Below are 64413 nucleotides of genomic sequence, written 5' to 3' on the forward strand. Positions count from 1 at the left end.
CGCTACTCCTCCTGGGTTCCGCTGCAGTTCTGTGTCTGAGCCTGTATCGCCAACACTCTTTGGGCGATCGAATTGTTCATTAGACCAGATCTGCTTTCCGGGGCTGCCCTGCTGTGTGCTTGCCTGCTCGGGCGACAAAACCATGGCCTCCTCTCCATTCCCACTACCTGCCAAAAAGTACCTCTGACAGTTCTGAAAATCTAGATGATTGGATGGAGCTTTACTTCTCTGAGCGTGGGGCATAGTCCCACCATGACATTGGTGTCCCCACGGACCACCAGGGTTGGTTGGCCGGGCAGGTATCCCCTTTCTTTTGTATTGCTCTGTGCAAGCCACCTCTTAAACCGTAGGACGACGTAGAGGGAATCAAGGTGGAAGAAGGTAACCTTCTTGGTGAGGGGAGATGCAGTCTTCAGCCAAGGCTGAGGGTGTAGCTATGTTCCCTGCTCCCCTGCTAGAATGTTATTCCTGGGCCCAGTTCCTTTTTCTACAAAACAGGGAGATTAGACAGACTGACTCGATTGCCCACCGACTGCCCAAGAGTCCAGGACAGGCGGGGCAGAGGCAGGCCAGGTGCAGGAGGGAGGTACATGGGTCGAGTGAGCTGAGGGAAGTGCTATGAGCAGCCGAAGGCGGCAAACTCAGGTCACAGGGATCAGGGTAATCGAAGGAAGTGGCGTGTGTCCTGGCAACTCCTTCTAGATGGGTCGAGAGCTCTCCAGGTCCCCACGACCTCCTTCATAGCACCCCACGATGCCTGATTCCATCTAGCCTCTATGGGTGAGGCTACACAGTCGGCTCTCTGGCTTCAACCTCACCACTGATGTCCTTGACAGCCCCTCTCCCAGCTTCCCCTGGACTTGACGCTGGGAACTTTTCTAAGCCCTCTGAATCATAATGGCTGTCCGCATTTATTGAGTAACTCACAACTGTCGTGTCTGGTACTCTATTAAGATTTCCCATCTTTATCTCACTGAGTCCTCATGCAACAGACCCTCTGAAGTAAGTTCTGCCCCAAAGCACTTCTCATCCTCACGTGGTGGGTTTGTTTCCATCATCCTTGTATCAGCTTAGTTGTTTCTTCTTCTAACATTTCACAATGCCCTCCCCCCGTTACTTTCTATCATGCTATATTCTATTTTCTTTATAGCATTTGTTATGGAACTTATCCTCCATATTTTTTTTTTATTGCTTGTCCTTCCTCCCTAGGATGTAAACTCCTCAAGAGCAGTGACTATGAATGTTTTGCTCACCACCACCCTTCCCTCCCTCTAGCACTTGAGAGAGTACCTGGCATATATTGCTATGAGATAATATAAAATGTATACATATTGGTCTCTGGCACACAGCCGCTGAAACCCTTGTAAATTCCTAGGTGATAAGAGCACTAAGAGCATCTTTTGTTCAAATGAGGTGACTCTGAGTGGGCTCCTGGATGGGGATTGATCACCAGAAAGACATGATTAGAAACGTGGAAGTTTCAACCCACCCCCATCCTTCACAGAGCGGAGAGGGGCTGGAGATGGAGTTGTTAATTGATCGTGACTTTGTGAAGAAGCTTCCATAGAATCCCAATGGTAACGGGTTCAAGGAGCTTCCAGGTTGGTGAATATTTCCATGTACTGGGAGGATGACACCCCAGCTTTGTAGGGACAGAAGCGCCTGTGCTAGGGACCCTCCCAGACCTTGCCCTACATGTCTCTTCACTTGGCTCTTCATCTGTATCCTTGATCATATCCTTTAATAAACTGGTAAATGTAAGTAAGAGTCTCCCTGAGTTCTGTGAACTGTTATACCAGATAATAAGATCCAAGGGGTTCTCATGGGAACCTCTGATTTGTAGCCAATTCAGACTGAAATTGTGGGTACCCTGGGACCTACTACTTGCAATTGGCATCAGAACTTGGTGGTGGGGAGGACTGTCTTGTGGGACTAAGCCCTAAGTTTCAGAATCTGACACTATGTGTCAGAATTGAGTTAAATCATCAGACCTCTAGCTGGTCCTATAGCTGGCTGCAGAATTGCTAGTTGTGGGGAAAACTCCACACACATCTGGTGTCTGAAGCATTGTGAGTCTGGTAGTAACGTGAGAATAAAGGAGAAACATCGGAAGAAAGCAATTTTCCCCTACACGACTGCATTTTAATAAAGATCTGATGACCGATCCAGTGCTCTGATCACCACCTCAAATACGAGGAAACTGAAGCAGAGAGAGGCTAAGTGACTTGCAGTTAATGCAATGGCCGAGCCAGGGTTCCAACCCGAGTTGCCTGTCTGCAGACACCCTGCCCCCGATGCGTGACCGGCCTCGTGGCAGTGTGACCTTTCCCTGCCCGATTTCTCTTACTGGGCTGACGGGGGCTGGGTGACTTTTCTGCCCTGGTATGCCACCCCGCTGGTGCCGAGCCTTACCTTTCTTGACGTGGAATACGATCTCCCAGGACTGTGCCTCTCCTCTCTGTCTGCCTCTCCCCCATGTAAACAGTCCCTGGCGAGACAGAGCATTTCTTCCGTGGCCTAGAAACTGCAGGAACCAAGACTGTGCTTAGCTTTCCACTAACCTGGCTTTGAAGGGGCTTCAAATTTGCCGTCACTTTAGGTCTTTCCTCCCTAGATGTTGTGTTGCACGTGACAAATAAGAGAATTGAGATTTGAGTCCTTGAAAAACATTCTGGAGAGAAGAAAAAGTGACAATCCAGAGCTCATTTTTTTTTTTAACGTGACAATGGAAAATCTTATTCCACTAAGAGACTATTTAAGGATGAAAGTACATCAAAATCACCTATGGAATTGGGTGAGGAAGACAACAGCAAAACCGTGAAATTCCATCCCAGCTCTGGGAAGAAACAGAGGAAAAGGGATGTGTCTAGTTCGGTCCTTTCACAGATTTTGTATTTATGGCATATAAATAAAGAAGGGATTGAAAGAGGTGAGATAGGACCAAGGGGAGGATTTCGACTTCCAAGAGATCCTGAAATGGGATCAAGAAATCCTGACTGCAACCTCAGAAATGTCCGCCCGCGTTGCAGGAAATAATACTAGGCCTTATGCCGGCACCCCAGGACTTCACTGTGACTTCAGAAGCCTGGACAGCAAAGCTCAATGTTTCTCGGCCCCCTCCCCTGCTGTATTTCGTCTTGGTCTTATAATCTGCGAGTCGCTGTCCTCTTCAAAAATCCAGTTCGATAACATGCTTTCAACGAGCCATTGTCAAAATACGCTTCTGCAGTTAAGATCCTCCCCCACCCTTGAACATGAAATCCCTTAAATAAGGGAAGATCAAATCCCAAGGATTCAGAAATAGAGCCTCCCACGCTTTTCCCCGCAGATTTCTTTCTTGGTAAGAGAAATTTTTCTTAAGAAAAAGAAAAAAAAAATTCTCGGGAGGCTTGAGATCGAAATGAGCGGCTCAGTCGTCTTCGCCGGGAGTCTGCCTGAGAAGGTGTCATTCCCTCGTGGGTGGCCGTCGCTGTTGGAGCACAGCTGGGGCAGGAGCTGTGGGCCACTCGTCCAGGCGGCTGTGCCAGGGCTTGCCTGAGACCCGGGCGTGTAAATCGCACACTCCGGGAGATCAGGTAGCTGCAGGAGGCACCTCGGAGAGAGAAGGTTTCCCGAGTCACTGAGCCTCTTTCAAGCTCATGGAAATATCCTCCTGGAATGAGATGAAGGATGAGCAGGAAGTCGTCTATTCTTGGTGTCTTGGAATGTGCCCGGGAGCGCACGGAACCACAGGATATGTTTGTGTACCTTCCCAAAGTTCACCGTCTGAGATTTGGGAAATGTATTTGCTTTTTGTTTCGTTCATTACGTACCTATACCATGGAGCAGAAGGCAAAGTCCTGTGGACTTTGAAGGTGAAATGCAGCTTCAAAGAAATGATGTGCTTGTGGTGGGGACTTTGGGGCTCTGCCTCCCTCCTAGGTCACCTGCTTCCTTGGCTTTATGCTCCTCTACTGTTCAAGCTCATTGGCATATTGAGAAGCATTAATACAATTTGACTGCACTGGTGTCTCTGGGAAAAAGTATTGATTGGAAGGGAATAATTAGTCAGTCGGGCCAGAGGGGAGAGAGCTGGCAGTGCCCAGCCAGGGTACTGTCCAGGGACAGGCATTTCCCTGGGCTGAGGGAGGTGCCTCAGGCTAGCCCAGGCCAACCCATCAGATGTTTAAATCGCATCTTCTTTGTCTCAGATAACTGCCTTTGTTTTGACTTCCTGCTCTGCCATCAACCTTCCATTATAATTTGGGTGTCCAGGTTGTTTGCCTGCCGTGACCCGATGGCATCTGGCTTCCTTAGCAGCTCTCGTTCTCACTGTAGTAAATCAGTGGTTCTCAACTGGGATGATTCTGGCAACACGCCCACAGGGGACATTTGGCAATATATGGAGACGTTTTTGGTCGTCGCAGCTGGTGGAGTGATGGGCTACTGGTGTCCGGCGAACATCTCATATTGTCCCCGGCCACATGTGATAAAAGAATTATCCAGCCCAAAATGTAAAGAGTGCCGAGGCGGAGAAACGCTGCTGTGAGTGACAAATTGATGTTTCTCCATCAGTCTCTTGCAAGTTCAGTTACTCTGAATTCGCTTCGGAGAGACTGAACCATTCTGGGCTATGTTATAATCAAGTCCCAGCCTGGCGGGCTAAAGACTGCCACGTGGACTGTGTTGGGCTCACCCATTAGAGCCGTTTCTTCACTTAAAAATTCTTTCAACTTTCTATTGTTATAGTTTAAAATACTCTTATTTTTCTTTCATTTAAAAAATTTAATAAGTGAAATATGACTACGTGCTGTAAAATTTTAGATAACGAAGCCGCTCTCTCATACATTTGCATTCACACAAACACACACAGATTTTTAAAATCATAAATAAGATCATACTTCATACTATTATAATGCTTTCTTCATTTACCATTATATCCATGAGAGGCAAAGAGATCTGCCTCATTCTTTTTAATTGTTGCACGTGGTGTTCCCTAGTGTGGATATGTTGCAATTGATTTGACCACTTCTTTATTGATGGGCATTCAGGTTGTTCCCAGGTTCTGCTACTATAAACATTGATGTGAGCATTTTGTCCACATAGCCTTGTGCAGGAGTATCCTCGCCCATAAGCCTTGCGGAGTTGTGGGTTGAAGCTTTTGCTTTTGAACTTTTTATAAACGGTCAATTTCAACCAAGAGGTCAAGCCAGTTCACACGCCGGCCAGCGGTGAATGAGTGTACCCTTTTTCTTCATGTCCTCAACAATGCTGGATTTTCTCAGTCTTTAAAATCTGGCCAATCTGATGAGTAAAAAATGGAAGCACAGATCACTATTTCACCGGTTACTAGGGAGGTTTCCACAGCTTTTCATGGGCCTCTTATTTCATGAGAAGGAATAGGATTTACTTGTCAGCCCAGATTTACAGAGGTCTAGGCTCTAGGAAGACAGAAACGTCCTTTAGTTTCTAGGCTCCTAAAATAATCCAACTAGTGAAACAGAGGCAGGGGACAGATTTCTCTTTGTGTCTAGACCCCTGGGCTGAGCTTTGGCCTTGCTCTGGCTGGAGAAGGATGACAGATGGGGGAGAATTGAGGGGGGGCATATTTCGGGTCCCTATCCTCTGGACAAATGGTAGTGACTTCCAGTTCTCTGTGATCAGGTGCTTCCTTCTGCAGAACGTCTTGAGTAATTGCCCTTTACTTGAGTTTTGCCACTTACTGTGTTTGTATGTGATAATAGTTCACCGTTTACATTTTTTTTTCTTCATCGTAATCGAAAGCCCTTGGACTCGTCCATCCCTGCATCTCAAAGTCTACCACTGTGTCCTCTGGTACTTGTAGCTACTCCACAAATGTTACTGGATGTGGTGCTTTTCTCTCTCCATTTATAACAGAAAGATCTTAAAGTTCTCCGTTGCTTTTTTTTTTTTTTAAAGCATAGAGATCTTGATTAAAAGACGGCATTAGATATCTGAAAATAAGTACCTATATGAGTTTGATAAATATCCTCAAAGGAAGAAAAAAAATCTGAAGGGATAGTTGTGTATATACATGCATGCAAATATTCATGTAATTCATGTTTCTATGTACACACATGTATGCACATATACATGTATATGCAGACATATATATGTACACATATGTTTTAATATTTTTGGTTCTTTTATTTGTTATTATAGTAATAATAAGTGCTTTTGATTTAATACTTCAGATAGTAGAGAAAGGTATATATAAAATTAAAAAGCTTTCTGCTTTCCCCTTGCCCCACCACCCCACCTCCTGGAGAGGCACACTACCCTCCTTTCTGATATTAGTTTCCATAAATTAATGTTGTGGTCACAACCATCAACCTAAATATCATTACATCTTTATTTTTTTATTTGTCAGTATCATTTTGTCAGTTGGACGATATCTCTTGGCATCTTACCACGTAGCTGACATTTAGCATAGTTACATTACCTGCTAGAGCAGGTCCTCAAATAACGTTTCGTTCAGTGTAATTTGCTATAGTGTTGAAGAGATGCTAAAGGAATCTAATTCTTGTTTATATCAATTAGCCTTTGGTAAAACTGGTTTTGTTATATGTCGTTTAGCTTAAAGTTGCAGAACCTGTCGATGACATTGAGGACTTACTGTGCCTCTATTTTCCTCTCCTTTCCCTGCCTCATTTTTGTTTTTTTTTTTCAGACTCATTTCTTGACGGTTGTCACCTTTGCCACAGCCAGACTCAGGAATAGCCCTTTGGAAGCAGACGGGACCAATTCCTGGCAGGCCGAGTCACGAGATAGAAATTTCAGTGGGTTCCCATTTCCCAACCTTGCAAAAGCGATGAGAGGACTAGATTTTATTTGCTTTGTTGTGCTTTCCCTTGGAAGATAATTTAATCGAAAATATCTTCATCAGACTGTTGCCAACAAACCAGATTCCACCCTTAGCCATTCATGCTCTAGGCTTCATTAAAATAATTTTCATTTATTAAAATAATATGAATTACTTGACCATCTACCCAGCTCCTAGAGGTGATTTCACTCTGTTTCCTTTAGGGAGGCTTTTTAAGCTTTAAAAACATTTTAAGAGAGGAGGGTTTGGAACTTTAAGAAGTTTCCAAACGAGCTAAACATAATAATCATGGATCATATTAGAAAATGAGACAGATACTCAGGTTGGAAAAAAACGAAAACATCATGGTCAGAGATATGAGGGAATAAGGTTTTAGAGTAATTAATTTTGAGTCACGAAATTGAGAGAATCTCAAGACGCCAAGAGCAGAAGATCAAGCATGGTGTTTGTTGGAGGATTTAAGAACGTGGTCTCTCCTTCGCAGACCCAGCTTGGGCCATGAGCTAGAACCATATGTACAGCGAAGGGTTCGGGTGCTCTGAGAAAGGCTGCCTGGGTTCGAGCTTAGCTCTGCCATTATTAGCTGTGTGACTTGGGGCGGGTTTATCAGCCTCTCTGCCTCAGTTTCTGTGTGGGTTCTTGCAAATACTACAGGAAATGAGTTCAGCACAGCATTAGCAACATGATGACCTATTATTTTTATAAATGTGATTGTTCTTATTACCAATGAGGCAATTAACACTAATAATTTATTTTATATACAATTCGGAACAAGCTGGAGCAAACCTGAGGATTAGTTGAACTTGGCTGCAAATGGTTCAGTGACAAAGATATTAAATTACTTATGTGACCTTTGTACTATCATTTATTACGCTGCAAGAAGAAACTGAGATTAATAAAAACACGCTATTTACTGAGTAATGCGCAACCCTGGATTTGGCTGGAAAATGTATTAATTCGGCAACAGAACACACATATCTGTTTTTCTGTGTTAGGTGTGTGGAGGTGCTGGAGCTATTCACAGATATACCTGAAGCACCACTCAGAGTTCAGACAGAGAGTCTAGATGGGATGCATGGGTGTTGGTAAGTCATGGGTTATCATTCGAAACTTTTCAAGTGGTGGGTGATCCCAACACATATCACACGTTCTAGTCATTGAACATTAATTAATTTGTTGCATCCTTTCAAAGACACACATACAGCATTAGCAACAGGTATGTCTTTGAAGGGACACAGCAAAATAATATTTATTTTAATCATTGTTAAACAGAAACAAAATATGGCAGTTCTTATATGAGTTGGTATTGATTATCTAATTTTAATTTTTACTCTTGAATTTTACTGTTGTATTTCCTTTCCCTTGATCAACAAGTTAATATTGACTCATTGTAAAAAATTATGTAAAAGTTACTGAAAGGAAAAAAAATTCCATAATCCCACCATGTAGGGACAACCCCTGTTAACACTTGAGAGTTTCTTTCCAGGCTTTGTTCGTATATAAACATTCTTCTTTCTTTGTGATCAAGCTTTTATAAGTGGATTTTCATGTATCTGGTCTTTTCTGTATAACATTATGCCACTGCATTACCCCATAGCTTTACAGCCGCTTTGTGAATACTGTTTTTAATGGTCGCCTTATATTCCATTGTATCGATGAGACATGTTTTACTAACTATTTCCTTCACGTTGGACATTAAACTGCTTCCAGTTCTTTTCTTGGTTATAAATAACATCGATGTGACTATTTTTATATATAAATTGTCCATATTTCTGATTGCTTCCTTAAGACAGATACTTAGAAGTGGAATTACTGGGTCAAGGGAACGCCAGAGTGATTTTTGGAAAAGTTATACCAATTTGTACACTCAGCTGGTTTTTATAAAGCGTGGGAATTTTACAAGCTCTATTTATGTGCCTTTCCAAATTCTCAGCTCCCTATTTCATTTCTCCCTCCATAACCACTCAGACCCTTCTCCTTTCTTCCCTTGCTCTTTCTACTCTGACCAGGAGTCATGTGGACTCATTATCATACTAGAAAATGAAGCATGGATATCAACTTACTTCCTGGAAGATGTTGAATACTAGTGACTTCTCAGGGCTTGGGATGGTGTATTTTCTCATGTTCCCCAAGGACGACCAGATGCAGCCAGTAAAGAAGGAGAAAGGTCCTAGTTCTAAAACACAAAACAAAATCCCAAGGCTCATGTATATATAGTAGTTCATAATTTCCCAATTCATCTCTCTACTTACAAGCTCACCTGAGAAGTAGTCGAAGGTTAAAAAAGAATGACAATGGCTGTCTTTCCTTTTTCTCTCCCTCCCTCCCTCCCTCCTTTCTTTCCTTCCCTTTCCCTCCCTCCCTTCCTCCCTCCCTTCCTTCCTTCCTTCCTTCCTTCCTTTCTTCCTTCCTTCCTTCCTTCCTCCATTCCTTCATTCCTTCCTTTTCTCCCATGATTATTACCTTTAGACACCAGGCACTCTACTAGATGCAGAGGTTAAGGGACAGGTGAGACCAGGTATATCAGAGCTCTTAGTTATAGCTCAGAAGCTGACTCTAGCTAAACTGATTTATAAAAAGGTTGTGTCAGAAGACTACAGGTCACTTCTCAGAGTGATAGGAAACTTGAGAGCAGGGCTTAGGCGACAGGCAGGGACCAAGGAAGCTAGGCTGCAGAGAGCACAGCAAGGGCCCGCCCAGGGGCAGTCTGCTGGTTAGGTCTCACTGCCATGGCCACCCTGCTGGGACAGCCACCACTGATGGCTAGAAGGTGAATAAGCTCCGAATGAACCTACCTCTTCGCTCTCCTCCCTCCAGCTTTGAATTCCTAGGTGGAGGCCTCTGACTGGATAGGACCAGGTCATGTGATTATGACCACAGGGGAGGTTATGTTTGTCTCTCTTGGGTTCTGTAGGGGGCGGTTAAGGCCTTGCTTCTCACCAATTGTCCTTCAGTGGAGGATTTTCACAAGATAAAAAGGAGATATTTAGACTCTGGGAATTACCTCCCCCCACCACAGATGAATATCGGTGCCTTGGGGTTTTTGTCGTCACATGAGTCATTGTTTAGTTGGAGAAGCAGAAAACTGAACAGTTGACTAGACTATCATAGGACCGATAGGTGCCTCCTTCCTTATTCCAGGTGGGGAAAGAGAAAACTGAGTAGGCGAGAGATATTAAGAAGATGGAACTCGGAGACTGTTTGAAAGTAGGAGGCAATGGAAAGCCAAGGGGATAATGGCGATGCACAGATCTGGGGGCTAAGGAAGGAAATAGATGATGGGGTGAGTCAACAAAGTGGAGAACACAGGTTTTGAAGAGAAGATTGAGTGTTTGGTTTTACACTTGATGAGTCCAGGACAGCCCAAGTAGAGATGTCTTAAGGATGCCGGATGTAGGATCATTAATTGATTCAACGGATATTTATTAAGAACCAGTTGCATTCCAGAAACTGTGCCTGGCGACGGAGATTCAGCAGAGAACAAGAGGTGAGCATTCTTGCTCTTGAGGAGTTTATATTCTAGCCAAGCTCAGGTCAGTAACACAGGAGAGCAGGAGGGCTGGATGTCTAGATCTGGGGTTCATCCAAATGGGGGGTGGTAATTGAAGCCTTAGGTATGGCTGGGACAATCTGGAAGGGTGTGGAATAGAAAAGAAGAGGGCCTTAGATGGAACCTGGGACACGTAGGGCTTAAAGAGGAAGGGACAGCAAAGGACCATGAGAATGAGCCACCTTCCTCATTCTGAAAGCTAGATCTACTTGGCGTGTTTTAGAGAAAGGCATGAAAGGGTTCCCAGGATTCCAGGCAACAGCTGGTGTGGGGCGGGCTCTCCCAAGCTGCTGTGGTCCTCGGATGGATTTCAGTATCAGCCTGCTCCCGCTCTCCCTCTCTCCGTCTGTCCCCCAAATTGTGTCTTGCAGAGACAGTCTCCTTGTGTCCTCCACAGCAGATGTTCTGCTCTGTAGCAATACCTCATCAGTCACCAGTAAAAAAACCTACTTTCTGCCTCTGGGAAAACAGCATCATAATGTGGCAAGTAGCTGGGGAGGTCCTGACAGAAGATGGCAAAACTGGTGGAATGTGGAGCTGTCTTCATAATATCGCAGTTTGAATTTCCTCTTGGCTGCATTCATATCAATTTATCTCTCTCTATACCCCCACAGTACTTGGTGTACCAGTTCTGGAACTACTGGTATTTATTGCTGTGCTGTGGAGACTCATTGCACAAGTCCTCCTGAAAGTGGACATTGTTCTGACCATTTTGGCATCCCCGCCCTGGGGAGCTGCAGGCCGAGAAATGGGCCTAACTTTCCTCTCCTACCATTCAGTCTCCCAGCACCTTAAAACTGGAAAGGAGTTTGAGATTGTATTACTCAGGGTTCTACAGAGAAATAGTACCAACAGGATGTATATGCATGAGCGTGCACACACACACAAGCACACGTGCACACACTCTCTCTCTTCATATACTTTTTTTCTTTTCTGAGGAATTGGCTCTTGCAATTATGGAAGCTTGTTGAGTCTAAAATAAATCTGCAGGGTAGGCTGGCAGGCTGGAGACCCAGGGAAGAGATGTAATTCAAGTCCAAAGAGTGTTTGCCAGAAGAATTTCCTCTTGCTCAGGGGAGGTCGATTTTTGTTCTTTTCAGGCCTTCAACCGATTAGATAAGGCCCACCTACATTGTGGAGGGCAATCTGCTTTACTCAAAGTATGCAGATTCAACGTTAATCTCATCCAAAAATACACTCACAGAAGCATCCAGAATGATGTTTGACCATATACCTGGGCAATGCAGGCCAGCCATGTTGGCACATAAAATTAATCATCATCATTTAGAGTACAGCATGGGGAGTATAGTCAATATTATTGTAATGGCTGTGTGTAGTGCCAGATGAGTACTAGAGTAATCAGTGGGATCATGTCTTAAATTCTATTTTAAAAATAAAATTAACCATTATTGGAGTCATTGAATCTAGCCCTCTCACTTGACCTTGGAGTCCAGGGAGGCTCAGTGATCTGCCTGTAGTTGAGCAGGACTTCAGGGCGTGTGGGGTGCAGATAGAGATGTAGATATCTGTGGTATCTCCCCACTGGGCTGGCTTCAAAAGTCCACACTTACATGTGTTTATCTCCTTGAATTGTTCTGTGAATGGTGGTGGTCTGATGATTAAAAAGTCCTTCCTAATGGCTCATCTCTGGTTTGGGCTGGGGGCGGGTTATGTCTACTGCAGAGAAGGCCAAGTCCAGCCAAGTAAGATGTGTTTGTCCTTTCCAAAATCAGGAAGGGAAAAGAAGAGCTACGGAAAATTGTTTTGGGGAGATTCATTCTCTGCTCCTAGTTTATGAGAGAGAGAAAGCATATATTTTTAATTTTTAAAAAAGATTAGATGGGTTCCAGGTGTTTCCCCCATTTTTGATACTTGCTGAATAATTTCTCTGCCACTGACATAGCCACCTGTCATTTCAGCTCTCTTTTCTCTCTCTTTACATTTAGAACGAATCTCCAGTAACAGTGCTTTTTTTTTTTTTCTCTCTCTATCTCTCTAATCGGTGGCCATTGTTTTAAAATCACACCTATGAACCCCAGATCACCTACGCTCTGAGACCACTTCCTGCCTAGGTAGGAAGTTGAACAGATTCTCCAGGATCAAGCCCTGCGGTAGCCTTTGGCCTCTGCCCACGTTGTCCTCTGGTGGAAGCCTTCCTCCCTTTGTTTGGGAGCACTGTCCTACTCATATTTCCAGGCTGGGGTCACCTCAACCACATGTGCTTCTTGCATGCTCTGCCAAGGCACCTGGCACAGGGGCTGAGGAAGGCCTGAAATCCAGCCCACGTTCCTCTCATCGAGCACCGACGCTGTCAGCCCAGGGGCAGGGGCGTTTTTCTAATTCATCTCCCTAAAGCAGGAGCCTTTTCCAAATTTGTTCGAGGGCATCCTCTAGACTAGCAGAGGCCCTATAGGTCTACCTTCAACGTTGCCTCCCCCACCAAGCCTTCCCTGACCCTCTCAGGCAGAGGTAGGTAGGCCCTTCCCTTCTGAGCTCCTGTGTCACTTGCTCGTTTCTAGGTTGGAGTTCGTAGCAAGCTGGACGATTTGGTCTGTATCCTTTGTCTCGTATTCATCATGGTGGCATGCTCAGCTTCTAAAATGTGGCCTGGACAATGAGTGTGTGCTCAGTGTTTGAAGCAGTCGGCCGCATGTCTCTCATGGCTGGTGCTGGGGCTCAGGTGCTCGGCTCACTGAATTCCTACCTGGTTATCCCTTGGCCTCCTGCTTTGTGCTGTGGTCTGTTTCAGTTCCGTGGAGACTCTGCCTCTTCTTAAGTTGACGTTAACCTGAGGACTTGAGGTCATCCAGACAAGCTCCCTGGCCCACAGGCACTCAGAATTTAGGATGGGCACGGCCTCGGACATCATACTGCAGACAAATGATATAGGCAGCCACCCTTGACTTCCCTTTTCTGTCCTCCCATGAAACCAGTCTGGATCAGATATTCTTCTACTGGGCTTCATTTCACATGGTGCTTATCCTATTACAATGTTTTATCATATATGTAATAGGCTCAGTCTTCTTTTTTTTTTAATTTAGAGAGACCGCTACCATTTTTTGTCCCATGAAGAGTCACACAGTGGTCCTCTTATTTATGTGAATGTAAAGCTCGTGGATTCCTGTCATCTGAAGAGTAGAGTTTAGCAGGTCACTTTAGCAAAAGCCATCGGACTCAAAGTTCTGGAGGGAGGGGTGGGAGAACCCAAGTGAATAATGAGCCTCAGACTTCAAGAAGGGGAGGGGCTGACATCCCAGCTTCTGAGATCTTGAGACTGGAAGTTCCAGAGCTCTTTCGGGATGGGTAGGATGGCTCTGAACGATCTCGTGACAAGGAAGCGGCAACGTTGCTTTGGAGAAGAAATCATCTCAAGCAAGGGGAAGTCTAAGCTGGGCCTTGGGCTCCGCAAGGATCTGAGAGTTGGTGGGGGGAGGGCCGAACTAGCACTGACTGTGGCCCATGTGGGAAGTTTCTCCTGGCCGAGACACCTGGGCTTGGAGAACAGTGGCTCAGCAGAGGGATCATAACATAGGGACTTACCAGTTATGTGCCAGGCGCTTATAGGTCCTACGGAGAATACAAAGGTGAAATAACTCTAGTTCCTGTCCTCAGGGATCTGATGGTTCGTGGAGCAGAGACACAGACTAAGATCTATAATAATGAATCCACTCAGGTATTATATTATAGAATACAGAGGAGGAATTCATTTCGATCTGAGACTTATGGAAAGCTCCAGGGTTATTTTGGACAAGGCGTTACAGGATGAAGCTCATTTCGATACGTGGACGAGAAGGACATTTCAGGCGTGAAGACATTATTATTCAGAGGCATTTAAAGAGTATCTAGGCAGACCGAAGGGCAGGCGGCAGCATGCTTTAACAGGCTCACCGGAGACCAGTTGGGAGAACGGCTGGACTATCTGCCCAGGAAAGAGGGCATGTCCGTAGACATAGGCTAGAATAAGCTGCAGTAACAAACAATTCTTAATTCTTAGCGGCTCATAGAAGGTTTGTTTCTCACCTACGTCGTATAGATATTGCAGTTTATTTGTAGGCTCAGTATCCTATCAACCCAGGATGACAGTGTAGTTACCAGTTTGAACGCAGGTAATCACTGAGACGGAGGGAAAGTGAATTCTGGAGCGTTTTAGCCTATAATTAAATGTCTGCTGAAACTTATCACTTCCGGTTACACGCGTTCAGCTGGAACTGGTCACGTGATTCTACCGCTTGCACAGGGCTCGGAAGTTTAATTCTACCTTGAACCCAGAAGGTGGGGAGACAGAACCTCGGTGAGCAGTACTAATTGTTACCCCAGATGGTGAGATTGAAACCGCATGAGGGGATGAGATCGTGGGCCTGCAATTCGTTCTCTGATAGTGAGGTGGTAACGGTGGACGGTCTGCGTGTGGGGCTGGGATGGGGGTGGGGTTAGTGTGCAAGCGTGTGTGACGAGGAAGAGGGCCGCCACCTTTCTTAATTTTTAAAGGTTTTCTAGTTCTTTAGTATTTAATATTTTTGTAGCGATAGCTAACCAGGACACCTGACTAGACACAGTGTCTCCTTATCTGAACCCTCACAATGTTTTCCGTGGCCTCTCTTTTCCTCCCTCCCTCCCTTCCATCCTTCTTTCCTTCTTAAGGTTTATTTCAAATGATTTTTTTTTTTTTTAACTTGGGCTAATTTTAGATTTACAGCTAAGTCACAAAGACGGTACAAAGAACTCTCAAACACGCCTCGCTTACCCAGTTCCTTTCCCCTAGGGCTACCATCGCATATTTCCAGTCTTAGGTTTCAAGCCCCTTCCTGACCTAATGTTTTCCTAGTGTTTCTCAGAGAACTGTGCCTGGTGGCGGTCCTATCTTGAAAGCTTAAGCCGTGTTTTCTGTAGGTCGTAGACATGTCCCGGCTACTTTAGAGGACAGTAAAGCCAGCCCTCCAGAGGTCAGTGAGCTGAAAAGACAGAGGAACCCCTTGGGAAACAGAGTGGAGGTGGAGGTGCCCAAACAGCCTGTCCGAGGGCCATGGGTTGGTGTGGGAAGGAAGGTAGGAAGTTTCTGAGCTCGGCAGGAAGTGTGCGATGAAGGGCTTTCTCGCTCTCTGTTTGACTCGGGGAAGAGGGGGTGGTTATATGACAGCAGAGTCCTACTCTGTGAAGGACAGCGAGCGTGCAGGCTGCAGTGCTGAGTGGGGCAGGGCAGAGGTGTAGGTGAGAGAACGTTTCTTGCCGAGGCAGGAAACAGACTCCGTATGAGACAAGAACATGATGTTCTCCAGAGCATGTGAACATCTTCTTGGGGACAGCCGGGAACAGCCTGGGACAGAGCTAGGGAGAGGTGATAGTGTTAGGGGGTCACACGTTTCTCCCCAAATTCTGTGTCGTTGCTGTTATTGATACCCTGTTGTACTCTCCAGGCCGGTATGGCTGGGCGAACATGAGTCACACTTGTGTGTTGGGCTCTGGACACTTGGTAAATGTTGGTGACTTACTGCCCATCACCCTCTCAAGTGAGGGAAAATCCCCAGAGGCTGGGGCCAAACAAGATGAGTTATATTGGCCTGAATACCTCAAAAGTGCAAGTCACTCATTTGAGACAACTAGGTGACTGAAGGGTCATTCGTAGACACCAGTGGTCTGACCTCAAGGCTCTCTGTCTGAGAAGAGGGGCTTTTATTCAGGACGGGACACCATACCCCACTCAGAGGAGGAGCCCAGGAGATTAGGAAGTTTGATGAGTAAGGCTTTCAGGAATGAAAGCACAGATTCAGAGCTTCCAGGGCCTTCCAGGGACTATCCCAGAGAAGAGCCTGAGAGCTTGGTGGAAGTCTGTATATTTTGGAAGATTATCCGTGTTATTGTCCGTTGCTTAGTGAGGCTGCAGGCTTGTCTCTGGGGCCAGCGACAGGCTGAGACACACAGCCATTCTCAGGAGAAAGAGCACCTGCAAGGTTAGCTACGGAGAAAGGAGGTCCTCAGCCTGGGTAGGGGATGCTGGGTCAGGCAAAGAACTGGCCTTGAGGCTCCTCCTTTGCAGGAGAAGGTCTGTGCTGGGCTGTAGCTACTTGTTGAGTGTTAGAGCCCTTATATCTGCTCCCTGCTTCATTGCAATTAGTTTTGCCATCTTGGTCACCCCTTCCTGGCATCCCCATCTAGAAAGCTGAGTTGCTTTGTGTTCTTCATCCTATAATGAGTAAACTTATACTGAGGGTCAGATGTGCTGTGTACTACTGTATTGGGTGCTTTATAGGTATTTTCGCATTTACTCTTCATAATGATCCTGTAAGATGGGTATTACCTCTTTTGTTGTACAGACAAAGAAACTAATGCTAACAGGTTAAGCAACACGTTCAAACCTAAAACTATGTCCGGCGGCAGAAGCCGTATTCTCTCCACATGTCGCTTCATAGTGTTCTGTCCTTATCATCCCAGGAGATCAACACCTGTCCAGGAATGGTTCCTAAGTGTCCGCCTCCGAATCGCCTGGGCCGTTGTTAGAGAGAATCGCGGACTGACCCATGCAGTCAGAACCTCTGGGACGGGGTGCCTGTCGCTTGCTTTTGCGGCAAGTCCTGCAGGTGATTCTGACATCGTCGATGCTTAAGAGCACAAACCAGAGCTTAAGAGCACACCCCTCTTGTGGTCCATGGGCATCTCTGAGATTGGCCCAATTTCTAGAATCGCTCTCTAGATTGTCGCCGCCTGCTCTGTAACCCATAGTGAAGGAAGAATGAAACAGACAAGCCATGGATCAACACTCCATGGGTGGCTTTTAAACGGAATAGTAGGAAGGGGAGCTGCAGGGTCCCCCAGACGGGACACTGGGACACGAGCGGGGGGATGGGCGCTGTACCCTTTGGAGGCCGTTTTTGCTAAGCATCATTCCCGTTTAGAAAAAATGTTATACATGTTCTAGTTGGCCTTCAGGAACTGGTTCAGAGAAGACTTTGGTCCACATGCATGGCTGTTGAAATCAACTCCCATTTATTGGCTATCTTTCAGGCATGATGCTAAGTATTTTGCTTGTATTATCTAACAATGCCATGAAGTGGCTATTAATATTCTCATCTGGTTGACACAGAAACTGAGATTTGGAGGAAAGGTTGAGTTACTTGTTTAAGGTCACATAGCTCAAAAGTACTGGAGCCAGAATTCAGGTCCAATCCATGGTACATGATATGTCTGACTCCTTTAGAATACCAAGACTTGGGCCCACTGAGGTTAACTGTCTTCTGATAGTTCTGGCCGAATGGATCAACGGACCCTTTAGCCATTTGACACTTATATTTTATTGAACTTCAGGCTCTGCTGGGTGCTGTGGGGCCCTCACAGGATAAGAAGAGATACTGGCTACTAGAAACTCACAGTGTAATTTAAGAAAACAACTCGCATGCAAGAAACTATATTTGCTCAAATGCGCTTACAGAGAGTTTTGCTCAGTGGGCCTGTGCGTGTGAGAGTATGTGTGAGTGCACGTGTGTGTGTGTCCGTGTGTGCGTTAAATGGGGGAATGGGAATGGGAAGAGAAGGAGGAAGAGCTGCGGGGGTAGGAGTAGGGAAACGACGGATCTCCAGGACCTGGTTCAGTGGGTCCCAGAGAACGCAGGCCCGCCTGGCAGTGACATAAGAGGGTTCTACGCGGAGCTGATGTGCAAACTCAAGCGGGCAGCATGTTCGTCTACCTGGGGAGCTTTTAAAAATACCAATGCCTGGGCCCTACCTTAAAGAGACTCATTTAATGGACCCACCTGGCGATTGGAGACAGGCAAGTAGTTTTTAGAAGCCCCTGTCATGATTCTGATGGCTATCTAGACGGAGAACTGGGCAAATGCAGGCCTTCCCAGTATCTCCTGGGCCCCCTATTTTGAAAACAAGCCATATATCTTTCAACAGACTTTTTGGTGCTGGGCCTCCTTGTTCTTTCGTGTGACCGAGAGGTCAGATGACCACGTACATGCCTGCAAGGAGAGGCCGCCACCTGTTGCTGCAAATCTGGTACGATTTCATCATCTCTTTGCCCTGTGTGTTTTCAGTATCTTATACCTGCATCTGGATGAATGATTTGTTGTTTTCTGCTTTGTAACAACTTGTACATTCCCAAGGGGACGGGTGCTGTGGTTTTTGCCCTGCAAATACAGGCTGCGTGAGTTTATTTATAGGAAATTGTGATGATTACCTTTGATTGTTATTGACCGGAGCAGGTTTCTCATGCCTCATCTTTCCTTAATTTTAAACAAGCCACTTTATAAAGGCCAAGTGAATCCTAACCACTTCAGGGGCATTTCCCCCTATGTGGGAGCGTCAGTGAGGTCTGAGCATGTGGTCAGAAATCTCCCCAGAGTAGTTAAAAAGATAGAAAACCTGGGAGAAAAGTGCTTTGTAGATGTATCTGACAATGCATTAAGGCAGTGGTTTTCAATCTTGGCTGCACATTAGACGCTTCCAGGGAGCTTAAAAATCAAAATCAAAGACAGCAAAAAACCCACATCCCTTGGAACAATTGAATACGAGAGTCTGGGACATGAGACCTGGCGTGGGTATTTTTTAAAGCTCCTCAGATGATTCTGGTGTGCAGTCAAGGTTAAGTGAAGGGATAATAAATAAGAGGGTGCCCCAATAAGTTGCAAGGAAGAAAGAAGAAGAAGGCAAGGTTAAGGAATAGTCATATACAACAGCTTTGGAATGTAAAGCTGTTAAGTCCAACCAGTTCCAAGAGATCAACTTAGCCTTAACAAACTGATGGCCAATCTCCAAACACCCCTGTGATCCCCAGTTCATGAGCCATGTGCATCACAAGGCCCAGGGTACATGTGAAGGCTGATAATGAGGGCAGCACCGCTTGTCTCCTATGCCCCTTGGAGCAGAGAAGAAGGGAAAAGGAGCTTCGAGATCACCCTGATCTTCTACCCGGCCAATGATCCAAATGGATCACTGCCAAGAGGGTTAAGAAAGCGCCGGGGTTGGGGAGTATGCGATCGCTCTTCTGAGAGGGCCCTGGCTTCTGCATTTGGGGCTCTGCAAGGGGAGCAGATGCATGAAGTGACAGACAAGACATGAATCCATCGCCCGAGGTCTTAGGTGAGCAGGTGTGGTCTGTTTGGTCAGGATGTAAACACTCAGCCGGGGATACTTTTGAAAACCATTTTATTTTGTGACAATTTCAAACTTGCAGAAGAGTCGCAAGAATAATACAAAGAACTCACACTGTTTGCCCAGATTCGCTAATTGTTAACTTGTAACCACAATTGCTTGATCACTCCTTCCCTCTCTCTAGATGTACATAGAGAACCTCAGTGGTTCAGAAAACCCTTTACCCCTAAACACTTCAGCACATATTTCTATGAACAAGGACATTCTCTCACATAACCACACAGTTGCGGAAATAAACGAAGACCCACCCAATGAGAAAAGCAAAGTCTATTCATAGTGAGCTTTCCGGAGAATCGGCCAGCGTCACTTGAATTCTGGCGGAGACTCAGAGGCAGCAGGGGAGTCGGGGAAGCTTTTGGGTGAAAGTAGTGGAGGGCTCCTTGTCCTCTCTGATGGGAGGCTGTCGGCCTAAGGAAGCCAGAAGCCGGCTAGTGGTGGGACATCCGTGTAATTGGTTAGGGCTACATGTTTGGCTTTCTGTGACTGGTCCTAAGTTGGAAGCAGGGACAAAAATCAGTCAGTAATCAAGTCCTGGCCATTTGGGGCTGATTGGGGCAGAAGTTATTGTTTCGCTTCCTGGATTGGCGCTAGAGAGAGCAAACTGACTGGCAGCAGGTGGGCTACTTGGGCTGTTGATTGTAGATCCTGGACCGGTTTTCTGGGTTGTGCTTGCTGCAAGTTGTGGGTCAAAGTTCTGTTTTCATATATGAACTGGCCATTGTCCATATGTATATTCAGTCTTGCGATATAATCATCAAGTTCAGATTTCATTTGGGGATAAAATACTGTCATCTAACTAACATACTCTCTGTATTCAAATATTGCTTTTCCCCAGTCATATCCTTGCTGTTGATCTGCCCCGCCCCCCTGCTTCGCACCCCACCGGTCCAAAATGCAACAGAGTATCATACATTGCATTTAGTGGTCATGCTTCTCAATCTCCTTTACTCCGGAGCAGTTCCTTGACCTTTTTTTTTTTTTTCCATCTTATCTTTCACAGCCTACAGGCCAGCTGTTTGTAGCCATGGTCCCTCCAGGCCTTGCTCCTTAAGTCTTGTTTTAAAGCCTCCAAGAATTGTTTGGATTCAGGCAGCTTAGGTAACAAGATAATCAGCTCCGCAGCCAGGACATGGACAAAGTCACGTCTCCGTGCAGGACGGAGTAGAAGCTGGTAAACAGAGAGTGGTACCCATGGACATGTCCGTTAGCAGCTAATCCTTTGCAAGGCCAAGAGAGTTTGTGAAACATGTTTTGGTTCCATTTGTGGGAATGCGTTCTTTCATCAGCTTAGCGTCCCTCTGCTCTTTATGTATGTAGACACTGTTTTCCCACCCTTATCTTCCTCTCTGGGTCCTCACCACTCCAGTTTCCCATCTCTGCAAAGATGCCAGGAACATTTTCCAGGCCCTGAGTGGAGAGGGTCAGGTCAGGGTGCTGTTCCTACAGGATGGGGTACGGTGGCAGCCATTTGTCCCAGGACGGTTGAAATTAGCCTGTGTTCTGTAAGAGCATCAGGGATACAGAGAAGGTTGTGTTTTGGGCTGGAATGGTTTTGAGGCAGGCCTGCCCATTTTGCAAACATTCACCCCATAGTCCCTTCAAGCTACTGTCAACAAGCAGTTTCTGGGTCTGTCAACACCCTGGATTATCGTTAAAATCCTCTGTATCTTCATTCCTTTTAGAACACTGATCAGTAACAAGTTTTTATTTATGAGCAATTGGACTAAAATAAGTTTGTTCTGTGCAGTGCTTAAGGTGATAGTCTTTGGTGTCTGATCGTCTGGCTTAAATCTTTTCTTTGCTTTTTAACCACGTGTCCCAGGGCAAATTGCTTAACCTCAGGTTCTTTAGCAGTGAAATGCCGGCAATCATAGCTGTTTTAAAGGGTTAGAGCGAGGATTAACTGTCATGATAAATAATGGCATTTAGCACAGTGGTTGGCGAATAATAAGCCCTCGTTGAATGTTAAGTATTATCGTTACTTTGCTTATCACTTAAGTGGAAAGTTAAAACTCATTTGCTAAAACTCATTTTTCGTGGCCATTGTGGAAACAGTGTGGGTTTTGGTGTCACCCAGGGGTAGATTTAAATCCTGGCTGTGCCCTCACTGGCTGCGTCTTGCTGGGCAAGTGAACCTTCTCTGAGCCTCAGTGCCCCTCATCTTTAGAGTGGGAACGATAACTTCTTCTTCTTGCAAACTTGTCACGTCCAACATGGATGCTTAACAGAGGCAACTGCCAGTTATTCTTTTCTCCTCCTCCCAAACCCTCCTGGCTCCACATCTACTGAGTCTCGTTTCTCAAACTGGAAAGAGAGCAGCTCACTTTGACCTGCGTCAGAACCGCGATGGGACTAGAATTCTTTAGGGTCATTATTACTGGCGTCATTTACCATTTAGGATGCATCTGTAAGATCAAGAGCTCTCGGCAGGACAGACTCCTTGTAGTTTTTGCTCAGGTCAAGCCAAGAAAAAAAAGTGAAATGGGAAAAATTAGCTTTTCGTGCTTCATCTACGCCTGCCTTTCCTTCCGGTGCCTCCCAAATAGCGGTCCAGCGTCCTATGCTTCCTCCTGGTCCAGCTGGGTCTCCCACTGGATTTTGCCTCTCCTTCAGAAAACCCTCATCTTCTAGACCTTTCCCTTCTCACCACGCTACTTAAATTACCCATTGTCTTGTGGCATCCTTTAGGGTCTGTGAGAAAATGGGCAAACTCAGCTGAGAGGCTCACTTGAGCTAAGGGGTAGTGCGTAAGAGTTGATTGAGTCACTCTTTTCAGGGAATTTGTTTTTATTTTAAACAGAGGCCTTCGGTCTTGGAGCACTAGACATTTATGGGTGATGAAAATTTCCAAGGTTTGCATACCTCATTTTGCTGTCAACGTCGAGACTCCTCAGTTAGCAGTAGACCCTGGGTTAGAAGTCAAGTCTAGATTTCCAGTACGGATTTCTTCCTGTGAGAATGAAGTCATGATGGGAGTTTTGGATTCCAAAGTGGGCAAGTTGGGAAAATAGTTTGGATCATATGGACTGATCTGGTACCCCCTTTTCTTCCCCAGGAATCCTGGGTTGAGGGCTATGATGTACCTTAAATGTAAACCACACTTCCAAATGTGCCAGTAATGGCTTGGGAGGATGAGTTTCATGTCTCCATTTTTTCTTTTTTTTTTTTAAATTTAGCTTTTAAGGGGGTTTTATTTTCCAGATTTTAAAAAAATACATTTTGTTGCTTTGCACAGGTCAGAATAGATATTACGTTATAGGAAAGGTCATTTTTATTCTAAAATCAAGACATATTCAATTATATCCACATTAAGAATGAACTCTCCTTAATACCTGAGTTCTTCTCGGGGACCCAAGCTAGTCTCTGTGGCTCTGCTGAGCTTCTGTGCATGCCTGGTAGAAAAAAGGGCCACACATTGCTTTAAACCCTCTCCTCTCACTGTCGGTGAGCCGGAGACTTCAACTTCAACTTACCCTGAGGGAATGTGCCTGTGAGGGCCCTATAAATTATGAAACTGGAACATGAAAGATAATAATAAAATCATCACTTATTAGTGCTCTGGACAGAACGAATCATCACATTGGTGAGGCAAGGGAAAGGTGCAGAGGGAATGGAAACTGGGAAGGGTATGTTTTGATGGAGGAAGTGGGTTGATTGAAGAAAGATTGAAGAAAGAGGAAAAAACAGTTCTAGAGCTTTCAGGTACTTCCTTAATAAGCCACTTCAAGGTGAGTAACCTTAGTTTGGGAAAAACTGAGGAACAGAAAAGCAAAATGAAGACAGTGGGTGAAGTAAGGAGAGAGGTATTACTTAAAACAGTGTTGGGAGAAGGTCAGCGAAGTAAATTTAACCTATTGTATAAGTTTGCTAGCATCAACCCCATATTCGAAAAGTCCACTTTGAGCCCTGTCGAATGCCCACTTACATAGTATTTGCTTCTTCGGACTGGTTGTGGGAAGAGGTGAGTAGTCCGTCCACTTAACTTACAGAGATTTTTTTTTTTTCTCTTTTTCTTGTTCCCAAATAAACCTCCAAGCAGGAAAGAACATGCAGACCTTGACCCGATTCATGTCTAACTAAAGCAGGACTGTGGGAGTCCAATGCCTGTAAATCAGCTTTCCTATCTGAACTCCTCAAAGAAAGCCTTCCCCAAGGCAGTTGCCTCAGCCAGAGCTCACACGCACTGACCAGCCCTTTGAAATTCTGTCCGAAGATAATGGCAGGCCCAGCCGGCCTGTCTGAGTGAGGGCATCCTGTTGTCTGTGATATAATCCAGAAGAATCTCCAAGGTGACTGATAAGATTTGCTTTTTAGAGGAAAAAAAATGTATAACAAGGATTAAGACACATTTCATGTTGTGGCATAAAGAGCTCTTTAATCTTGCAATCTAGATATTTCAGGATTCTAAAATTAGGAAGATGGTTAAGTCTTCAAGTTCAATTTGGAGTGAACTATGAGTTGAAGAAGATTCAAGCACCACCATCTTCTCTACTGAGTTTTTTATTGACATAAGTTTTTCTTAACCTTGAGTTTCAACCAGATTTTAGGCAAAAAATGGCTAACACTGGATCGTTAGGGGCTCGAGTCAAGGACAATTTGGGGTAACAGAGTGAGGGAAAGTCTAAGTGCATGTATGTGTTTGTTGTCTAAATTGTGTATACAAATCTTTGTTTTAGTCCATAATAGAATCACCGGGGGTGCTTGCTTTAAATGTTTGCTTAAAATATTTCTGATGATCAGAAATTTGGGGTTGAGGTATAGGCTAGAACTTTACATTTTACACAGTTTTTCCTGTGATTCTAATAGACACCAAGAGTTGCTTTTAATGAGACTCAGCTCTTAAATTCCCAATATCTCTTTATCTCCAACCTCAATTTCATATTCTTGAGAAGGACTGTGATTGGGTTCGTGTTCCAATTACTTGTTGCAAATAATGAGTTACCTCAAAACTTAGTGACTTAAAACAATGGTTTTATTTTATCTCATGATTTATGCGTCAGGACTTTGGGCAGGGCTCAGCTGTGTAGCTCGTGTAGCATTAGCTGGTGCTGCTGACTTGGGACTGAAGAAATGGGACATTCCAAAATGGCACATGCACACGCCTAGCAGGCTGTCCCTGCTTGTCAGCTGGGAGCTCAGCCAGACCACCAATGGGGAGACCTCAGTTCCTCTTCTATGGGTCTCTCCACAGGGCTGCTCGGTGTCTTCACAGCACTGCAGCCAGGTTCCAAAAGCAAATGCTCTGAGGGACCAAGTAGGAAGTTGCAAAGCTTCTGACTTAGCCTCAGGAGTCCTACAGCATCACTTCTGCCGTATACTGGTGGTCAAGAAATTCACTAAGACCAACCCAGACTCAAGCATAGGTGGAATAGACTTCGCCTCTTGATGTGAGGAGTAGCATGTGCAGAGGGAGGAAAGGAATCAGTGACGGAGTCTTTGAAGACTTTCTAGTGAACCCTGCTTGGGTCAGTTGTTTATCCCCATATTAGTCAGTCGTGGGCACAGGAATGAGAACATAGTATGGATTTAGCCATTGGGAGCTCAGCCTGGCATATTGAGGAGGGAACCCATTGCAGTCAATATGCTACGAGGATGGTTAAGTTAATGAAGGAGGTGGTATTATGTCGCAGTTAAAAGTATGGGTTCTGGAGTCGATCAGCCTGACTTTAAGTCCTGTTCTGCATCTGACCAGCTGTGCAGCCTTGGACCAATTGCTCAGATGTTCACTGTACACTGTAAACAAAATGATTTTATCCAGTGGTGATAGCCAGCCTTCCGAGATGGCCCCCACCGATACCCGCGTCCTGGTCGTCACGTCCTTGCGTGGTTCCGTCTCTCTCTGGAGAGGCTGCCCTGCGTAACCAGTGGACTATTGTGGACATGATGGAATGTGACTTCTGAATGTAGTCCGTAAAAGATATTGTGGCCTCCATCTCGCTCTCTTTGGGATTCTTTGTCATGGTGTTGCTATGTTGGGAGGGCACTGAGGTAGCACTGTAAAAAGGTCCGCGTGACCCAGAGGTGCTAACAGCGATGGGAGGGAGCCATCTTGGAAGAGTATTCTTCAACCTCAGGCAAACTTTCAGCGAAAACATGCTGCATGCCTGGATGACACTTTGACTGTAACCTCATGAGAGACTGCTAGCAGCTGAGCCACTGTCAAATCCCTGACCGCAGAAATTGTGTGAAATAATGAATGTTTATTTATTTTTTTAGGCCATGAGTTTTGGAGTAACTTGTTATGCAACAATAGGTAACAGGCCGTTTAACTTCTCTGAGCCTCAGTTTATTCATTTGTTAAATAGAGACAAGACTGCCTTCCCTAGCTTTTTGCACAGAACAAATAAGGTAAGCGAGAAATGACGGGTCTACCAATCCTGTCTAAAATCTTAGGAGTAAGATATGTTTTGGTATTAAGAGTTTTCAACTTTTATTAAAGTAATAAAAATTCACACTGTACTGTGTATTCTGAAACACCCCACTGGGACCTGATGCAGCACCTCATTCTCGAAGGGTAAAATCCTGCATCAATATGTATGCATATGCACCCCAAGTAGGATAAATAAAGACTGAAAGTAATCTCATGTCCATTTTTGCTGTCAGGATTTGCTGCCAAAGGAATTTGCTGTAAATATACACAAAGAATTAGGCAAAAACCTCGGTTTTCAGAGCTTTTTGGATTTTTGGAATTGAGACAGGAGATTGTAGATTTGTATGGTTTCTTTCTTTCCAGGTTAACATCTTCCCAAACGCTAGCTCCCTCTATTTTCTGGTTGATCTCTGGTTATCTTTTTCCATTTATTGCGATTGATGAGGACGAGACCAACATGGCTTTCATCACTCTTTTATAGAAGGACTAGAAAAACCAGAGTTGCCACTAGCAGATCTCTCCCCTTATGAATTTAGTTCTCACTTCTGGGTCAACATCTGATAGTCATGACCCTAGAGGAGACCAGTGAATCATCCAGTCATGGGATTTGGAGGTGATTCAGCAAGATCGAAGTGGTGTCAGGAGTGCTTTTGGCTGAAGTTCTAGAAGGTGCTGATTACACATCCAATTATGCAACTGGCCTGAGGCTCGCGTTGCGATACAACCTGATTCTCACCCAAACTAAGCATGTGAGACAGGGCCCTCACCTGGTAGAGCATGATCTCCTGGTAGATCTCAGGCCCTTGGAGACCAGGGAAGTGGTTCCTGCCAAGATGCTGCTGTTCCTTTCTTCAGAGAATGGGAGGTGGGAAGAGAGTCACCCCTGTCCGTATTTACCCTCTTCGAACCAAATTAGAGATGAGTTTGGGGAACCATAAATGACCCCATGTCATATCCTCTTTATGCATTGCCTGCCTTCCTGGTATGAGGGGAAACTTCTCCAAGCTGAATCAGTTCCTAATGTCCAACATTCAATAGTTGGAGACTCATTCAAATGGAATAAGACTTTGTACACAGAGTAGTGTACTAGAACTAGAAATCATGAACTTGGGTTCAAAGCCCATCATTGCTGCTGATCATAAAGTCAGCCAAGTCACTTTATCTTTCTGAGCCTCATTTTTATTAACCGAATGGGGATAAAAAGAGGGGCCTCCATTAGCTTTAATATTCTACAGTTATTTTTGAGAAAGATATCTACGAATTCCTTCCCTTTCACCCTTCTTTCATCCAACAAATATTTCCTGAATACTTACTGGGGTACTTTCTAGGCATTGAAGGTACACTCTTTGCTCTTAATTTATGTTCTACTGTGATAAAGCAGAAACCGTATGAATCTTAAAAGAGAAAATGGGAGGTAGTGATAAGCGCAACAAGGAAAATAAAGCAAGAGAAGCAACTAGAGAGTAAATGTGAGGGTGGTGAAGTAACCACGACTAAACCAGATGGTGGTCAGGGAAAGGTCCTTGGAGGGAGGTGACATCTGAGAAGAAACCGGATCGTTTTTCGATAACATCTGTTGAATGCGTGAACGAATAAGAAGGAATTAGTTATGGAAGTGTCTACGGAAGAACATTTTAGGCAGAGTTCACAGCAAACGTGGAGATCCTGAGTCGGCACATTCGAAGACCAGCAAGACGGTGGCACTGAGGCATGATGGAACAGAGTAGGTGGTCGGAGAGAAAATCAGAGGGCAACCAGGGCCTCGTAGGTCAGATCAGAGACTTGGGTTTTATTCTGAGCACAAAGGAAAACCATTGCCAGAGTGAAATAATTTGCTTTGCACTTTAAAAATATTCTGCAATGTGATACCATATCCCATCCATCGGGATGGCTAACATGAAAAAGACATGCTATCGAGTGCTGTTGAGATGTAGAACAGCTGAAACTCTCATACATGGGACATGGAAACAGAGGTCGGTGTGACAAGTGTGGGAAACTGATTGGCCATGTCTATGAAGCTGAACCTCTATACACATCCCAAGACCCACCAACTTCATTCCCAGTTAGATGCTCACCAAAAGATGCATCAGGTGGTTCATAATAACCCCAATGGAAGCCACATAAACGAGCAACGAGAATAAAACAGATACACGAATTGCGGTGTAGCCATGCAGTTGAAAACTAAAAGCAACGAGAATGAACAAAATACAACTACAAGTGACAGCAGGGATGAATTTCACCAATTTAATGTGGCACAAAAGAAGTCATGCCCAAGAGTTCAGACTACCCAAATCCCCTTTATAGAACTTCACAAACAGGTACAATTAACCTGAGGTTTCGAAAGTCAGGACAGTGGTTTTCTCTGGAGAGTCTAAGAACTGGAAGGCAGTACGAAGGGGCCTTGTGGGGTGCTATAATGTCCCGTTTCTTGCTCTGGATGCTGGGGACATGTGCGTGTTCAGTGGTTTTCTTTAATCATCCTTTTTCTTTTGTTTCTGCACGACAAATGGGCCTTGAGGCCTGAGAGATGGAGTGAGGCTTGTGGGGGAATATTTATCCTTGTCCGTCCCAGAACGTTGTCTGTTTTCTAATTCACCGTTGCAACTTGCTCAAGAGTGTTGGGCAGATGATGCCCATCCATTTTATAGGTAAGGACATTGGTGCTTAGTGACCTGCCCAAGGTCTCATGCCTCGTACAGGGAGAGCCGAATCTCAAATCCGGGTCCTTGGATGCTTTTCACGAGGCCCACTCTCTTTCCATTTCTCCATGTTGCCTCTCTGGGCGGGACCGACTAGTCTCTCAGGCCTCCTTTTAGCTCCATGACTCAGAAATGTCACGTTTGCATTTGAGACTTTGAGTCTTGAAACTAGTCTAAGAAAGTACAGTGTTTCAAGCTTTATCTTTATTTAAAGAGCCTTACATCTAATTATGTTATTTTTTCCCCCCCAAAGCAATGTTTTTGATTGAGGGGATACAATATTATAAGTAAAAAACGAGCAAACGAAGAGGTCAGAAGGCCATTTAACTCCGGGAGAAGAAATGATGATTTCCATTGTCAGATTTTCTCAGCCTCATTGTGTGGACATACAGAACTGTGTGTGACACATTTTTGCTCTAACCACAAAATTTCATGAATTTTAAGTCACTGAATAATGAAATAAATCATAATTCTAGATGAAAAGGAGGCAATTTTGAGGGCAAAAATATTTCCTTGAAAACTTCGCGACAAACTAAGGCCTCGACCACATTCGCCTGAGCTGAGCCTTTAAAGGAAAAGCGTTCTGTGCTTTTGGCGTGAATGACGGGTCACCGTGTCCTCACAGGATGAGGAGTTAGTGGCCAAGTGTCTGCTTCTCTGCATCTACCGCTGTGGTCAATAGTTAAGCATTGTTTGTTGATTGGTGAATGAACGTTCTCTCTCTTTGGCTCACTGAAGAAAACAGTGTGAGGCCGCAAGGAGACAGCATTCACCGAGTGTCTATCGGGTGGCCCCTCTGCTACCATTGTATCTGTCGCCTGATCAAGTGGAGGCCGTCTATCCTCGCACATGTACGGCAGTGAAGCTTGAATGTTTCTAGGTGAGACGCCGTCAAGGAGAGTTAAGCAAGAAAGAGATCTAGCCAGATTTTAATCTTTAAGAAAGAGAAGCGGATCTATTGCTTTCCCACTTCTCCTGGGGTTGCTTCTCCAGTCCTGACTTCTGGCGGCAGAGGCGGAGTGAGTTAGAACTGAGGAGCAAGGAGCCGAGGAGAGTAGCGAGGGGCCCTCTTTCCATAGCGTGGTCAAAGATCATCGCATCCCCATCCAATATACCTGTGAAGCATCGTCTTCCCCTCCCTCCCACCCTTTCTGCTATTACTGTCATTTACGGTGTCGCTGTCAATTCGAAATTTAAATGTCATCGTGCATTTTGCTTTTCCATCTGTTCTTACTCACACCATTCATAGATTCGTTTTAGGCATTTATGTGGCTGTCTTCGGGGCTTCTTCTTCGTCAAGCCCTGGGAAGGAGGGGAACATCATAATCCCTAAAATACAACATGGGCAATCGCGTCCTAGTGGGGTTGAGGGACTTGCCTAGGTTCTTCTTTCACGTTGGAAGATCTGGAAGGTGGCTGCTCAGGATTCTCTGGTCTCATTATCGCCTCCAGTGAGAAGATGGGAAAAGGACAAGAAAGTGCCCACCATCCTCCCTGAGGGACACAGAGACGTGAAGACCTATAAATCTTGGGACAGTCTTCATCATAGATCTCTGGAGTAGGGGACAGGAGGGAGAGGAGGGGAGATGAGGAATTAACTTGGTCCCAACCCACCTTGTGAGGAAGTCAAATGGTGAAGGAGCCGGTGCAAGGGAGCAAAAACTTGGGCATCTTTATCCCATCTAACTTCCTTACCTTCTGGGCGGGGTGATCAAGGTCCAGACAAGGGAAGTAACTTATAACAATAATTGTTCTAAATTGGGGAATGCTGGCTATTTATGGCCCTCACCTCTTTCAATCCTTGGGGCAATCCTCTTAGGGATTGTATTAGTTTCCTGGGGCTGCTGCAACAAATTGCCATAAACGTGGTGGTCTAAAACAACAGAAATTTATTCTCTCACAGTTCTGGATGCCGGAAATATAAAATTGCGGTGTCGGCAGGGCTGCCCTCCCTCCGGGCTCTAGACGAGAACTCTTCCTGGCCTCTTCCAGTTTCTGACGGCTTCAGGCATTCATTGGCTCATGGGCTGTATAGTTCCAAACTGCCATCATCTTCACGGTGGCTTTCCCCCCGTTTCTCGACACCCCCTTAGCTCTTCTCTTGTCATTGGATTTAGGGGCGACCCAGATCATCCAAGATTACCTCATCCTGAGGTCCTTTACATAGCTACATTTGCAAAGACGCTTTTCCCAAATAAGGCTATATCTTTTGGGAGGCTATGATTCATCCTACTACAGAGTGATATCATCATCATCTCCGTTCTACCAAAGAAGACGCTGATGCTCAGAGAGGTTAAGAGACCTTCCCAAGGCCACACAGCCAGCAACTGGGCTCTTTGCAGTGTAATACATTCAGTAACAGTGATGCTAATAACAATAACTCATAGATAGCACTTACGTATATTAATTCAGTTAGTCTTCTCAAAATCTCTATAAGGAGGCAGGTATTATAACTCCCATTTTAGAGACGAGGAAACTGAGGAACAGAGGGGTTGGTTAGTTTTCCCAGCACCACACAGCCAGTGAAGAGCAGAGCCAGGCACATTGGCTTAGTCTGTGCTCTCATTCACTTAGACACCGCCTTACAGGCTCTGCAGATGCGAAAGGTCACCACTGAAAAAACCACTGTTAGAGATGTTTTCAGTGGTGGCCAGGGATTTTTAAAAGGGGTTCTGAAAGACGGGCCCCTATGATCTAGTGGGGGAGACAGACTATAGGTTGCAGATCCATAGGCCTTGTACAGACCCCTGGGCAAGGAGCACTCCAGCTGGACTTGGGAGGACTCCCTATCTGTCTTGAAGCTTTTGCCTCGGGGCTGGTGCCTGTGGCAAACTTCTTTTCCTTCCAATCTGTGCTTCCCTGCTGATGGCACAGGCATCCTGTGCGTCAGCCAGGCCTGCGACTGCTCTCTCTCTTTCTCCCTCCACACCCTTTCCCTGTTCAACGTCCGATTAGTGCCCAGTTCCCTGTGGATTCTGCCACCTGGTGCCATGTACTCTCCTGTCCCTTTACTCTTCGCTGTTACGTTAGTGGCTATAGCTCATCCTCCCTCCTGGGGATGGGAACAGTGTCTCATTTGCACTCTCCAGACTTCTCCATCCTTCCACTGGCTGCCTGCAGAATGATCTTGCAGCACTAGCCTAGACTAAGACCACCATGCCTTTCCCACCGCCAGTTAACCCTTTCCTCGCATCGCACCTGCCCACGCCATTCTAAAAACGTACCTTCGCACTCCTTTGTGCTGCTTCCTGAATGCCTGGATTGCCTTTCATTCACTCATTGATTCACTCATTCATTGAGTCATTGATTCATTCAACAAGTGTTTGTTGATGGCCTTCTCTGTGTCAGGAGCCAGAAAAAAATGTGAACAAGGCAGCTGTGGTCTCCTTCCTCATGGAACTTCCATTTCTGTGGGGGCGTCAACTAAATAAACTCAAGAAAACCAAGAAACAATTATAATAAAAGTTATCAAGAGAAGAAACAAGGGGTGAGGGTGAATGACGCAGTAGGCGGAGTGGAGGCTACTTTAGATGGGGTGGTCAGGACGGGTGCTGAGAAGGTTCCAGAAGTTTCTCGTGATAACTGAGCTAGGTAATGTACATACAGTGCTTAGTAAGTGGGCAATGAATATTAACCGTTATCACTCACTGACTCGTTATTTCACCGTTTTTTTGAGGGCCAATTGTTACACCTATAGACATGATGGTCTCTGTCTCAAATGGAGAGTTATCTGGACTCCCTCAAACCCACTGGCATTCTTAGTTTTGCTCTTCAGATAAGTACGCCGAATAAATCTGTACCCAAAGTGGGATTTAATTCTGCTTTCTTCTCAAACACTCTGCAAAAGATAAGTGTCTCAGACGCTCTACTAATGAATTCTATTTTTTTTCCCCCTTTGGTCTTGTCTTCAGTACAGATGTCTCCACATCGCTTCCATTCCAGCCCTCTGCAGAAGGTTTTGATTTTGCAGCTGCCCCGAGGTGGCCTCTTGTCTCTGAATGTGGGTAACGCTGACGGGTCTTTCGGGGAAACTGCAAAGGAAGCCTCCGATTTCAAATAGGACATAATTCTGTGCTTGCATCTTCCTAACTCAAAACACCTCGGCTTTTCGAATCTCTCTGTTCTCAAAGCACCATTTTCTGGACCATTGGCTTGTAATGGGAGCATTGCTAGGGGATTCTGGATTGCAGGCCCTGGAATTCTAATTAAGTCAGACAAGTGAAACGAAGAAGAAAAGAGACTTGTGGAGATCTTTAGGGAAACAAAAACCAAATTCCCCACAAGAAGGGAATGACGCGGCATTTGAACAGGAGCCTAGAATTCCTATGAGATTGCGTGAGAGCTGACATTTCAGAAACCAGACCCCCTCCTCCAGCACCCTCAGCTTCGGCTTCTGCTTTAAGGTGCGGCCCCTCGTGACGTCACCCCAAAGGCTTATGTTGTCGACACTGAGGACAGGACCCGTGGGTGATGCTGTGCTAACCGATTAGTTCTTAGATAATTTCTTATGCCTGACCCTGAGGTTCATCTTGCGGACCCTAATTCCTTCTTGATTTGCATTTGGCAGACGTTGCTTATCTTGGACTTTTGGGAAGCAGCTCAGAAGCTGTGTCTTGACTACGTTGGCCTTGGAATCCATTAAAAGTTGCTCGTCCCCGTGAAGTGGCACATTTACTGAATATCTTCTTGGTGCCAGGGCCGTGCGGCAGCAGTGAAAGACGCGGTGAATGCCCCTGAGATGTCCCTGATGACAAGGGGGAGCCGAGGATGAGTCAATGCCATGGTGGCCCAGCCTGAGGCAGACTGGGACTGGGGGCGCATCAAGGGTGCCTTCCTGGGGGAGATGGTGTCCTTAGTGGGCTGAGTAGTGCCTCCCCCAAATCCACATCCACCCAGAACCTCGGAATAGGCCTATATTTGGAAATAAGGTCTTCGCAGATGTGATCAGGTAGGGATCAGGAATCCAACGAAAGACAGAACAGAGCATGCAGGGAAGAAGGCCATGAGGCGATGGCGGCAAAGACTGGAGTGGTGCAGCGGTAAGCCAAGGACGGCAAAGTTCTGCAGCCACCAGGAGCTGCAAGAGGCAAGGAAGGATCCTCTCTTAGGGCCTTCGGAGGGAGCGTGGCCCTGCCTTGATGTTGGACTTGCAGCCTCCTGAACTGTGAGAGACACCGTTTTGTTGTTTTAAGCCACTAAGTTTGTGGCAGTCCGTTATGGCAGCCTTGGACATCGGTGCAGTACCTAAGTACCTGAGCTGAGCCCTGAGTCCTGCCAGTCTTGCTACCTTGTTTGCCATCATTTCTTCCCGTTTGAACACATCAGGATGGGAAGACTCCAGGGGTCTGTGCGGGATGTTACAGCAGGAGCCTCATTCGCCTCCCCATTCACTCCGTGATTCCCGTATTTACCACCGTCTCTGGAGTGTAGGGTTTGTGGTCAATATTTGTTGAATGAATAAATAACAGTGAATGAATGAATGAATGAACGAAGAGTGAATGAAGAAAGCAGTGCTAGCAGAGGTGGCCCAGTTAGCAAGTTTTTGGGAAATGGGGTCCTCAAGGGCGAAAAGCCATAGCAACTGGAGTGGAAGGGCTGTCCTGGGTCGTCTGGATCAGTCACCGTCCCCAGGGAAAGGGAGTATTCAGGGAGGTTCTCCCCTGAGGATACGCAGACAGGGAGCCAGCAGTGAAGACAGGGAGGAGGACCGAACGCGGGGAGGGGCGGGCACCGTGCCACGTCCGTGGCCCGCTCGACTGCAGACGCTGTACGGCGTCCGTTAACGTCCATCATCTTTCTAGTCGTTCTTGAATCGATCCCTCAGGCCGGTAAAAATTCCCCCATTTTCAAGATGTGGAAACTGAGGCTCAGAGAGGTGACGTAACTTGTCAGGAGCTGCACCGCCAGGAATTTCAGAACCCGAATTCGGGTCCCGGTCTCTTCTGCTCCCGGCTTTGTTTTCTGTGTGGTACAAAATGCCGCTCCCACTAATCACCAAGTGTGGGGCGGGGACGCCATCGGGGGCCCGGAGGCTAGTAAAGGCTTTAACGCCTTGGGAGAGGGGAGGTTTCTGAAAACCGATCCAAGAAGACAGAGCGCAGGCTGAGTTCGAGGGACCCGGGTCATCGAAGGGCCATCAGCAATGAACTTCTGCTCGTCTCGAATAGGGTTCCCAGGGCAGGAATCAATGTAATTTTCATTCCTACCCTACTTCATGTTAGTTCATATTTCTCTTTGCCGTCAGATCTGCAACAGTGATCGCTAAGGCCTAGCTACCATCTGTCCCCACCCGATTTCAACCCCAGTGTGTCCGACGATCGTCTTCACCCAGAGCAGCCCAGACATTCCGGCGGTGTTTAGGACCCGTTCACTGACTGAACTTGGCCTGGGGGTTCACAGAGCGCCGGACCCCGTCTTGGGCCCCCCGAGGAGCTCCCCTTCCAGTGCCATTCAACAAAGCTCTATGGTGCCGCAATGTGAAAGGAGCTGGAATAAAGGCAAGGCGGGGAGAGAGGTTGGAGAAGGCTCCAGAGAGGAGGTGAAGGCTGAGCGAGAGCTCCGTGGGCAGGACGGGGAACGGCATCGTAGCAGAGGGAACAGCATGAACCAAGGCACGGAGGTACAGGCCCCCGGGGCGTGCTGGAGTGGGCTCGGGGGCCGTCGGCCATCCTAGGGAGGTCGACATGTCTGAGTAAAACCAGTCTCGGTCCTTGTCCTCTGGGGACGTCATGGTTTTTTTGTTGCAGGTGGCGAAGGTAAATTCCGCCCGTGTTTGAACTTTGGTTTTAAGATGAGGATGCTGGGGACTTTCTGTGTTTTACCAGAGAGAGTGGATGCAGAAGAGGCTAAAGCGGATTATGAAGAGGAGACCACCTGGAGGGGAGGCTGGAGCCTCCAGCGGGGGGATGGGGGCAGGGACGCATCTTTGGAGCCACTTCTAATTCCAGGGGGAGAGTCAGGAAGGGTCTGAACGGGTAGGGCCAGGAAGCCTGCAACTCCGTCTGCTGGGGCCATGCTGCTCTGCCAGGGGACAGCCGCATCCAGGTGAAGGGCCTGATGGTGGCCTCAGCACAGCAAGACTTCCTCTAAGACGCCTGCGGGGGGTCAGGCCGGGGGGTGGGGGTGGGAGGGTGGGCGAGGTTTCCGGTGCCCGCTTCCCCCGGCCCCGGCTGCGGTTTCTTCCCTCTGTCACCGTCTTCTCTGCTCAGGCTCCGGTCCTGCGCACCGGTGTGTGTCGGGACACGGCGTCTGGCATTTTTGGTATTGCTTCCTTGCCGAGCTCTGCTCCGCTTCATTTTTTCCCCTTCCCTTGTTGTCCATTCAGATGATTAGTCAGGCGGGTTGACAATTTAAAAATATATACATTTTTTTGACATTAAAAAAAAAAAATCACTTCCTTGAATATGTAAGAAACACAGAAGACACAAAGAAGGCCCAAGAATGCTCTCAGTTCCAGAGCTGATCGTTCAGGGATACTCAAAGGAAAGAGAGAGAGAGAGAGAGAGAGAGAGAGAGAGAGAGAGAGAGAGAGAGAGAGAGAGAGAGAGCGCCGTTCCAGTCTCCCAGGGAAAGAAGGGGCGAGAGGACACAGACTGTCACCAGCCCCCCGGCGAACCCAGGGCCGGGCCACGACGACCTCGTTCTCTACGAAGGCCAAGTGCTGCTTGTCTTTGTCACAGTCCTGGCCTAGCTCCCACACAGTCATCCAGTTCCCAGAATGGTCCCTTCCTTTAGTTCCCCAACAGTTTCACTCGGGGGAGAAGGTCGCTTACCCTGTCGTGATGTCAGTGTCCTGAGGAAGTCGCCGTCCTGCAGGACGGAGGGAGGAGGTCTCAGACCCTGGGGCCTCGCCGTTCGGTTTCCATCTGTTGTGCTTAGAGCTTGAAGACCTGCACATCTCGGGGTCTCTCAAGGGCCTGTCTGAGCACTGGCTGTCCTGTTTCCTCTTTGGAAAACACCTGCTCAATCTGACTCTGAGGTGGCAATCTGGTTCCCCAGGGAAAGCTGGGTGCCCAGAGGCAAGTCCAATTCAGAAGACAAAGGGCCTCTAGGGGCAGAACAGGCTCTGGGGGGAGGTTTGATCTTGGGGCTTCGATCTCAAATACTTCACTCAGCTCTTCCACCCGTGGCCTTGGGGGCTCTCCACAGCTGGTCTTCACAGGTGTTCGTGCAATGCTAAGAGCAGGACAAGAGGGGGTCTGAGCCCCAGGCCTGATTGGGACCCTCCAGCTGCCCGCTGCTGGCAGGTTTGGCTGTGAGCACGACGCCCACACTAGGTGAGCGCGGGGCGCCCCTCGAGCCAGATGCTTGCTGTGCTTCAAGCCCGTGCTGGAGAGGCTGGGATGCTCTTGGGGGAGCCCATCTCGACCATGAGGGACAGGGTGGGCCAGGGCCCGGCCAGGGGAAGGAGGAGATGCCAGGCCCCAACTCCACCTTTGGGTGCAAGGCAGCTCCAGCTGCGTAAGTTTTAAACCATGCCAGTTGACATTTTTTTAACTTAAAATGTTTCAGCTTGACTGCTCCTGGCTAAATATATTTTGACCTCAGCTCTGGATTGTGACTCTCTACTCAGCCAGTGAGAGCAAGGAAGCCTGGTGCCAAAACCTCCTCTCTTTCTTTTTGGACTGAGATTCTCCTCAGCATTTTGGAAAGGCTCCCTTGTGTCCTGAAGGTCATTTTGCAATTTAGTTCAGGTATGGAGTTGGCCAGTGGGATGCCCTGGTGTATGAATGTACCTGCCACAGAGGAATGTGTTTGGCCCTGGTGCCATTTTTTTTTTTTTTTTTTTTTAATGAATCCACAGGTAATTTACGCAGTTCTGTGTCCTGGGGAGGCTTGGATAAGCTCTGAGTAGCCACACATTCTGGCAGCTTATTAAATATTGGACCGAGACGAAGGGAAAAGAAAGTCAAGGCATTAGCAAGTCTCTGGCAGAAGGCTTGTTGGAGGCCACAAAGGGAGTTTACAAACAGCAAGATTCCCACTTTTCACGCCAGGCAAATACAGTCCTCGAGACAAAGCCCTTCATCCTCCAGGCTTGGCCCCGGCAGGCCATGCTGCTTCTTCCCCCACCCAGACACCCCGACACCCCGCACTCAGTGCAGGATGGGAGAGCAGAAGGAAAGAGGGAAGGGCAGAATGGGACCTGGGGCGCTCAGACTGGTGCCTACACACACTGGCCTCTGGGTTCGAGATGGAGAGCCCCGAGGCGATGTAGATTCAGCCTCTGTATTCATTTACTGATGCTTTAATCTGTCCTCGTATATTTATTGGGGACCTATATATGTATGGCAGACACTGAGTCCAACCCTGGGAATGCAGAGAACAGAATAAGGGTTGAGAGGGGAAGGCAGTGATCGAGTCGTTACAAATGGAATGAGGGTCTCGAAGGAAGAAAAACAGGCAGTGTAGGTGACGGTGGGGACATTGAATGGGAGAGAGGCCCCAGGCTGGGGTGGAGGGTGCGTGGAAGGCCTCCTTGATACAGTGGCTTTGAATCTGGTGTGTAAGGTATGGGGTGAAATTACATCAGGCAAAGAGGTCAGGGAGGTGTGTATCAGGCGGGGGCAACTGCAAGTCCAAAGGCCCTGAGACAAGAGAGGGGAGGGGGCAAATAGTAAAGGATGGGTGGACCAGGGACGGCTGTGGGAAGCCGGGAGAGGAGCGGCAGAAGATGAGGCCGGAAAGAGAGGCGGGCGCTGGACTCAGACCGCCCGAGAGGCTGGGCGAGAGGTCGGGGGCTTTATGCAAAGGTCTCCGAGAAGCCGCAGAGTCATTTTAAGCAGGAGAGTAACATAGCACGAACAGGTTTGTGTTTTAAAGCCTCCTCTGGCAGGATCAGAGGGGCAGCGAGTCCATCGGGGGGCTGGTCAGGAGGTGAGGAAGGACCGGAGGTGCTCGTGGTCTATTTCAGGGTGTCGCTGACAGGCCCTGTGATGGGTCAGAGAAGGGCCGTCAGGGAGGGCGTCCTTGGAGAGCCCGCAGGGGGCGAGCCGTGTGGGTGTGAGATCTGGGGAAAGCGTTTTTTGGGCGGAGAGCACAGCAAGTGTGAAAACAGAAAGGGGCAACTTGCTCGGTTGGAAGGTGTGAGTCTGGAGGCCAGTGTGGCTAACGCTGAGTGGGGGGGGGGGGCAGTGGACAGTGGGAGATGAGACCAGGGGACGAGAGCAGAGAGGTAGCAGAGGGGCGGGTGGGGGGCAATCTTGCAGGCCCCTGACAGTCATCCAAGAAAGCCAGGAAGGCTTCGGAGGACTTTAAACAGAGCGACGGCCTATTCTGACTTTTATGTTTGTAAAACATAAGCACAAGCTGCTGTGTTGAGAAGAGATTCAGGAGGCAAAGACGACGCAGAGAGACCAGTGATGAGGTGATTGTAGTAGCTCAGGTGAGAAACCACGGTGCTAGGACTGGACTTAGCGCCGTGGGTGGACAGAGGGAGTTGGGCCCTGGGCGTATTTGGAACAGATGGAGTGCGAGAGAGAAAAGCATCATGAGCAGCGTCCCAGGCTTTGGGCCCGAGAAACTGGGCGAAAGATATCGCCCCCACTCCAAGTGGGGAAGCCCGTGGGAGAAGCCGGTTTGGTGAGTGATCTTGAACAAGCTTAGTTCGAGGTTTGGATTCAACGTCAAGGTGGGGACGGAGGGTAAGCACTGGAGGTCTGGAGGATGGGAAGCCGGCAGTGCCTGGGTGGTATGTGACGCTCGGGCTGGATGAGCTCGCTCACCGCGGGCGTGAGAGCCGACTGAGGGCGGGGTGTGTGACCCAGCTTATCAGTCAGGAAAATGAAGAGAGGAGGGTGGAGTCAGGACGTGAGAGGAGGAGGGCGGAGTCGTTTTGCAGGTGGAGCGAGGGAGGGAGGTGTATCAGGATGGAGGGGAGGCCGGCCTGCGCGGAACGCTGCCGGCTGGCCAAGTCAGACGAGCAATGAAAACGGACTGCGAGGTGGGCGCTGTCGGCGTCGCCGGTCACCTCTACACAAACGCTTTCAGGGAGAGGCGGGGTTGAGAGCCAGAGCAGACAGGTTCAAAGAGAATCAGTTGGAGTAAGAGCTCAGGCAGCAGCTAAAGGGGCAGTGCCCGGGCCTAGGAAGAAGGCCGACCATCCAGGCAGGGTGTCTGGACCACAGCCAAGTGGTCTGGGGAACAGGGCAGAGCTTCTGGCCCCAGCGGGAGAAACCGAAGTGCAAAAAATATAAACTAGAAAAAAGGAAAAGTTCAGAACATGGACCTGGAGCACCTGATGGGGAGGAAGACTTCGGCTTGGGGGCACTCCCCTGCCAGGCTCAGGGCAGCAAGGCTCATTCCGGGTGGTTCCATTGGTGGGGAGAGGACTTGACCTACATCGCTGGGCGGGGACAGGGCTGGCCAGGACGGGGCGGGAATGGGACCAGCGCATGAAGGTCTTCGGTGTGCACGGCTGAGCAGGGCAGTGGTTCCGACTGCACATTACGGCGACCTAGGATGCTTTTCAAAAATACAGAGCTCTGGGCCCAGCCCCTGAGAATCCCCATCTGTCTGTTTTGCATGGGGCCGGGCCCCGTTTTCAAACATCCTCCCAGGTGATTGTAATGTGCTGCCAGCTTCAGCTTACTTTGTGCTTGGGGCCAGGCCCGCGTGGGAGGCACTTTGAGATAAAGAGGGGCCTAGGGAAAGTCACCCCTGGCATTGAGAGGGCAATAATTGCTGTAATCTCTGAAGGAATTCGTTGGCTTTCCTCAGAAGAGCAATTCTCATAACATTTACCAAAATGAAAATCCTGATTAATTCTGCAGGTTTATAGCTCCCCAGAGGCTGGAGAAAAACATCATTTGGCAACAGAAACAAACTTTATTCTGGCAGCACAGGCAAAATTGCAAACAGTAGATACTGAGTTGCACATACTTCTCTGGAATTCCAAGGCACAGAATGCAGAGAAACAGAGCCACGGCCACTTGCTCATGCTGCCACCAGGACCAAGTGCTTCCGGGGACCACTGTGGGTCTCTTAGTCTCCTTATTCCAAATTTCCATGATGTCCTGGGGGAGATGTGCTTTTTTTGTCAGCCCATCATTTCTTCCTCTGGGGAACCACTCCCTGCCATTATGTGCAGTTTGGTATGCTGTCCACAACAATAGTTAACTCCCCGGCTGCCCGCAGGAACACGATCCAGAACTAGCCAATTATAGTAGCACTATCCCTGGAAACGGGGATTGGCTCATGAGGTCAGCAAGGAATTCAAAATGGGCCCATGAGCATTTTATTTTTTAGGGTTATTATTAGATAGATAATGGTGAATTTCTCTCCTGAAGATGCAAAGCTAGAGAGTGTGAGTCTGGATTTAACGGTTGCCATTGCGGTCATACTGTGTGGATTAAGATGCTTATTTATAGAATGAAGATGAGAGAGAGAGAGAGAGAGAGAGAGAGAGAGTTTTTCCCAACGAGATGCCCGGTTCCAGGTGTCCAGACTCCGGAACTTCCAGTCCTGCGAGCTCTCCCTGCACCTTTCCAGGGTTAAGCTCTTTGGAGTTGAGTTCTGTCTCTCGCAGCAAGAGCATCTTGACCAAGTGGTGGCTTCTCGGATTCTCGTCAGGCTTGCGGGACGCTGGAGGTGTGAGGTATGCACTGGAGAGTGAGGCAGGCGTGGTCAAAGAGTTTGTGAGGCAGCTGCCCCTGTGACGTCCAGGTGTCCGTCTCGGGGTCGTAGCAGTCAAAGGAGGCGGAGTCCTCGATGCTGCAGTCTGTGGTCAGCCGCCTCCCGCCTGTCACGTAGAGCTTGTTCCCCATCACCGTGGCCCCGTGGTGCATCCTCCGGTCTCTCATGTCCGCACATTTGACAAATTTGTTGGACTGAGGGTCATAAGCTAGGATCCTCCTGGTGTAACCTGGAAACCGAATGGCGCATCAGCAAGGTCAGCGCTGCCCAGCTGGGACTGGAGGCGAGCAGTCCAGGGACGTGTCCAATCTCTGCCATCGCCTACCACCAAGGCCGGGCTCACAACTGACGTGTGGAACGTTCCAGTAACCCACCCGCGGTCTAGTGTGTGGCAGAGCTGGGGTTTGGACCCGGATCTGTCTGATCCTGGCCCTGCATCCTTAACCCCACTTTAAGGCGGCACCTAAGCCGTTCTTCAAAGGGGAGCAGCCTCCTGATTCTGATGGCTTTTTCATCTCTCTCACATGCCCATCCAAGAGGTACAACAACCCAGAGAAGGAGCCTTAGGGACCCTCATGAGTCTCCACGACAGCCCTATCTGGGAGGTACCATTAGGACCCCTATTTTACAGATGAGCAAAGTAAGGCACAAACACAGGAATAACTTGCCAAAGAGCATGCAGCCAGTTAGTGGCAGAGTTAGGATTCGAACCCAGATCTGACTCCCAAACCAGTCCACTATTAGCAGCAGATGTTAACAACGGCAAACGTTTTCTGAGCATTTGCCATGTGTCTGGGATAGAGCTAAGTGCTTCTGATACGTGAGCACTTTTCTTTTTTAATCACGACTCTGCAGTATAGGTACTATTTCATTCCCGTCTACAAATTAAGACAGGGAGAAACTTCTGGATGAGAAGAGAACTTTGGCAAGTGGGCCACACTCCCCCAGCAAGAGGGATGTGCTTTTGAAAAGAGTCTTGTGGAACAACGTGGGTCTGCTCGTGACCCTTTTCCCACAGGAAGTGGCACGTCCGTGCCCAGCCCAGCGACCCCCTGGTTCGGACTCACCTCCCACGATGACAATCCTCTCCCCCAGCACCACCGCAGGGGCACACACGTTCTTGATCATTCTCGTCTCCATTTTGAACCACGTGTTTCTGGAGATGTGATACACCTGAGGCAGAAATAGAATCAGGGCCCTGCGCTTTAAAGTGACATATTTTTTAAAAAAAGATCGAAGTAGTAAGTAGGGTAAAACAGAAGTGATTTTTTTTCTTTCTCCTTTTTTCCCGTTTTCAAAATGTCAATAAACAAAATGTCCTTAAATAATGGAAAGGAGACTATTGCTAGAATTTGCTCTTTCTGTGACCCCATGAGATCAGTGGCTGTGTTTTTACAGAACGGACCAAGAGTTATGCGTTGTGGTATGCATTCACTTACCTTGTTTGGAACATATTTTTCTTTTAATGAGGAGTGGAGCAACTTGGAGATTCATGAAACCAATGATTTTTCAATTATTTTTATTTCTGGCTCATGTTTAAATTTCTAAATGTTCCAGTGTATCCGAGAGGGCCTTAGAGCCAAGAATAAATAGGGGGCTGAGTGAGGAAGGGTTTTGAACAGTTCATGCCTGAAACTCATTAGAATCACAGAAAAAGGAAGCATAAGAGAAGGAAGAAAGAGCGAAGAGGTGGAGGCCGGGCTCCTTGGCCATGCTCTGAAGCAGAAGCCAATCATGATTCTCAGAACGCGGTCTCCTCTTAATTTCCTCAGATTCAAGTTGAAATATTAAATGTAAATTCATGACCGACGAAATGTAGCAGAAGGGATAGCGGGTAGACTTCATATAAGAAAAGAAGGAATAAAAACATTCATTTACAGAGGAAAATGGCACAGTAGTCTTCACTGGAAATTCTGCGTAAAATGTAATCACGACCTTATTAAAGGCCAGTTTTTAAAAATCATTTTAGCAAATTTGATCTTCACAACAATCCTATGAAGTAGGTACCATTACTCGCCCCCAGTTTTCAGATTAGACATTGAGGCTCAGAGAGGTTAAATGACATTCCCAAGGTCACGCAGCTAGGGTGAGTGAAAGAGCTGGTGTGGTTGAGCCCAGAGTCCATGCTTTTAACCTCCACACTCCTGGTTCTGCTTGGGGTCATGTAGGTGTGGCCTGACTTGATGGACACTTTTGAGCCTGGAGACCTCTTGAGGTCTCAGTCAGTCCTTTAAGTTGGGGAAGCATGGAGAAGGCCAAGTGCTAGATAGAGACAGGGACAAGCCACATGATTTTATCTGAAAATACTTAGGTGACCCCTTGGGAAAGTGGGATCACTGGTTGCATTTTACTTGAGTGAGTATTTGCCTCCTGGCCTTCTATCGGATTTGAGTATGGTTTCGAAAATGATTAAACACTTGCTCACAATCTTTGTAATACCCCCCAGAGAGGCCAGGGCAAGAATATCGAAGGATGGTGACCGGTCTGCTTAATGCCATCCAGCAACAGAGGTGGAAAGATGGCCAAGTAGAAAGGTCCATGTACGCACACAGTTCGCACAGTAACCCCGGTACGGTGTGATTCTTAAAGGAATGCGTGCATGAGGATGAACCACCCCTGGAAGAGATCTCGGAACCTGTGTCTGAAAATCCAGCCCGCTTTGTGAAGTAATGCTAAGCATTCATCTTAAACTACATCTAAATGAGTAAAATTTCGACTTCAAAGCTAATGCTAAACAGATAAGAGGGCTTACAAATTAATACTTTTCCCCTTCTCTTCACTGCAGTGTAAAAGAATCACTCATGTTATCATTTTTTTTTTTAATTTTTGGTTTTGCAAGGGTCTTGTTTGTACTGCGAATTTTCCAATATGCCAGATCTAAAGATTTTTTTGAGCTTTGTGTTTTGGGGAAGTTGATAATTTTGCGGCGTGAAATCATCAGCGTATCTGTTGACCTTATTTTGAAAACTAGTTTTAAGAAAAGAGGGAGGGGCTCTAGTTTTACGTGGAAGCACCGTATCACACGAGCGACGTGCGGGCAGAGCTCAGAGGGGAGGAGGGCATGTCTCTCTCGGCCTAAATAAAAAGTGGGTTCTGGAACAGACTCAGAAGCTGCCTCGATGGTCAGGGAGGAGGTGAGAATATGGGCTGGAGAAGTGAAGGCAAGAAAAAAAAAAAAGCAAGACAAGAATGAAATCAGAGATGGTCACTTTTGTCCATCTCCACTGGTGCCCTTTGCCCAAGCTACCGTGGTCCTTCAACTCTCCTCCCTTTGTCCCCTCAGGCCCCTTCAGCCCTTCCCCACAAGGCTCCAGCGGAAGCGTCTAAAACTGCAGATTTGATGACTTCGCCCACCCTCTTTGTCTCAGGCCTCAACCCAGCTCCTTGAGGAAGTCTAGAGAGCCTCGTCTCCACAAATACCTATCCCCCAAGAGTGTTCCAGAATTGCTGTAGCAGGGACTCAGCGGGGAAGGGGTTGCTCAGGGCAGCATGAGAAGGGGGCAGAGGGAGATTATGTGGGAACCGACTGCCCCCCCCGCCCCCACCCCCGCTCTGCCTTGGTGGCCTCCCTTCCTCCTCCTGGGTCCGTGTGGTGGCTAGGTTGTCATGCTTTCAGTTCCTCCAGGCAGTGGGCTGTGCCCCTTTCTGCTTCAAAGCCTCTATGCCAGCTGCTCCCCTACCCAGCCACACCACCCCTCTCTCAATAGATGGCTCTGCCTCCTGCCTCAGATGGCAGATTCACCCGCTCAGAGAAGCTTCCCACCCACCTCTGCCCATGCCAGAGCCTTCCATCCATCCATCCTAGGATTCTCCCTCCTCCTCTACTCATCATCCTCCCCTTCCTTCTCTCTTCCCCTGCCTCTCTCTGTTCAAGTCAGTTTAAACCAACCTCACAGAGTTCCCTCCAAAATTGCCTGATTCTCTCTAGACTGGTTTAGGGCACACCCTATCATCTTAGAGCACCCCTCCAGTCAGCGTCTGAATTGCAATTGTCTTGTTAGCTGCTGGGGGTTGGTGCAATTGACTGCCCACAACTGTGCCCTCAGGGTCTTCGCCGGGGTTGGCACTCAATATCACTCTTATAAGTGAATAAGCAAATCTCAGCGGTCTCCTTGATTGTCTTTAAAGATAAACTTGTTACTCAAGCTTTTTGTATCATTAGATGAACTGCAGAAGTGGCTAGAACTTGCATAAAGTAGGGAAACAATATTCTGAAATTTTGTTTTTTTAAAATTATCCTACTAAGAGAGCTTGCGAGTAAAATTAGCAACTACCTCTCATTTAAGGCAGGGTTCCCCAACCCTGCACCTTAGACTCTCCTGAAGACTTCTGTAAACCATGACCGTCAGGACCCCACACGAAGAGATTTGATTCAGCAGACCCGAGATCTGGTTCTGGGGGATTTGTAACAGACTGTGGACTGATGCTTGGGAATCTGCTTTTAAGGCCATATTGATTTGAATTAGAAGTACCTGCCAAATTCCTGTAGGATTTTACTATTTGATGTTCAATATGTTCTAGCTTGAACTTTTAGGTACCCAATTTTTTTCTCAAATAAAGATGAATACTTTGTAGACAAGGATTGTGTCTGATGTATCTTTGTATGTATTAATCTTACACAAAAATAATTCATAAACACATGAAATCTTGCTGTAATTAAACTTCCTTCCTTCCCTCCTTTTTCTTGCTCCTGAAGATGACAAGTGTGTATGTGTGTATTATATGCATGTGTGCGTGTGTATATGCACGCATGTGCACATGCATGCACACATGCACGTGTGTATGTTTATGTATATGCACATGCTATGCGCATATGTGTGCGTCTGTGTGTTATATGTATACATGTATGTGTGTGGGCGTGTGTATGTGCACATACATGTGTATGCATGTGCGTGCATGTGGGCACGCTCTCGTGCACTTATGTGATGGGGGGACCAGCCACATACCTGGATAAGGCGCACAGGGTTCTGCATGACGTCCTCTCCCCCAAAGAGGTAGAGTCTTTGGTCTTTCACGGCGACGGCAGGGTGGAGAACCCCCACTGGCATGCTGGCCATACTCTCCCAGACGTCACGGATGCTGTCGTATCTCTCCATGGAGGCCATGACCTCCTGCCCTTCTCCGATCCCCCCGATGGAGAAGATGAAGTTCTTGTGGGCAGTGCTCCTGTGGGAGTAGCGGGCCGCCAGCATGGGCTGCCCCAGCCTCCACTGGTTGAGTTTCAGGGAGAAGATGTAGGTGTCGTGACTGGGCACCCCCTTCTCTGTGCCCACGACCATGCCGCCCAGCACGTAGACGCTGCGGTGCAGAGAGACGGCTGTGGCCTTGTACAGCCGGGTCGGGAGCTTGGCCAGGCTCTGCCACTGGCCGGTCCGCCTGTCATACAGCAGAACGTCCCTGGTGGTCTGCTGGCTGTCCTTCCTTCCCCCCAAGAGGATGAGGAAGTCTTGGTAGGAGCTTCTTGGTTGGCAGTCGGGGGCGCCGGGGGCGCCGTGCAGAGAGAACGTCTGCCTCTGGGCCGCCTCCAGGATGAGCTGGCAGGCGGGTGAGGACCGCAGGAGCACGTCGCCGGCGATGAAGTGGTGGAAGAAGGCCGGGTGCACGTACGGGAGCCTGACCAGCCTGAGCAGGTCCTGCATGTGTCGTCTCCGGGCCTGGACGTCATGCTTGACCCAAACCATGAGGGCCTCAAACACCTTTTCCTCCTCCCCGCAGAGCCCGTCATCTCCCAGGTAGTCTCTCAACTCCAAAGCGCAGAGCTCCTTCAGGTCTGCCGACGTGGCCACCTCTGGAAAGTGTGTCAGGGCCACCTCCCTGGCTTTCTTCCTGAGGGTCTGGCAACTTAAGACCTCAGAGAGTCTGATCATGCCCAGGCAGTTGCTGGGCGTCAGCTGGCCCTGGAGGTAGGAGGAGCAGGCCTCGAACAGCTTGGGGTACTGCAGCATGGAGGCGGCCTCGATCAAGGGCAGCACGTTCTCCGCCGTGATGTGCGCCTCCCCCGTGTACACGTACAGGACGATCCGGTCCAGAGCCGTGGACTCGATGCCTTTCAGCTGGACTTTGGCCTCGCCGCTCTCCCGGAAGTTGCTGCAGAACATGGCCCTGAAGTAGGGGCTGCTGGAGGCCAGCACGTTTCGGTGGCAGGGGACCTCCCGGGCCCCGGCGCAGATGCTCACGTCAGTCAGGATCCTGTTTTGTCTCAGGCCGTTGAGCTGCCTCAACAGTTCAGAGGAGAAGTCATGGTCTTGGAAGAGCAGCCCACCTGGCAGCTCCTCACCCATCCTGCCGAGAGCGGAAGAAGTCCCAGGAGGGCGCCTGGGCGGGAGCTTAGCCGCGGCTGCCCCGAGACATACGGCCCCACGTCCGCTCACCAAGGTGCACGTGGCTATCGCCTTGCCAAGAGTGTCGCTGCGTGAAGATTGGAAAGGGGGGCCGCCTACGCTTCGGACGTTATAGCTCGCTCCACTCTTTTTGGCTACGATTACTCTCAAAGGTAACAGGCAAAGAGCATCTTCAGATAATCTGAGAAACAAACAAAAACAATGGAGACTGTTACTCGATTGTCTAGGGCTGAAATAGTGCCATAAAGGAAAATGACAGTCCATGCGTTCGAGCAACAGAAGTCTGTAAGCCTTTCTCTGGAGTCTCAGCCTACCTGTTATTTAGTAAACTCACCTAAGCATGTTTCTGGGTGTTAGTCATCCTCCAAGGATGTCATTCTAGGGGCGTGGCCTCCTGGTAACCAGACAGACAGGAGGGATGAACATGGACCTTTGCAATGTCTTTCTTTTCTCTTAAAAACATGGCTCCACAAAGTCTTTAGGGTTTTGTTTTAAAGAAGGGATAAATAGAAAGCAGACACCCAACAGTACCCTGGGCCGGGTTTATTGGATGATGACACCTGGCCGTCTACCTGCACAAGAATAAAATGTTAGAGACATTTACCTTGTTTTGCAGAAGTGTCATCCACTGAGGTCGGGTCCGGCTGGTCCCTCCAGAGTTTTCACCTCTAGCTCCAAGTGAAACCATAGACCCAGGCCTTTGCTGCAGTTGGCAAATGGTTTGTCCCGGGAGGGTTCTGGATTTGTTTATGCTGAAGGCGCTTTCGCAGTTTTCTAGAGCTTTGTGACAGAGCTGCCGGGCAGAGAGACAGTGTATACATTCCAGGGCTAAGAATAGTTGCATATGTACTTTCCACTGTTATGACATGTGACTTTCCAGTTGCTTTCACAGCAGCCCGAGGGCCTGCAGGGCTGGCGCATGCCCACGAGCCTCGTTTCCTTGGCAAGTGTTTACATGGGCATAAATAGATCAGGAGGAACGGCTTCTCTTCGACAAGACTTTGCTGCCCACTTGGAAAAAATCTCGCATCCCTTGTCCTAAAAGTGCCTGGGAATTCTAGATGTCTGTGAACAGGTGCTGTGACCTGGGGATAGTCCACTGAAGTTAGTTCTAGGCAAGTGGAAGGTGGCCGATGGTCACAAGGGAGGCCAGAGCGTGGGCCCAGGGTTGCTGTTCAATGGGTCTCTATTTCCCACCGGCCTGCCAGGATCATAAGAGAGGACTGTGGTTTCCTCCTCCAGCGCTGAGATGATGGAGTCAATGACAAAATTTGTTTTTAATATTTGTGAAGCACCCCGGAGTTTTCAGCCTCGGAAAGACCGAAACTCGGTCGGTTCTCCTTATTTCCAGAAGCTGCCGTTTTAGAGTGGTGAGGGCAGCTGGACTCTTCTGGGTCATTCCTGCCTCTCGCTGATTGTTCTTCAGTCGTTTTTTAAATAGTTCTGGTTTGTTTCTCTGTGTTACTTTTCTATTTTCTCCTAAAAGAAAGGCTCAAGCTAGAGGAGGCAAGGCATAGTGCTCCAGGGTGTGCCAGAGAGTAAGAGATGGAGGGAGGGAGGGAGGGAAGCAGAGGGAGACAGGGAGTGGAGGGGAGAGGGGGAGAAAGAGGGGGAAAGAGAGAGAGAAACAGGACGGGGAGAGGGAAAAGAAGGAGGGAGAGCGGGAAGAGAATGATGATGGTCGTGGAGTAGGAGTCAGCCTCCAAACGTAAGAATCAGAACCAGGAGGAAGGGCTATTGCACGATGGGAATGGCTAAAAGAGACCCCCAGCTCTGTCCTGCCGTCGCCTCTAGGGGCTCCTGATTGAGGGTACCGCCGGCGAGTGGCAGAGAAGCCTGGCTTTCTCTCTTTTTTCAGGTTATGCTCGGATTATCGTAATGGCCCCCCATACTGATTTTCCCCCTCGCTCCTAGTCTCTCTCCCTCTGGTATATTTACCCCGTCACCATCAGAGTCACCCAGGCGAAGGCAAATCAGAATCTGCCCGTCTCCTGCATCATGCCCTTCTGCGGCTCGCACGTCTTCAGGACAAAGACCAGACTCTTAAGCAGGAATCGAATTGGTCTCCTGCCACCTCTTGCCACTTTCCTCTCTCCCTCTTACATTTTTATTCTTGCTTCATCGGACAACTTGCAAATCTTGTGTGTCTGGTCCCTGTTTGGGAGGCTGGGTTGGCCTGGCCTTAAGGGCACCACAGGGCCAGGTAGCAGGAGTAATGTGTCTTATTCCTAGTTGCGGATCATAGAGTAGATCATGTCCAAGGTCAGGCAAGGACATCTATAACATATCCCTGGGACCGGGGGCCTAGAGGCCAGAATTAGGAGCAGAACACCTGAGCCAAGGGGGTCAGAGACCCGCGGAGGTACAAGCAGGATGCTGGAGAGGAAACTTGCTAGTGCAGCTGTCAGGGCTGGTGACCGTTCCTGCACATCTGAACCGTGCTGGTAATATAACAGACGAGTGACTAAATTCCTTAAGGGGCTCAGGGTCCCTCTATTTCGTGCTTCTCATCCTCTTCCCTCTACATATTTCTAATATTACATGCCTCATACCTCATTGCAATTGTGTCTACCTGCCTGTGTCTCTCTTGTTAGAAGGGAAGCGCCTGGGCAGCAAGACCCTTGTCTTAATTATCTCTCTATCCTGAATGCCCAGCACAGTGCCTGGCACATCATGGGCGAATTATATATAGTTCTCGAATTGAACCGTAATGGAATGAAGGCTGAGAAAAGCGAGGGCGCTCTGCTGAGTGAGCTTCCGGCCCCCCGCCTGCTGTGTGGGTTTAGCAGGACAGCTCGGTGCGTACCCATTAGACCGCGAAGCAGATGGTGCTCTGGAGAGAGGCCCTGGATGTCCCTTGTTCTAATCGAGCCCAATAACGTGATGCAGTGAAAGCAAGATCACGGCTTTATACCACACAGCAGGAGTTAAGTTCAAGGTTGAGAACTAAATTGACATCCTCCCGACTCCAAAGCTGGTGCTTTAGTCCTTGGCCTCAGAGTCAGCGCAAGGAAAAACTAACCTTCTGTTGCTCCGAAATGCTTGTCTTTTTTTTTTTTTTTTCTCCTTATGCCTGCAGCACCTGGCCTTCCTAGGTGGTCTCCCATGCAAGTACTAACCAGGCCTGACCCTGCTTACCTTCCAAGATCATGCTTGTTCAGAGTGGCATGGCTGTAGAAACTATTAGCTGAGCCACTCTATTTTTTTTTTTTTTTAAGGCAAGGCAACCGTTGGTCGACCTCACAGATTGCAAGGACCTTGTCAGTTTACAATCCCTCGTTTTTTATATTTTTTATGCCTACAGCACATGGTCTTCCTAGGTGGTCTCCCATCTAAGTACTAACCAGGCCCGACCCTGCTTAGCTTCTGAGATCAGATGGGATTGGGCTTGTTCAGGGTAGCATGGCCGGAAACTGGTGGGCACGCCGAGGGTTTGTCATGAGGGCAGTAGGCAGGAGTTTCTGGAAGTGAACGAACACGGCACTGTCCTCGGTAGGGGAATCTTGGAGCTTTTCCTACATTCCCTAACTAATTAGACCTTCTGGAACCAGCCCTGTCAAGTGTTCAGATCAGCCCTGGCGCGCGGCGTCAATGTCTGACCAACGTTAATATATCCTTTGGATGTTAAAGTTTAAAAAAACAGGCCCCATTCCATTGGCCTGATCTACTGGGAGAACTTTGGCTCTATCTTAAATGTCAGGAAAAGGCACAAAGAGAGTCGGTGTTCACCTCATAGCACACACACATACATCCCCACGCCCAATCCAAAATGCATCTCTACCACCCCCACGTAACTCTACCAGCCTACTTTCCATTCATGAAAATATATATCTCAGAGAATTTTGTAATCTCCGTCTTACCTTTATGTCCCAGCTTCCTCTGGGTGATGTCTTAGTTTTAGGTATGGACGTATGGGAACCTAAAATAAATGAGAACATCCAGCTCCATGCCCATATTTTTGATGACAGTCAATATCATAACAAGTCAAGACTCAGGTTTTGTGAGCAGCAAGACTTGGGAAAATCTTGACTTTTCCTCTCAGTATCTGTGTGGTCTTGGGCAACTTAACTTAGTCTCTTCCAGCCTCAGTTTCTCCATCTGTTAAATGGGGATAAACATCTTTGTCGCAGAGAAAGAATGTGTGGGAAGCATTCAGTAAAGTGCCTGGCACGGTCCGGGTTCACTGTGGCAATTTATATTATGATATTATTACTTTGAAAATAATCTCATTAGATACCAATAGTTTTTCAGCATCTAATTCGGTCTCTGCTCACTCTGTTTCCTGTGTCTTAAGCAATTGCTATGTTCCTCATTATGCACGTGGCCTCTAGGAGGCTTGGGTTCCAGCCCAGGCTCTGCCACGGACTGGCCATGTGTCTTTGGACAAATCACTTAACTTCCCTGTACTTACTTTCCCACCTGGCGGTATAAAGTGGGCCAGGTGACCTCTGAGCCCACCTCTTCCAGCTCACCCTGTGGTTTGTGCCCTGAGATGTCTAGAGCAGGGACTGCTAGAAGCCGAACTTCAGAGTTTCTGCACATCTCTGGCCCAAAACCAGAGGCTTCCAGCTGGTACTCTTTATTATTTTGTCCTTTTGAGTAAAGTCAGACAGGCTCCATTTTCCTCAGAGACTTTTGCATTGATGACACAGGACACTTGGACTCAGGAAGCCTCACTTTCCTGTCTGGGCGCCCTGGGCCTGGATTCCTGTGGCCGGGCAGGCCGGTTCGGGCCAGCGGCAGGTCTGACAACGCCCGGCAAGGCAGCCGCGGATGCGCCGCACCACACAGCACCAGTCCTGCTAAGACCCTTCGAGGCAAGGTGGAACTTCCACACGCACCAGTGAACCACAGCTGTTCATTCCAAGGAGCTGCGTTTCGAGAACATGGAAACCTACAATTACAGGCCTTGAAACAGCGCCTCAAACCCCGGCAGGCTGTTCTTTGCCGTGTTCAGAGTATCTCCTGTTCCCACAGTCGGCACGTGAAGGAGAAAAATGAGGAGCAGACCATAAGCCTTCAGTGAACTGGATCATTAAAAGCTATCGTGAGGGACTTGCCTCTTGCTATATGATTTTCCAACTCTTCTGTGTGCGTGAGTGCCCGTCGGTGTCTGCATCTGTTTGGCGGGCGGTTTTTAACCAGCTTGTGGAAAGCTGAACAAGGACTTCGTACTGCAGATAATGGCAACAAGGCAGCCTGCTCCTTGATTCCAGTGTTTCTGCGACGGCCGTGCTCTGAGAGTAAAAGCCTAACCCTATTTTTACTAGGCTAGTAGTGCAAGTGACGGCATTCCCAGTTCTTCCTCCACCCTGTCCCGCCACCAGAAGAAATCTTCATATTTTCCCCCTTGGGAGAACAAGGGGCAAAAAAGGCGGACAGAGATGACATCAATAGACTGTTAGGAGATTGTTGGTATATAACCCGCTGTCAGGCCCCCCTTGTCTCTGCACACTACATCCTGACCTGATACATCATTTATGACACAGATCAGCTTTCTGGGCTCTAAATCAAATTGAGAATAAATAAATAATATGATCAAGGATGCATTCTTGCTCTCCCATTTTAGCACTGTGAGTCACAAGGAATAACACACTGCCTTGGCCTCTCAGCTCCCCAGAGCAGGCACACCCTGATGGTGAGATAGGCGTTTTAGCAGGAACATCACTCCCTCCAGGCCACTAAGACATGGTCTGGCAATTTTCTGCTGTGGTATAGAAGGTGGATGACCTATAGAGGGAGGTCGGTTGGGAGGGTGAACTTTCTTCCCTTAGAAGTAGTCCATTAGAATCCGTAGGAGAGATGCGAATTGAGCAAGGTAAGGGTCTAATTAATTAAGGATCCATCAATCTACCTGTCCATTTATCTATCCATCCATCCATCCATCCATCCATCCATCCATCCATCCATCCATCCATTCATCCATCCATTTATCTATGCATTTATCCATCCATCCATCCATCCATCCATCCATCCATCCATCCATCTCTCTATTGAGTAAGACAAGGTCCTGCCCTCATGGTGCTCATAGTCTAGTAGGAAAGACCGATAAATAATTTCAGTGTCCTAAGTGTTCTGAAGGCAAGCCTTCCTTAACCTCTATCCTTCTCACGTCACCCCATCCCACCATGGACTCCAGGTCCTCACAGAAGGAGAATTTTATACATAGATCTTTGAAAAGTTCTCGCATCGGGCTGAATTTTAGTCATGTGTTTCCATGTCTCTCTCCAGTACTGCAGCAACTTGAGGGCAGGAAGAAGTCTCATACCCTTGCCCCTTATTAGGAAAGGCAGAGGAATTTGTTGGCAGAGATCGACACTCGAGACTGTTTGTCTTTTCCAGATTGTTTATATTTTTACTAGTGGCTTTCTTTAAAGTTTTTTCAAAAAAAATAAATCTTTAGTCTATGTTTTTCTAATGATCAAAAGTAAAAGTAAAGGAATATTTTCTAACTTCCTGCTAGGTAAGAAAAACAATTTGAAACGCCTTTACTTTTTTCTCCCTGGTTTTTGTAAAGATAACCTCTATTTTAAGACCCAGATTGTGGTCGTCAAATTGTTTTACATATTAGATCTTATCTTTTAAGAATGGATTTTGTGTTTGCTATTTGCGTTTGAATCATGTTTACAGCAGTTACTTAAACTTAGCTCCATACTTCGCTGATTTACATTTTCCCTGGCAGTTCTTTTCTGCCACAGCTTTCTCGTCTGACTCATCTTTTGATTAACTGGAGTTCATTGACTCACAATATTTTTGAGGGAGAACAGGAGAGAGGTGCATTTTTCTGAATCTTTCCTTATCTAAGAGTCTCTTTTTATTTTCTACCATCTATGAACAACAATTGGGCTGGATGTGATAGTTTAGGGTCAAAAAATTTTTTCTTATTATGAATTATTTTTTCTTATTATGAATTACTATTTTTTCTTCCAGTTACAAGTAAGTCATGGGGATGTAATGTATAGCATGGTGACTATAGTTAATAATACTGTGTTATATATATTTGCTAAATATACAATGTAAAGTTGCTAAAAGAGTAGATCTTAAAAGTTCTCATCACAAGAAAAAGATTTGTAACTATGTATGCTGATATAATGATGAAAGGTAACTAGACTTATTGTGGTGATCTTTCATAATACATACAAATATTAATCATGTTGTATACCTGCAATTAATATAAAGATATATGTCAATTATATCTCAGTTAAAAATATATTTTTTCATCAAAATTTTCTGTATGCCCGCATGTTATTCTGGAAAAAATGCTGCAGAATAGAAGTTTGAGAATTGATGGATTTTTATCTTTTTTTGTTTTTTAAAATTCTTTTAAAAAATTATTTTGTTAAAAAACATTGCTAGGGTATGTCCAGGTATATGCTCTTTTTACAAATTTTGCCTATAAAAACATGGCTGTTGATTTGTACACTTTGGGCTTTACTCAGCCCAGGAAAATTTTCTTGATTTTTATCTTTGATTATTACTTCAATTGCAGTTTTGTTTCTTCATGAACAGCACACACACACACACATTCATTTAGAGTTGACATGCAATATTATATTAGTTTCAGATATACAACATAGTGATTGGACATTTACGTAACTTACCAAGTGATCACCCTGATAAATCTAGTACCACGTGTAGTCGTTACAATGTTATTAGCTATATTCCCCATGCTGTACTTTACATCCCCATGACTATTTTGTAACTACCGATTTGTACCTCTTAATTCCTTCTACCTCTTCATTAATCCTCCCAAATCTCTCCCATCTAGCAACTATCAAAATGTTCCGTGCATCTATGGGTTTGTTTCTGTTTTATTTATTCCTTTATTTTGTTTGTTTGTTTGTTTGTTTGTTCGTTTTTAGATTCCTCATATAAATGAAATCATATGGTAATTTTCTTTCTCTGTCTGACTTATTTCACTCAGCATGATATCCTCTGGGTCCATTCATGTAGTTGCAGGTGGTAAGATTTCATTCTTTTATATGGCCAAGTAATATTTCATTTTGTGTGTGTGTGTGTGTGTGTGTGTGTGTGTGAATGGCATCTTCTTTATCCAGTCTTCTATTGATGAACATTTAGGTTGCTTCCATATCTTGGCTATTGTAAATAATGCTACAATGAACACATAGATGCATATGTCTTTTCAAATTAGTGTTTTGGGTTTCTTCGGATAAATATCCAGAAATGGAATTTCTGGGTCCTACTTTGTCTCTTGTTATACAGCCTTTGTTTTAAAGTCTATTTTGTCTGGTATAAGTATTGCTACACCAGCTTCCTCTCCCTCTTTTTCATGAAATAGTTCTTTCCATCCCTTTACTTTCAGTCTGTGTGTGTCTTTTGATCTGAACTGAATCTCTTGTTGGCATATATGTAAGGGTCTTATTTTCTTATCCATTCAGCCATCCTGTGTATTTTGATGGGAGCATTTAATTCATTTACATTTAATGTTGTTCCAGAGGCTGCTTAAGCTATCTTCATTTTTTTGGATTCCTTTTTTTTTTTCCTTTTTGGTATTTTGATTACATGTTTTCTGCTCCCTTATCTTGCAAAACACTGAGTTGATCCTCTGCTTTATCTAATCTACTGTTGATTCCATTTAATGTATTCTTCATTTCAGTGATTGCGGTCTTCATTTATGACTGGTTCTTTTTTATGTTTTCTATCTCCATTTTTATCTCTTTGTTGAAGTTCTCACTGAGATTATTGAGCATCCTTATAACCGGTGTTATGAACTTTGCATCTGGTAGATTGCTTGTCTCCATTTTGTTGAGTACTTTTTCTGCGGTTTGTTCTATTCTTTCACCTGGGACATGTTTCTTCATCTTTTCATTTTGGCTCCATCCCTGTGTTTTCCTCTATGTTTTAGGTAAAACTGCTATATCTCTGGTCTTGGTAGGGCAGCTTTATGTAGTAGGTGTCATGTAGGGCACTGTGGCACATTCTCCCTATTCACCTAAGCCAGTGCTTCAGGTGTGTTCCTGTGGGTTGTGTGTGCCCACCTGTGGAGCCTTGATTGCTGTTGGCACATCAATTAGAGAAATGGCCCCTCAGGCTGATTGGTTGTGAGGACTGGCCATGACTACAGTGGAGGAGCTGTTGTGTAGGAGCTGATTTGCCTGCTGAATCTACTCTTTAGATGTGTTGTTTGTGAAGGTGGCTGAGTGGTACTCTGATGTGGTCTGAAACTGGCCCCTGGGTATATTGATTCCGGGGTCTCTTGGGTGGGGCTCTTGTGCAGGCCAAGGTCAGCCACTGCCTATACCCTATCAGGGCCATTTGATATGAGCTACAAAGTGATCTGCAGATGGTTGCCACTTGTGCTGGGCTTGGAGGCGCCTTGCAGAGGCTAAGCTGTGAACTGAGGCCAGCTGTTGCTATTGTCCAGCATGGGGCTGATTAGCCAGAGGTACAGGTGTTGCTTAGCCAAGGCCAGATGCTGCTTTTTGGGGGTTTGTGAACCTTTGGGAGATTTTAGGATAATGTTTGCAGCATGATCCACAATAGGCCATTTGTATGGAAAGGCCACTGGAGCCTGCAAGCTGGATGGGGCAGTGTCTTAGGGAATCACCAGGGTAGGGTAAGTGTTGTTAACTGGGTTAATAGAGACTCAGATATAGTGCCCACTGTGTGTGCAGGCTGGGTGGGGGAGGGCTTAACAAAAGACCATTGCCTTCTGCCAGCACTTCTTTTTGGGAGAAAGCTGCCCCTGTAGACCTCGTCCTGAAGCCAGACAATTCAGTTCCTCCCCATATGTCCCTGGCACCCCAGTGCTGGAGCTCAGAGTGAATGAGTTCGTCAGCAAGTAAGTCTGTGTGTGGGTCATTTAAGAGGAATGACTGTGACTCACTCAGCTGCCCTATGTCTTTCTCAGCCACAATCTCTGCTAGTTTTCACAGCTAGAGGTTTTGGAGTCTTCTCTTTTTGGCACTGGAATCCTGGGCTGGGGAGCCTGCTGTGGGGCTGGGACCTCTTGTTCCTCAGGAGAAAACTATGCAACTGGATATCCCTCCCAATTTTTAATTGCCACATGCGGGTGTGGGATCAGCTCATTCTGTGTCTCTACTCCTCCTACCAGTCTCGACCTGTCTTATTCTATATATCCTTATAGGACTTCTGTTCTAATAGACATTAGGTGATTCACGGTGATGGTTGTTCTGTAGTTTAGTTGTAATTTTGATGTGGTTGTGGGAGGAGGCGAGCATAGTGGTTACCTACTCCGTCATTTTGACCCACAATACCTATATATATTTTTTTAACTTGGCATCCTCATCTAGATCATTATCTTTTAAAAACATTTTCTTGTTTGTCCTTTTACCCTGCATTCTAGAACACAATCCAAAATTTATTCTTTACACCATGATATACTTTTCCATAAGGTTAGGTTAAGCTCTCTCTTTGTTGCTTCCAATGCAGATTTGAAATATGCGATTGTATTTTTATCCTTCTGAAATAATCCTGCAGCTCATCTAGATCTCTTTCTGGTTTAGTTTGATTTCTGTGGATTTCTGCTTATTTTATAGAAGGAGTGTCATTTTTCTATCGATGTTGAAGTTTTTGAAAAAATTTCTTCTAGACATACTCTAAGTCTTCAGCACGGTGTTCTCTTTCCTTGTCCTGCAGTATTTTTCCATAGCCTGCCTCTTTTTATTTATTTATTTATTTATTTATTTATTTATTTGAGTGAAAAGATTTATCCAGACCCAGTGATGGTCAACTAACAGATCTATAGCTTACCGTCGGAACCACTAACTATCTCTTTGGGTGTTATTTGAATATCCTTCTTACATATACAGTTGGAAGGCTGGATAATTGTTTTTCCCACTTCCTAGCTCCATTCCCAGGGGCGCAGTGGCATCCATGAAATTTGGCCCTGCAGAATTGAGGTGTGGTTTTCTTCTATCTCCGATGCTTGAAAAACTATAACCCACAATTGTCCAATAAATGCCCCCCCCCAACTAGCTCTTCCTGCCTTCCCCGCAGCTTTCAAAATTTTATGCTGACTCCAGTCCACCCTCAGGATCCAAAGCGACCCTGGCAGGGACACTCCCCACCACCGTCAACATCTCATTATGTTGCTTGCTTCAGAGTTGCAGTCTCTAAAAGGATATGGAAGTATTTTGTGAGGCGAACATGTTTGCGTAAAACTGTATTTTGACTGCCTCAAAAGTTATCGCCCACGTAGTAGAAGACACCTGGCCAATTTTCAGATTGGCTATTTTCTGGGTCTTTGAGTCAAGGAGCAGGAATGTAGAAGAAATGCAATGTTTCCTTACCGACTTTCAGAGAACTGGATCTCCTCTCTTCCGTGAGATAAAGAATTAATAGGTCACTCACTGTTTCTCTCAAACCAATTGTGTTTGCTTCTGCTATTGTGTTGATTCTGACATTGGGTCGTAATCAGTCCTAATTTTCTGAGGTGCAGTGAGTGTTTGCCATTCCTTGTAAGTCGTTTTTGGTGGGAAGTAAATGCTATTTTGCTTTAGCCTCACACATCATTCTTGAAGTTTAGTCTTCAGAACCAGCCAGGGCTTCTGAGCCCTTTGGATAAAGACTTCCCTTGCCATCTCTCTCTCTCTCTTTTTTTTTCTTCTCTACCTGAATAATTAAAGATAGGAAAAAAGAGTGAGCCAAGGCAAACATGGTGGATTTGGTAACCCCCATTCCTAGGAAAGCTTGCCCAAGTCTCCAGGGCTTTGGATGAGGAAGTAGGAAGTATCCACTTGTGTTTTCCATTCCGATGGTCAGGCCAGCACAGGCCATGGCATTTCAGACGTGAGCTGGAGGTTGGAGAGAGTCTACTATTTAAACTCTTCATAATACCTAGTGTATTGTCAGTTGCCCAAAGGCATTGCACAATATTGGTAGTAATTATAGCAATCAGAAATCTTCCATTCCCCTCAGAGAATGTGCACATTATTCCTATTGTCTTCTCCATAATTTTCTCCAATGCCAACAGCTAGAGGGAACTTCCTCTGTGACTTCCAAAGTAGAACTTTATACAGGGGAGGTGAGGGAGTGGTAAACTGATGTCATGACTGAGATGCTCAGTTGTCAGTGATGTTCCTCCAGAAATGATTGTATAAGAACAGTAATAAGGATGATCTTTTCTGGAATTACGGGAGAGCCACCAGGGCATACTAACTGATTATTTCATTCCAACACAAAATTAATGAAAAACTCCTACACACCTAATATATTTTTTGCTCATGGAATGTATTTGGAGAGACAAAGATCTCATTTTTACCAGACCGTACTCTAGCCTTCTCTTTTACCTAAGAAGTACCCCTGCCTTAATTAGAGAAGATAATGAATTAGACAAAAAAGAGGAGGAAAGTGCAAGGGAGAAGGAAAAAAAGACTTTTCCAGAAGATGCTGTCAAAATGTAAATCGTCCCTAGAAAGAATGTTTCAGTCCTGAAAAGCTACTTGAAGCCTGAGAAGGGGCACCTTAGACAGGTAAATATAGCGAAACCAAACTTGGGTTGCTGGTGGTGTGTTCAGATGGTGCTTTCCTTAGAACGATGCTTCTGGGATGTTGAGGAATTTCTGGGCAGAGGTGGTCAGACTTGGCATCGCCAACGAAAGGGCAAAGGGAAGCATGTGGGAGACAAACTGGTTTGCTTCCCAGCTATGCCTGAGGATGTCCGAGAACCTTTGAAAAACATTTTCTGCCTTGCAGCGCATCATGCGAGGAGCTCAGATGTTATGATTTAGGCAGAACAGACCTTTCCCGCTTGACATTTTCTCATAAACCTTTTTCATGTGGTCCCTCCCTAGGCTCTGTTCCCCTCCTACGCCCCTGGCCACTATCTCCCCATCTGATTTTCTCCTCTTGCTCAGCCAAGTTATTTCTGTTTACAAAACCACTATCCTGTTATCTCTTCTATTATCACTTCTCAGGAGGAAATCTTCTGGACTTAACTGTTTTGGCCACCAGATTTTAGCCTTACCCCTTCTTTCCTTGCGGGCAAAGAGAGAGCAGAGAGCCTCACGTACGGAGGCGGAACCACGTTTTCTCCAGGTGAATTTTCTTGTTAAACCAGTAGTTAGGAATTCATAATGGCCATTTTTCAGAACGGTTCATTTCCAACTGTTGTATAAAGGAAGAAGAGCCATCTTTGAACAGACCCATCTCTGGCCCTTCAGCCCAGCACTGTCACTAATAGGTCTGGTACCTCTGAGCACTTTCCCTCAGGTGTGTTGTTTAACCCTCCCAATAACCCTATGAGGCAGGTTTCATTACACTAGGGTTTTCAGTATAAGTGTGCCCCAATGTTGCACGAGAAATACTTATGCTAAAGTATTTTCTTGTTATCTAAAATTCAAATATTTTCTTATTATCTGTATATTTATTGGCTAAATCTGGCAACCATCCATTAAGCCCATCCTACAGATGATATTATGTGAGTTACTTGATAATTGTCCTTCCCTATCTACATCTTTCAAGCAGTCAAAATTGAGAAGGAAAGAAACCACAATTTAAGGTGAATGAATGTGTTCTGGTCTCCTACGCATTTGCCATTTCATTAGACATTTTTACCTGTTGTGAGGAGGTCCCTGGCAGCACTTAAATTCAGTAGAGGGCACAGTGGTGATCTGATACTTTGAATCCCTACCAGAATTGTGACTTTTCTGAAAGGGACATGAGAAAGCAGGGAGCCCAGAGGCCTTGGCTCCCACAGCCATGACCCACTCTGGCTCTGGCACCAAGTCAATCTATGAGTGAGGCCACCTCCGTTAATTCTTTTATGAGTTTTAGTTTCTTTATTGAAAAATCCAGAGCAGGACTACTGACCTTCATTCTTCTCAGGGCCATGTCATGTGATGTGGTACATCATCTGAGACCAGATAGACCTGTGTTTAAGTCCCACTCCCCAGGTATGACACCTGCGGCAAGTTCTGTAATTGCTCTGCACTTTGGTTTCTTCATCTGTAAAATGGAGATAATGCTCGTGCAAAATGGAATGAAGGCCATGCGGTTTTGACATCAGCTCACTAATGAATTCTTTCATTCAAAGGAGCATTTAGCCAACCACCTAGTTGACTCCTCCTATAAACGGCTCTGATCAGGGGCTGCAAATAAATGTCTAGCTCTGTTCTAAAAGCCATCGGGGCACCAAAGAAGCAGAACACCCAGTCTGTGCCCCAAAGGACTAACAAAGGATCCCATGGGAGGAGACTAGCTATATTCAGGTGAAACAACAGGATGGTAGAATTAATATTTTGATGAATTAATTAATGATGTCATGATGTGATGAATTAAGTGCAAATTTAGGCACGATGCTCAGGAGAAGTGAACAGTAATAATCATGCCACGTGCTTTGTCCCTGTTGCAATGTACCAAGGGCATTCACAAACTTTTGAGATGAAGCAAAGAGTAGTCAGAACAAGGAGAGGCTGGGCATGAGAAACTTCTTGGAGGAATAATAGATTTAAATTGGAAGGTGACAGCTCTGATGGGAAAAATCCAAAGTGCAAAAGTAGGGGAGCTGGTGCCCCCAGCAGAACAACAGAGGAGTCACAGTGGGGGCAAAGGGGGTGCCGAGGCTGGGCCTTCGCTCTTGCCGTTCCCTCTGCTGGAGTGCTTTCCCCTCGGATGTTCGCATGGCTGGCTTCTCGATGTTCAGGACTCAGCCCAGGTATCATTTCATCAAATATACCTTCCCTGACCCTAGCCCCAGAGGCTAGCCTAAGGAATTAGGATTTTATAGAAAATTATGAGGGCTTCCATAAAACCTAGATAGAGGTATACCGAATGTCCCCAGAAGGACACTTTTGCGACAAGAGTCAATGAGTGGACCTTCTTTCCCCGTTGCTTTTTAAAATGAGTCTGGAGGGAGATAGGAGCTTCTGGGAGTGTCCACGAGTGAGGACGAAGCCTGAGTTTCAGAGCCTCCTCGAACTGTGGCTGTGTTAGGGCAGCGGTTCTCCTCTAGGCTTCCCATTAATGTCCCTGGGGGAAATTTAAAAATTCCCAATTCCCAGGCTGCACTCCAGTAAAATCCAAATCTCTGGGGAGATTCTGTAAGCTGTGCAGCTAAGGGTGGGAACCACTGTGCTAGACACTATTCACATCTCCTACGGACTCCAGGCCTGATTAACTAGCCTGTCTTACTCACTGGGAGAGATAAAACAGAGACCAACAGCTTTTCTCCTGACCTGCCTCCCAGACACTCTGCCCAAATGCAGAGGGTAGCCAGCTAAGTTCCTGGGTGCATTTCTGTATTTGAGAACCTGTTTGGAACTAGCTGAACATTTCCCTCCGCGGGGGGCGCCAGTTCTGGCCAGGCGGTGCATGCCGTCTGGATGAAACTTAATTTGGGGGGCTGGTTTCTGGCCACCCCGAGTGGGCTTCTGTTCCGCTGGCCCCATCAGCTGGCTGAGCCCCGGCCTTCACTTTTGCTGCCCCATCGCCCAACTTCTATTGCTCATGTCCTCAGCAACGCTGTGGACCGAGAGTGATTACTGTGGTTGATATTATTTACAGGTCACACGGAAGATGCCAAGCTGAAGTTGCCAGCAAATCTCAGGTTTCTACTCCCCCGCTGGCCCAGGTTGAGGGGGCTGTAGAAGGCAGGTGACCTGAGGTCTCCATCTGGGAAAGGGGCTGTTTAAACACCTTTACTCTTGCAACTTGCATTCGACCTCTTAAAATTTGCATTTGAAACTGTCTTCTCTTCCCCACATCTTCTGTACGCCAATATCTATGTTAACCTTCTCGGGCTGCGTGGGCGTTGTGACCTCTGATGAAACTGAACACACGGACAATTATCTATAGACCTGTTTCTAATTGGACTAATTGGGATAGAATTAGTAGAGCTGCATAGAGACCTGCTGCTCCCTTCTGGGTTCTCAATGCCAAACAAAGAAGGCAAGGAATCAGTCATCTGGGTGATGGATGCCCCGGAGCAGTTCAAGACCTATTTTGCTTATTAGCCAAATCTCTACTCACTGTCTTTCCCCCTCCTCCCAGCATTCCCTTCAGAATGTGCTTTTCATGAATCATATCCACGTGTCTTGTTTTGGAAACCATGAGTAACGGCTGTAGACATAGCATCGAACCTCCCTGCTCCTCAGGCACCCTGAGATTTATAGTGCTCACAGTGCCTAAGTAATTGATTAGCCTTTCAGTTTACATACATGTTGCATGAGTTATTTGTAAACAAATCTTTATTTAGCACGTACTACGTGTCAATTAAAAGAGGTCCTATTGGTAGAAATACATATACCGTGTGTATTTGTACGTGCCAGACACTTGAAGTGAAGGAAATACTTGTGTGGAAATGATTTTGCTTTCTGATTCTTCTTCTGGTCACACCTTTTCCAAAGTCTGGTTCTAATTTGAATTGGTTTAGTAGGAGTTTTAAAACAACTATTCTAGTCAGTAGGCTACAGTGCGAAGGATTTCTCACTTAAACGGCACCGAGATCCTACGATCCATACTCTACTTACACGTAAATGTGGTTGCTGTTGCTGTCCTTTTGGTAAGCTTAAAATGACACCGAATTGGTGACTTCTAAAAACATCTCCTGTTAGCAGACAGAGGTGCCCCGTTTGTCCTAGATGGGGTATTGTTCTCATCAATGAAGGCCCTTTTGCTTTTGGTCCCTGAGTAAAGGAGTTTCTGTATTACCAGCCCACTTTACATGATGAGGAAGCCAAGTCTTAGGAGAGCAAGGTGGCTTCCCAAAGTGACACAGCCTTGTGAACGGGGCCGCCAGGAGCATCTCCTTGATCTTTTTCTCTCCTTGGCCCCTGCTCTTAATCACTGCACAGAGGGTTAGGTTTCAGGGGATCCAGAAGGTAGCAGTGCTACCTTGGAGGTCTTCAGCCAGAGAAATGCCTGTGTGG

At 46.8% G+C, this 64413-nt stretch overlaps 1 protein-coding gene and 2 pseudogenes across 1 annotated transcript; all 3 read right to left on the minus strand.

The window, feature by feature from the left end:
- Positions 1 to 36125: 36125 nt before the first annotated feature.
- Positions 36126 to 37106, minus strand: LOC107521605 (annotated as a pseudogene).
- A 3298-nt stretch (positions 37107 to 40404) lies between these two features.
- Positions 40405 to 48344, minus strand: KLHL38 (kelch like family member 38). Its single transcript, XM_016166441.2, has 4 exons — positions 48168 to 48344; positions 46169 to 47744; positions 42290 to 42395; positions 40405 to 41451 (listed from the first exon to the last, which is right to left on the minus strand). Exons 2-4 carry the CDS (start codon positions 47501 to 47503, stop codon positions 41156 to 41158), a joined length of 1737 nt encoding a protein of 578 aa, XP_016021927.2. The 5' UTR covers positions 47504 to 47744; positions 48168 to 48344; the 3' UTR covers positions 40405 to 41155.
- Positions 48345 to 50858: 2514 nt separating this feature from the next.
- LOC118612183 lies at positions 50859 to 50977 on the minus strand (annotated as a pseudogene).
- Positions 50978 to 64413: the final 13436 nt, after the last annotated feature.

Source organism: Rousettus aegyptiacus, unplaced genomic scaffold (assembly GCF_014176215.1).
Source record: "Rousettus aegyptiacus isolate mRouAeg1 unplaced genomic scaffold, mRouAeg1.p scaffold_m13_p_15, whole genome shotgun sequence".
Lineage (NCBI taxonomy): Eukaryota > Metazoa > Chordata > Mammalia > Chiroptera > Pteropodidae > Rousettus > Rousettus aegyptiacus.

Coding starts and splice junctions, on each gene's coding strand:
- KLHL38 (XM_016166441.2), bottom strand. CDS start 47,503: ATGGGTGAGGAGCTGCCAGGTGGGCTGCTCTTCCAAGACCATGACTTC. Junction 42,396..46,168: donor ACCCTGTGCGCCTTATCCAG/GTATGTGGCTGG, acceptor TTTCTGCCTCAG/GTGTATCACATCTCCAGAAA. Junction 41,452..42,289: donor GAGGATTGTCATCGTGGGAG/GTGAGTCCGAAC, acceptor TTCGGTTTCCAG/GTTACACCAGGAGGATCCTA.